The following is a 69,290-nucleotide window of genomic DNA, read 5'->3' as shown; positions in this document are numbered from 1 at the left end:
CCCAAGGAGGGCAAGGGAGGGTTCTGCCCTGACCCCATGGGAAGGGATCTGGGCGCTGGGAGGGATGTAGTGGGAAGCTCAGGGTTGCTGCGTGGGGATCCACCGCACACCCTCGGCGGCCCACTCTGCCCCCAGCCCCATTTCAGCGAGGGCTGGGCGAGTGCTCCAGAAAATAACTTCAAACCCTACCCAGGGCTTGTTGGCTGATCTTGGTTCATGGCCCAGCGAGTGTCTGAGCCGGGCTGCAAGCTGCTTCGTGCTGGCTGAGAGAGCTCTGTGGGGCTGAGAACTGGAGGCCTCCCAGGCATGTCTCCCCCGTATCTCTGTCTTGCCCGGGGCATGGCCCAGTCTCCTCCTCCTCTCACTGGAGCTCCTCCATCCAGTCCTTTCTCAGCTGCACAGCCAAGTTCTGGGCACACACAGGGTCTGTCCCCTATGCACACCCTGGGGCTGACCTGGTGCAGGGGTGCAGGCCTTTCCGGAGGCCCCTGGCTTCGCTCGGATCAATCCTGATCACACCCATCCCCAGCTGAGTTATCTATAAATCAGTCCTTTGCTCTAGGTCCTCATCTGGCCCCAAGTCAGTGTCACAGTATCTGAACAGCTCGCAGGCGTTAGCGTATTTATCCTCATGTGCCTCCGGGAGGCAGGAATGGCCGTGCTGTTCGCCCTGATTCACAGATGGGGGACTGCACCCCAGAGAGGTTACATGATTTGCCCCAGGTCACACAGGGCACCTGGGGCAGAACTAGGACCTGAGCCTTGCTCTCGCCAGCCGCGGGCTAGCACCCAAATCGCTGGACCAGCCTCGCTCCCTGACCGGGCCGGGTTTGAGTTCTTTGGACGCGAACATCGCAATGTGTGACACCGCCACGGAGCAGCCGGACGGGCAGCAGCCTGGCAGCGACTGCTCTCCGGGAGCACATCCCCGGGACGCCAGGAGGGGAAGGTCCCCTCGTTTTGTGGTGGTTTATGGACACCAGGGAGCGGACTGGACCGAGACCTCCCCCATCTCAGCTGGAGGCGGCGGAATCGCGGCTGGGCCGGGGCGGCTTTTGGTCCCTCCCGAGCAGCACTGGAAGTGGAAGCGGTGGCCTCCAGGCGAAGGCGCCTTCTCTCATCCCATCCCCCCATCAAGCTTTTGTTTATTAAACTGGAAGCAATTAAACCCCTCGCCAGCAGAACGAGACTGCAGCCAGCTGGCTCCAGCGAGTTTTCAGGACCCTGGGAGGCCTTAGCCCTGGCACGGCAGCCCTGCTGGACGGGGCCAGGCTGCGTGCCGGGGAGAGAGCTTTGTTTGCTTGGCTCTGTGCTTTGGCCACGGAAGGCCCCCCTCACCACCACCACCAATCCAAGGTGGCTCAGAGTCACCACTGGTGGCCAGTGCTGCTTGGGAACGCAGCGGAGGCTTGTTGCATTGGAAAGTATGGTGCAAAGCCCATTGGTGCTGCCTCCTCTCGCTTCTCTGGGCCAGATTCTCCGCTGGCACCAAGCGGCGTCAGCTTGACTGGAGCGGCACTCATTGGCGCCAGCGGAGGGTCTGGCCCCCTGGGCTTTCTGGCTGGCTGGGTTACAAGGGGGGGGGGGCGATCGGGAAGGGCAGATGGGGGGGGCTGGGCAGCATAATTCATCACATCCTGCTAAGTGCCCAAGCGTGCCTGGCCTTGTGCTAAACGAGGGCCGTGCGCCCCAGTGTCCGAGGGGCCCCCGACCAGTCGGTAAGTCAGTTCCCCTCCGGTCTTGCTGCTATCAGGAGCAATGAGCCACATCCCCACTGCCCGGGAGATGACCCACGCTGGGGGACTACGGTACTTATGTTCCTCCCTCGCCAGTGCTGCTCCGGCTCCCACCAGCCGAGCACCTTTCACCTGTGCAGAGCAGCCTTGGATTATACGACGTAGCCTCCACCGACTCCACTGGTGCACGGATGGGGCAGGAAGCCGGGAGAGGACAAGAGCAGGAGGAACCAGGGGTGCTGGGGAGGGGAGGGCGGAGGGGATCAGTGACAGCCTGACTCGTTCTGGGAATGGGGAAGGTGTTGGCGTATTACTGAATTTTAATATCCAAACCTAGGTCAAGGTATTAGGTAAGCGAGGTGCCGTCCTCGTGTCCTGGCACACAGAGTCTGTCTGGCTCCAGCCCTGCTCCCAGGAGTAATAAAGAAACTGGGCCAGACTTCAGTGACGCTGGTGTCAATCCAAAGTGTCCCCCTGGACTTGAGTTTCTCTGGATTTAGGGCCGATCCCTGGCCCTATCCAAGTCCATGACTTGAGAGCAGAATCTGGCCTTTACCCCGTGTCCCTCATCGAATCTGGCCCGCTGTCTATTCCACACGGAGCAAGTGATCTTACTGAACTCTCTGTCTCCTTCCAACCTCCCCCCACTCAGCTTGGTGAGCGGAGAGGTTCCCCTGTGGTCTGTCAAACCAGCCTGCTGTTCCCATCCTCCACTCCCCGCTCCCCACTCCTGGCCCCGGCACAAAGCAAGGCTCAGAGCTCCTGGGCAAAGGCAAAACAGATCCCGCCGCTCTGTCCCCCCTTTGGATCTCCCCTCCCCCCGAAAAGAAAGAATGAAGCCCTCGCTGACACTGGCTTGACAGGAATGCCACCCCGAGCCCTGGGGAGCCCTCGGAGAGCCGGGGTCAGGGGAGTGGAATGCTGATAACAGCTGCTTTGCATGAGAAAGTTCCACACCACTCAGCCCTGGAAACCTCCCAAGTCACACAGGCTCTGGCTGGCGTTGACAGGTGGGGCCCATCCACACTAAACCCAAAAGCTTTGCAAAAGATAAGGCTGCGTCTTCAATTAAACCGCAACAGCGGCAGCGCTGCAAGAATTCTTCTGTCAGCCTGGCGCTGGCTGCACCGGGGTTTAGGTCGGATTAACTCTGTCGCTCAGGGGTAGGGGGTTTTCACACCCCTGAGCGCCATAGCTGGCTTGACCTAACTTTTTAGTATAGCCCCGGCCTAACCTCGCTGCTTGGAAGGTCTTCGGCTTGCAGGAGGCCTGGGTCTGTCCTCACGCAGAGAGCATCAGAGGCATTTGGACACGGGATTGCCAGTCATACGGATGGCGTAAAGGGGTGTCCACTGAAAGTGAAGGGCAACAAACCCAGGCCCTGATCCTGAATTCGGATCCTTGTGGTTAGACCCCTGCCATGGGGTTCTACACAGGCCCGGGGTCCTCCTGAATGGGTTCACCTGCGAGATCGATCTGGGCCACAGAACTGACAAAAGGAAACACTGCATTACATGCACCAGCCATTAGACTGTAAGCTCTTCCAGGCAGGGATTGTCTCTTACTCTGTGTTTGTCCAGCACCTAGCACAATGACTGAGACACAGATAACATTAATTAACAATAATTGTCCTGTGGAACCCATCGCCACAAGATATTCCTGAGACAAGAGCTTTGCGGGTGTCCAAAAAAGGTTGGATAGTGGGAACAGCCAGAGTCACGCTAGATGGGGTTATAAACTCTCCTACTCTGGGGCTGAAGCTACCCACTAGGGGCCCATCGATAAAGGGGTTTTTGCACCCGCATAGTTCCCCCGGTGCGAACCCCTCGTGTAAAATCTGCTGCAGCTGGTGGAAAGCAGAGCTTGCAGAGATGCGTCCCACTCTGGTGTCAGAGCTGCACTGGGAAAGCTCAGTGTTAACAACATATCTAGATTAGGGGTTTGCACCAATATATCACTAGCACCACCATGTCGGTGCAGCTACACTCGTGTGAAAACACCCTGGATAGATGGGAACTTATCGATGGGGGGCGAGGAAGAAATTTGCGGTTATTGTCCTCTTTCAAGCCTATAATGGGCCACAAATGGGTTTCTTGCACCTTCCTCTGAAGCGGCTGGGACTGGCTGGTGGCCTGATCTGATGCACGAGTTGCTCCTTTCTATGCTGATTGCACTCCTTGGCCTGCAATGGGCTCGTTAGCTCAGGCCCCATTCAACTGGTGTCATCTGCAACAGCTCCCCTTTTGGGGGGTCTGGATGCAGAAGAGCGGGTGCGGGACCAGGTCAGCCGGGCCAGGCCACCCCGCTCCACTCCATGGCACAGTGCTTTCTATTCTAGCGTAGGCAGGTTTTCGTACCACGCTCAGCGCCGTAGGATGAGCCTTGCAATCGTGTTCAGCCACATGACCACACATCGGTTGCGTGCTGTTTGTTCTCTCATCCTCTCCAGAGAGAGGATGCGTATGCCGCGGAGTGTCCTGTTTTGGTAGAGTGTGTCTCTTGGCAATTTTTTAAAATATAAATATACCTGTTGCTACCTGTGGATAGTAGAGAGGGGAGGTCAAAGAAAGGTGACTTGCACTTGGAGCGGGAGGAGATGTGGTTCGTGATAGTCCTTAGTTCCTGGGGGAGTTCATGCCACAATCTCAGACCACCCTGGAGAAGGTTCTGTCTCCTGCACGGACGAGCTTTGCCCTCATGGGAAAGTTCCACTGAGCCAGAAGAGCAGAGCTGTCAACTACGGTCTTCATCCCAGACCTTGTGAAGAACTTTTAGGTGTCCGGGGCCCAGGCCACGGAGCGCCTTGGAGATAAGGGCCAAGATCTTGAATTTGAGCAGAGGACAGGTCTGATGTGCCCACGGTAGCCCATGTTGCTGAGGAGACAAGCGGCAGTGTTCTGTTCTAGCTTGGAGTTTCCTAAACACTGCGGGTTTCATGCGCAGGTATATCACGTTGCTGGAGCCCAGCTGCGAGGTGATGAAGGTGTGAGTAACTGAGGCCAGGTCATTGTCCGCCAGGGTGGGATGGAGTCTCCTAGCAACCGGAGATGTTGTAAAGCGTAATTCGTGGATGCTGCTGTGCGCAAACTCAGCGTCAGCGAGGAATCCAAGAGTACACCTAGATGGTGGACTGAATAGATCAATTCAGGGGGTGTATCTTCAGCAAGCTCTTCAAAATACTTCCCTCTGCCCATCAGCATCGCCTCTGTCTTGGTCAGGTTCAGCTTTGGCCAGCTGTTCTTCAGCCAAGAGCTGGTCTCATGCAAGCCCCAGGCTATCTTGGTGGCAGTGGCGTGGTCGGATGTGGTGCGCATCATCTGCATATAGCTGGTACGTTAGTCTGTGTCCTCTAAGTAGTTCACCTAGTGGTACCGTGTAGATGATGAATAGGACTGTGGAGAGAAAGAATCCTTGCGGGACTCCACAAGGGAAAGGGGTCCAGTGGTGGAGGTGCAGTTTCTCATCACTTCTCTTTGGGTGTGTCCCTGCAAGAAGGACTCAACCTATTTTAACGCATGACTCTAGACCCCGGTCACCTCCCTCAGGCAGGTCAGCAGCGTCCAGTGCTGCAGAGATGTCCAGCGGGGCAGGAATGGATGTCTGCCCTGTCCATTGAGAGCAGGAGAGCATCCCTCAGTGCCATGGAAGCCGTTTCGGTTCCGTGTCCCGGCCTGACTCCCGATTGTGCTGTGGCTAGATGTGGCTAGATGTTGGAAGTGTTTGGAGTTGGCCTTTCTGGCTTCTCCACGAGATTAGACACAGGGTGGCAGTGGCCTAGGACTGAAGTGTCCAGGGTGGGTTTCTCCAGTGGTATTTGGACGGTTGTGTGTTTGAAGAAGGAAGGGAGGAATGGCTCCTTGGCTGTCCTGGTCAGGGCCGGCACCAGTTGTTACGTGACTCTCTTTCACCAGCCAGGCAGGGCGTGTGTGGGAGGCGCAAGTCTTGGGCCAGGCCTCCTTTAGCACCCGCAGAACTCCCTGAGGAGTGGGGTGCTGAGCTCTGGGAGCGCAGGCAGGCTGGTGGTTGGTGGGGAGAGTCAGGACGGATCCCAGTTGGTTGAGACGGCTTCTCAAGCATGCATGATCTGCTCTTGGCATTAGTGCTCGGCATTGTGGGATAGCTGCTGCAGGAGCCCCACGATGCACTGGGGCAATCGCCCAGGTTGGGGCCAGATTTGTACCAGTATTTTGGTGCCTGAAGAGGCAGTTTGGTGGGATTTTTAAAAGCTGCTGGGCGCCTAACTCCCCTGATTTCCCAGTTCGCTGTGGTGAATGCCGCCATCCACAACTGAGCAGCGGAAGGGTGAGTGTCACAGCCAGCCGCGTCATGCAGCGTCCCTGTAGGCTTCCTCATTCGGGCCCGATCCCACGCACATTGATGCTAATGGGAGCCTGGCCATTGACCTTGGTGGGTTTTGGATCAGGCCTTGGATGCAGGCGTAGCCACACACAGATCACCCAGCACCCTCGGGACTGGACAGTGATACATCCCAGCTCAGACGCCACGGCAACGGACACGGTAGAGATAGATAGCGGGGTGTGGATGGATGGATACAGACTCCGTTTTTAGTTCAGTCCTTACTCATTCAATACAATAATAATTAATAACACCTAGCTCTTATATAGCGATTTCCATCAGTAGATCTCAACGTGCCTTACGGGGGGTGTTGGGGGTCAGTATCATTAGCCCCATTTTACAGATGAGAAAACTGAGGCACTGGGAAGGGAAGCGACTTGCACAAGGCCACCCAGTGAGCCAGTTATAATTTATTGTTATTGTTAATTGCTATAATGTATTTGTATTACAGTAGCACCTATGAGCCTTGGTCATGGCCCAGGCCCCATTGTGCTAGGCGCTGTACAAACAGAATAAAAAGACAGTCCCTGCCTGGGGTCACCTGGCTCTCATCTCTTTATGTCCCTTGCCCCTGGATCCCCTCTGGAAACCCCAGTCCTGGGCACACTCACTGTTCCCTGAGAGAGCTGGGTTCATCCCGATCTTTTACCAGTCTAGTTACCGCCAGCCCCTGGGGCCACACCTCAAGTCCAGCTGCAGGGCACTGACCGAGCCGAGGTCCCGAGCCCCGCTCAGGTGTACGTCTGCCCTATGCAAGGGAGGGAAGGCGAGTGGGCTGGGCTGGGCTCTCTGGCAGCCTCTCTTCCTGCGCAAACTTCTCTCCAACTCTGTGGCCAGCTGCACCGTCTCAAGCTCCCCTTCTCCAGACACAGCACGCTCTGCGGGTGCACCAAATTGCCACGGCCGGAGTGCGAGGATGCTCCTTGGGCAGCTGGCTGTCAGGCACGGGGGCGTGTCCCATCGCGCTGCCCCCCAGCAGCTGACAAGCTAAGTACAAGACAAGAGGCGACAGATGGAGACAGGCAGACAGGGGAGTGCGAGGAAACCGGGAGACAATACAACTCAGCACGATCAGCTGGGATCTCAGCACAGCCGCAGCCTAACCGGGGCCAGTGTTTTCGCTGGCGTGGCGGCAAAGGAGAGTTGTAAGGAGGGATTTGGAGGGGGACGATTAGTGTTGTGGATGTTTACCGGGAGCTCCTCCCAAGCACCCTGGGGCATGTGTGAGGAAGCATGAAGGGGCTTGTCTGGACATTTTACAAGCGGGTGATGGAGGCCGATCAGAGGTGAGGCTCCACAGCTTGACAGCGAATGGGGGACGATAGGGATGGTGAGAATAGACTGTGAAGTGCCCTGAAAGCATAGTCTCCTGTGGCCTAGGTTCAGTGCCCTATCCACTAGGCTATACTGCCTATAAGAGAGTTTGCCTGTGTACTACAGGCTCTGACCCTATGGGGAGGAGAGGTGTCTACACTAGGCTTTTTGACCCCCAAAGTCCAACCACGGCTACCACCAAGTTCAGCTCCACTGGTGACTGCAATTGTGTGAGCCCTAGTGTAGACAGGTCTCCGGGTGGCCACCGCTGTTTCAAGCACCATGCCGTTTAACCCCACTCGGACTAGGTCTATGCGTTACAGTGGTTCAAACACCAGCAGCCACCATCTATACTGGCACTCCCATCGCTGTTGCTGCCATGGGTGGAATTGAACTGGTGGTAGCAATCGGGGGATATTCAAGCGAAGATCTCCAAGTGCAGGAATGGCCTGGAGTTCTGTCTGAGTAAGGACTGGGTAAAAATGGAATGAGGACTCACTCCTAGTTTGTAGGACCTTGTCCTACATTGCCCAGATATCAGTTATCAGTGCAGACAGGCAAAGTTGCTATTTGCACACCTGCAGGACAGGTTACCCCCCTATTTCAAGAAGGACTAAGCACCATCAGTGCCAATAGTGGCTTTGCCTGTCTACACTGATGGTTGCACTAGGCCAGCTACACTGATAGCTGAAATCGGCGTAACCCCGTGTAGACAAGGCCTAAGTCAGGGTGCATAGGTTGCTGAGCCTTGTCAGAGGCTATAGAAATGTCCGGGGGTCAGGCAGACTTGGACTCTGGTGGCTAGCCCGAACCGCTGCCCAGGCCACAGTGTCCACACTGCTGTTAGCACACTAACGCTAGCTGAGCTAGTGCCAGTCTGTCTACCCATGCTGGGAATCACCCCTGCGAGCTGCAGCACAGACATGCCCTCTGCGCCCCATCCAAACCTCCCTGAAGTCAATGGGAGGCTTTCAGTTGATTTCAGTAGGCAGTTGATCTAGTTCTCTGTCTGGACACTGCAAACACCCCAGCTCTGCATAACAGTCATAATTAGATCACTCTGCCCTGGGAGCCTTGGACCAGGGATCAGCCCAATTCTCTTCAAGTCACAACTGGGCAGCCCTTGATTTGTGATAATGACATTTCTTAAGTGTTCATTCACTGGGCAACTCCCTCCAGTTTATGAGGAACGTAAATTTCCTGAAAACTGGTTGCAAAATGCAGCTATTATCCCTCCAGATTCAATCTGCAGGCGCATTTGAGCAAAAATAAATTCAGGGGGATGTTGTGAAAACTTTCCAGTTGGACAAACCATGTAGAAAGGCCATCTGTCTTCTGAACTCCTTCATTAGAAAAATAATCTTCAGCCTTTCTATAGCACTTGCCATCAAAGCACTTCACACATGTTAATTAATCAGTCCCCAGATTCGCCCTGGGGGATGGGTCAGCATCATGTTCCCCATTTTACAGCTGGGGAAACTGAGGCAGAGTGCGAGGTGCCTGAGCTCCCCCAGCAGCTGGAACAGATAAACCCATCCATCAAAGGGGAAGTGGCGTGAAACAACAAATCAGGCACAATTGCAGACTACTGTTTATCTTCTTTTAGACTATAAGCACTTCATGTCCTGTATGTTTATACAGCACCCAGCACGCTGGGGCTCAGTACGGACAAAGCCCCTAGGCATTACTGTCATATACAATATATACAGTATTGCCAGTGTCAAAGGCTCAAAAATCATGAGCAAGGACCCCGCAAAATCAGATTTGTTACAAAAATGATCATTGGATCTTTCTATTTGCCTGCGGGTTTTTGAGCCTTTGGGGTCGGGGTGGGACTGGTCGTGTTTTCGAGCTTTTATTTGCAGCCATGACTCCAGAAAGTCACATTTTAAAAAGTAAAAGCTGAGACGCGGCTAACCCCATGACTCCAGGAGCTGGGGATTTAAGAAAACCAGGACAAGCCTTTGGAAAATGATTCAGAAAAAACATCCAGATATCATGGGAATCACAACGAAATCCCGAGAGCTGCCGACGAGACAAACTCTAGCTCGAGCTGGATCCCAAAAGAGCGGAAGCACTGGAAAAATATCAGCAGTGTTGTGGCCGTGTGCACCATATTACATCCACACACACTCCCACTTTGTCACACGCACCCAGACTACCCACAGTAAATTGTTCAATGGGGCTTTCTTTTAAAAATCTGACATGTTTTAAAGCAAATTCACTCCCAACACAGCTGAGAACGCTGACAACCACTTGAGCATATTGCTACTAACTTTGAATGATGAGGGGTGTTTTCTCCCTAGTTTTGTCTTTTGAAGACTAGAATTTGCCTTCACCATGCTTTTCCTAATCAACATTACCTTCCCCCACACCCTCACCCAAGATTCCTGTTTTGAGGAGGACAAATAACTGAAATCAGGCATTGGAGAGAACATTACATTAACTGCATTTAAAATGTGCAGCCTCCTTTCTCCCCTGCCCCGCTGTGGCGTCTCCTTTCAAAGGAATCCAAACGCTCTGGGGTTTAGCGCAGTACCTGAGCTCGGCACGAGTGATTTCAGTGTGATGCTTGCTCTGGCTAAAAGAGCTAACGTGATCCTCAAACGTATAGAAAGTAGGGAAGAGACCTTGCCTCTGTACATTGCGCTGGTAAGACCGCTACTAGAATACAGCGTCCAGTCCTGGTGTTCAGACTTGAAGAAGGATGGGGAGAGAGTTCAAAAGCAGAGCTGTAGAAATGATCAAGGGGCTGGAAAAGAAGCCATGCAGTGGTGGAGGGACTCCACCTATTCGGTTTACGGAAGAGCAGTTGGGAGGTGATTTGATCCCTGGGTATATGGACTTGCACGTGGACAAGAGATCTGATAGCGGAGGGGCTTTGCAATCGTGTTGACAAAGGCATAACAAGATCCAATGGCTGGAAGCTAAAGTTAAACAAATTCAGCCTTGAAATAAGATGCAATTTCCTAGCAGCGAGGGGCGATTAAACACTGGAACAGCTTATCAGGGGCGTTGGTGCACTCACCATTGCTTTGGGGTCTTTAAAACGAGATTGGATATCTTTCTAACAGATAGGCTTTAATCCAGCTCCGGGAAGGATTCTCTGGCCTGTGTGATGCAGGTTGGACTAGACAACCACAGTGCTCCGTTCTAGCTTTAGAATCTACGACCATTAGCTGGATGTTTCTGCCAAAGTCGTCACTGGCGAAAAAGTACATGTTGACATTCAAATGGTCATCATTATGTTTCAGAGTCAACGCCCCAACTGATGTGAATGGGGGGGGTAGATCACACTTCCCTTAGATTCCCTGGGACTGATGGTCCCCTAATTGATTGACCCTAATGTCAATCAGAAGTAACTCCACTGGAATTGCAATGCTATAAAATTGGCATAACTAAAAGGAGAATCAGACCTATAGACTGTGTCCTAAAACTCCAGTGGGTGCCAGAGACCTGTCTACACTAGCACTCCCACCATTGGTGTTCAAGGGTAGCCAAGATTGGGATTCTGGCAAAAAAGCCTTGTGTAGACAAAGCTCTCCACTAACAATCACCAAAGCGGACCAGCCCTCCTTGCTTAGCATGGGATAAATGGGAGAGCTGATGGGGTTTAAAGGGCAGCCTGGCACGTCTGGGCCCTGGCAGTTGGCAGCAGTAGCTCCTGGGTGAAGCGCACACTTGCTGTGACTCTGCCGAAGTGGATGGAGTCGTCGCACCAGGGGAGGATATGACCCAGCGTAGTACTCCGCCCCTCCCCACTCCAGCTGAGACTCTCAAAGCACTTCTCGCACATCCATGAATTTGTTCTGTGAAGTGAATCCACATCATCATTCCCAGAAGGGGAAACTGAGGTACAGAGAGAGGAAGTGACTCAGCAGATCAGTGGCAGAGCCAGGAATAGACTCCAAGTCTCCGGACTCCCAATCTGTGTTGAATCCCCGCTACACTAATCCACTAGACCCCACTCCCCTTCCAGAACTGGGATTAGAACCCAGGAGTCCTGACTCCCAGCCCCTCTCTGCCCTAGCCACAAAAGTACACTTCCTCCCTAGAGCCCTTCCTGAAATAACACAGAGTAGATTTGTAGATTTCCTGTTTAAGAAACCACCGTGAAACAGACTTATGAAACAATTTAGGCCCCTGTGACCTCAGTCTGTGGCTGGTGCAACTCCCCAGAATACAACAGCCCTTACGCCGGGGTGAATTTGGCCCAGAACGCTCAGTTTAAATTAGAGGTGTTTTTCAGCTGTAAGTAACTCATCCTAGGCCACAATCGGCCTCCCGCCCTCCACCGTTGCCTTCTCTGCTGTGCCATGCACAGCTGAATGGATAACCCTGGGACGGGCAAGGCCCTCTGGGTGCAAAATTCAGCCGGCCCAGGCTGGGGGTGAGTGAAAGGGGAACAAATGCCCACTCGCAGGCCTGCTCCCTGATAACTCCTGATCCTGTGGGTGGGGCCCATTGCCTTCCACAGCATGATCTCCTGCACCCCCCAAGCCTGCAGCGATGCCAGGCTGAGCCTGTCCAACTGCTCGGGGAGTTTGCGTGGGATGGGGCTGTGGGGAGAGCCCCTAGGGACCTGGGAGGCAGGGTGGAGATGGCCCTGGCATGATCTTGGACGCTCTGAGGTTGTGGAGAGTTGAACCCATCACTCGTTCTGGGCCAGAGCGGACGTGCCAGATTACAATGCAAACTAGAAACGAGAGGCAATTTTAACCAAGGAGGGTAACTTTACTGGAGATTGCCCGGGGTGTGGCGGAGTCTCCACACTCTCTCGCTCCAGCACAGGCGATGGGGCTGGACGCTGGAATCTCTGGGTGTGGGTCTCTGCCCTGTGCTATGCAGGCGGTCAGACTGGATGCTTGTAACAGTCCCTGCTGGCCTCAACATCCTTGACTACGAAAGGACCCATGTCCAAAGGTCCAGCCACAACGTGCTACAACCTTAACCACGTTCTCGAACTGGGCCTGTGTGTCCAGAGCATGGCACAGCCATGTTCTTAGCGTGCCATCATCACGGGAGCCCCCCAACATGGCTGCTTTGAGGCTAATCCGAGTGTGAAGGAGCTGGGTGTTACAGGCAGGGGAGACGGCTAGGACACAGACGGGGGAGGCTGGATTGGGGGGATCCTGAGTGTGGGTCAGATGAGGAAGGGCTGGAACTGCAGGAGCATAACACAGGAAGATGAGTGGGGATTCCTGGAACTTCCACATGGGAACGTGGCTTCAGGGTGTCCACAGCAGTCCTGGCTATCTAGTGTTTCCCACAATCCACGCTGTCACGGTAAAAACACAGGATTTATTATTTGTATTACCACAGTGCCGAGGAACCAGGACCCCACCGGACAAACACAGAACCAAAGGGCAGCCCTGTCTGCTTGTGAAGGTAAGGCCAGCCGGTGAGTGCAGGTGGGGAGAAAGCCCAACACAATATCTCTAGGGAGAAGGTGTGAACCGACCCATTCAGTTCAATGGGGTGTTGGGGCAAAAATGACCATTTCAGTGTCAGCCTTGTTAACTCCCTCACTGCTAATTGGTCTCAGCGGAAACATCCACCTAATGTGAAGTGCTAACCCAGCAGGGGCTGGATAGACCCTTCCACAAGGCGAAAAGAACAACTCTGAACAATGCAAATATTCTCTTGACTTCTAATAGGATTACTGGTGCAGCAGTGTGGGAGGAGCCCCACCCATGGCGCTAGCTGCTGTACAAACCTAGGACAAAAAATGGTCCCTGCCTTGAGGAGCTTCCAATCTGTAATAATTTGTTCTGGGTTTGTACAGCACCTAGCACAATCCTAATCCATGACTGGGGCTCCTATGTGCTACATCATACAAATAGCTAATCTAATCGATCTATCCCCGTACACCCCCTGTATCTATCTATCTCATCTATTTCCATACACCCCTGTATCTATCTAATCTAATCTATCTACATATACCCCCTCTATCTATCTATCCCCATACCCCCCAACTATCTATCTATCCCCATAAACCCCCTCTATCTATCTATCTATCTATCTATCTATCTATCTATCTATCCCCGTACACCCCATCATCTATCTATCTATCTATCTATCTAATCTCCTTAAACTAGGAGCCTGAGAAGTACGACAAATCCTATCTTTAGGGGGGAGATCATTCTCAGGGATGTGGTGTGAGGGAGTTTTGATTTTTAACAAGACTGGGTGAAATAAAAAAGCAGTTTTTAAACAAACGACTAAGGAAAGTCACAAATAATGTCCGTATGCCATTTATAAGTGTTTTCAGATGTATTACAAGGGAATTGCCTTTGGGTGGGTGGGGAAGGGGAGGGATCTCACTGTTTCCCCAGGGAATCTGTGGAATAAATCCTTCAAACTATGCTAGAATATATCCTGGCTTTGTTTATGGCTGTGTGGAAATTCACCTTAGCATGTCTGAGTCTGAAAATTGCAGTGGTTTAATATTTAGGTTTTATGCGTGGAGACAAAAAGATAAAGAAAACGTTGGGACCTTTGTGAGCTTTGGATTGAACAGAAGAAAAAATAGGAAGAAAACCAGAATACAACCAAGGAGCAGAATTCCCCTTTCTCTGCGCATGTAGGAACCCTGGGAAGGCCTCATGCTTTGAAATGTCACCTTTAACCTTGCTTCCTTTAGCTGTTTGCATCTGCTGTTACCTTCAGAATAGCTCTTCTAGCCGTAGTCTGTCCCTGAATACTTAAGGGCTCATTCTGCACTGAGGGGCTGCAGTCTCCAAAGGGTTAACGGACGGTGCGCTGGCGTATGAGTTCTTAATCCTGGCGGGTATCCACAGCAAAACCCCCATTGATTTCAATGGGGGCAGGGCTAGGCCTCCACTGCACAACTTCCTGGTTCATTTTTTGCTCGAGAAAATAAATAACCAGCTTTCTCAGCCACCGCACGGGGGTCTGGCCCCCGACTCTGCACGGTCACGGAGCCCATGGACACTCCCCTCATTTTCCCTTGACCTGCCTGACCCAACTGGCCTCCTCGGATCCAGCCAGGAGCCTGGCTCCGTGGAGTGTTGGCTGGGTGGCTCGGAATGGTGCCCTTGGGCTAAATTCACCCTGGTGTGCAGGCCCCAGGCAAGACCCTCTGCATCCCACAAGCCCTGAGATGTGGCTTTGGGGAGGGCGGGAAAGAGGGGGCCTGGGCCCAGCAGATGCTCTCCGTAGCAAGCCCAAGTAGGCCGGCGCCGGGAGCTGCAAAGTCGGGCCACAGATTAGCAGCCACCCAACCCCGTCACCCTGCAAATGGGGTGGGGTGGGAGCAGGATGGAGGAGGGGGATTGAGGCTGCTACTTTAGCAATGGGGTGAACGGTAACATTTCAGGCCCAGAGCCTGTCAGCTGCTCCCTGCAGGCGGTGGGGGCTCCGGCAGCCTGGACCTGCTGGCAGGATCAGGGGCTAAGACGTCCCCTCAGGCCCCATCACTTGCACCATTAAACCGGTCCCCACAGGAAGCTTCCCAACATGTCTTATTCTTTGCAATGAAAACAGGCCCTGCCGCTTTCGGAGCCAGTTTCACTGTCAGCTTCTCCCAGCCCCGGTGGGGCCCGCGCACCCCAAGAAACTGCCCCGCTCCCCCCACCTCCGAGCGCCTTAGGATGAAGCTGCAAACCTTGCGGGAAGGGGGGGATGGGGTGGGCAGAGAGGGTTTAATGCCAAGCAGCCTCCCCTGGGATTGCACCACTTAAATAAAACGCCCTGCGCCCGTGTCTGTCCACACGAGTCCTTGTCAACCCCCGGACTGGGGGGGCTGGCTTGGTGTCTCTGCCTGGGGAAATTCACCTCGCTGGGGCCGGAGCTGCAGGGGGCTTCGTACTTAGGATAAAGGAGCTGGGGGGGAATCGGGTCTTTTGCTGGTTCGATCCCCGCCGCCGGCGGCAGGAGAGGGCTCGGATTGGGGGAGCAACGATGGGGGGACCCCTGGCATGAGGCGAGGTGCCGCCCCCCAGCTCCGCGGGCTGCAACCCCGCCCGCTCCAGCGAGCCGCTTTCCCGGCACCGCCGCAGCCTGACCCCTCCCCGGCTGGGGCTGGCGGTCCCCCCCCGGCTGGCGGGGCTGGCTCTGCCGGGCGGCCCGTGCTATTGGCTGCCCGCTCGCCGCCCGCCCGTGTTATTTTTCGAATATAAATACGGGGCCCGGCGCTGGGGCGCGCTGACTCGGGCCAGGCGGAGCCGGAGAGAGCGACACGCGGGGGGCCCGGCTCAGCGCCCCGAGTCCTGCCCGGCGGGGAGCGCCCGGCCCCGCACGCCCCGTCCCGCAGCGCCCGGCCCCGCACGCCCCGTCCCGCAGCGCCCGGCCCCGCACGCCCCGTCCCGCAGTGCCCGGCCCCGCACGCCCCGTCCCGCAGCGCCCGGCCCCGCAGCGCTGAGCCGAGCCGCTCTCCCGGTCCCCGTAACAGCCCCGCTCCGCTCCGCATGGACGGCCAGGACATGCCGGGCGGCTCCAGCCCTGCCCGGAGCCGGAGCGCGGCGGTGCGACCGTCCCGGCTCCCCTGCGGCTTCCCCCGGGGGGGCAGCGGCCTCTTGCCGCCGGCGCCCGGGGTCCTGTCTCCGGTCACCAACCTGGCCCTCAATCTGAACAACCTGGCCGGGCTGGGAAGGTGAGTGTCGCTGCGGCGTGCCGGGGTGTGTGAGTGTGTGTGTGTGTGTCGGGGCACTGCCTGCCATGCGGGGTGGGTGTGTGTGTGTGTGTCGGGGCACTGCCTGCCATGCGGGGTGTGTGTGTGTGTGTGTGTGTGTGTGTGTGTGTCGGGGCACTGCCTGCCATGCGGGGTGTGTGTGTGTGTGTGTGTCGGGGCACTGCCTGCCCGGTGTGGGGGTGAGGTGGGTGCATTGTGTGCGGAGGAGGGGAAGGAGAGGATTGCATGTACTGGGGGGCGCTGCGTTGCATTCATTCTGTGTGTGTATTGCATGCAGTGTGTGTGTGTGTGTGTACCGGTGCATGGCATGCGCTGTGTGTGTGGGTGCATTGTGTGCAGTGGGGGGAAGGGGATTGTATGTACTGTGTGTGGGGTGCGTTGCATTCATTCTGCGTGGGTGATGTGGGTGCATTGTATGCGGTGTGGGGGGAAGGGGTAGATTGCATGTAGAGTGTGTGTGTGTGGGGGGGGGTGCGTTGCATTCATTCGGTGTGGATGATGTGGGTGCATTGTGTGCAGTGGGGGGGAAGGGGTGGATTGCATGTACTGTGTGTGGGGTGCGTTGCATTCATTCTGCGTGGGTGATGTGGGTTGCATTGTATGCGGTGGGGGGAAAGGGGTGGATTGCATGTACTCTTTGTCAGTGTGTGTGTATGATGTGAGTGCATTCCATGTACCGTGTGTGTGTGTGTATCACATGCGGACTATGTTGGTGTGAGGAGGAAGATGACCTGGCTGCTGGATCTGTAGCATGGGGAGGGGTCTATAATGTATTGGGGAGTGCGGGGCTGGGGTTGCCTCCTGTATTTCATATAACCCATGCAGAGGGTGCAGGATCAAAACCCCAAACTGCAAAATATTCCCTCCACCCCAAGAGCAGCCACTGGCCCTGGTCCCCAGCGGGGCAGGCCCCAGGGCTTAGTTGGTGCATGTGTTCCCCTTCCCCACCCCCAAAGAGGGTTCCAGAACAGAGCGCAGGGCTGGGCTGTCAGCCCTACCTGCCCTGGGGGAAGGGCAAATCGCCATGCGGCTCAGCTGGGAAGAGCGTGGCTGGGAAGTTAACTAAGCAGGCCTGATTCTGACCCTGCTCCTGAAGAAGTGAAGCTGCCCTGGTGTGTCTGAGGGCCGAGCCGGGGATGGCAGTGCCCAGCTGTGCCAGTGCACGCACAGGTCTGGTCTTACACCAGGGTGCACTCACAATCGAGCCCCATTAGTGATGTCCCAATTCATAAGGGAGCATTGTGACTATCTAGTCTGACCCTCTGCATTCCCCAGGCCGGAGATAATTCCCAGAGCAAACCATTTAGAACAGGGGTTCTCCGACTTTTGTACTGGTGACCCCTTTCACCCAGCAAGTCTCTGAGTGCAGCCCCCCTTATAAATTAAAAACACTTTTTTATATATTTAACACCATTATAAATGCTGGAGGCAAAGCAGGGTTTGGGGTGGAGGCTGACAGCTCGCGGCCCCCCATGTAATAACCTTGCAACCCCTTGAGGGGTCCTGACCCCCAGTTTGAGAGCCCCTGATTTAGAAAAACAGCCAGTCTTCTCTTCTCTTGCTCAGTGTCCCAGTTCTCCCGCTGCAGAGAACTATATTAAGAGCCCGGCATAAATAACCAACCATCGCAGCCCTGCGGTGACTCACCCTAGGCCCTGCTTTTTCTGAGCTCAGGGGCAGTGTGAAATCTCCCTTGCACCCTGTACTGAGGCAATACCTTTCCGGATTTGGGCCTCAGGGAACAGATGTTTTTTCCAAGCTGGCTTTGAAGCCAGAGCCGGGGAAGTTACATGCGGGGTGATGAATGTTATTTCCATGCCTTAGTTCAAGGCCCAAGTGCGGGGGGAACAGAGCTGCTTATGTTCCTTGCTGCAGAATCGCTGCTCATGTGGGCTCTGGGTAGGAACAGTTCAGAATGACTCTGGGCAGGAAGTGGCAGGCTTTCTGCGAGCTGTGCCTGGCCTAGTTTCATTTTTCCTGTTTGCTTCCCTTCCAAAGGGGCTCGTGGGGGGACGGAGAGTATTCTGTTACCATCAGCTGCAGTCTTGACTGCACAGGGCGATGCTAAGGGGCCCGATCCTGCTCTCCCCAAAGGCATCGGCGCAAAGTTCCCCGTGGTTTCACTGGCAGACTGTGCAAGCTCCGTCCCCAAATCGATGAGTGAACTGAATTCTCTGTGCTGGGTTCCATGTGTGCAGTGGGTAGGGACGTACAGCCACATAACCGAGAGCAACCTTTGGCCCTTCTCCATAGAGCGAGCGGGCGGGCGGGTGTCGGGGATCCTGCTCCACGCAGCAGAATTATTTTTTTCCCCTCCCAGGGGGTGGGGGAGTGTTCGGGGAATGAAGGGATCAGATCCTGGCCCTGTTGAAACCGCTGGCAGTATTGCTTATGGGCTTCTGGATAGCTGGTCAGGTCCAGGTCAGGCATTTCCAGGTGACAGATGCTGGAAAAATGTTGGACTAGACCCTTCAGGGGGTATAAAGCAGCGTCCAGCTCCGTGGACGTCTTTGACATCCAGTTTATGCAACTGAGGCAATGCCTTGTTGTTTTAATCCTCTGTAGATGGACGCGCTGCCACAGAGTCCATCTCTGACTTTGAGCAAATCACTTCCTCTCTGCCCCCTCGGCTTCCCATATCTGTAAGTGGAGATAAGGAGCCTGCCCCAGGATTGTAAAACACTTGGAGGTCCCTGGAGGAACGGAGCTAAACACCATTATCTCTGGCTCATAGCTAACGATTCTTTCAAGCTAGCTAGCTCCCCCTACTCCACCGCCTCCCTCTGTGGATCTCAGGGCTCTGCAGATGTAAGGGACCCAGCCTTCTCGGATCCCAGGACGGCTGGTGATAGCGTTATGCCCATTTTACCAATGAGTGGGGCTGGGGTCCAAAATTTTCGAAAGTCGCTGCTGACTTTGGGTGCCTTAAATCTGTCTCGGATTGGGCACCTCCTGAAAACCAAGCACTGAGTGTCTCACGTTGGGCACCCGAAATCAGTGAACACTTAAGAAAACGTAGGCACGAGAGACTCGCCGAAGATCCAGTGAGTCCGTGGCGGGGTTAGCATAAGAGAAACCCAGGAGTCCTGAACCTTGGTGCCTTGCCGAACCGCTGTCCCCCTGCCTCCGCCTAGGTGGGTCACCATGCCTCTTGCTCAACTTGCCTGCTGGCTTCTGACTAATTGTGTTCTCTGTCCCCCCCTCCAGTCCATATGACACCCCAAAGAGGAAGAAGCTGGAGATCGGCTTCAAGAGCGAATGGTCTTCGCTGTCACAGGACTCCGTCTCGTCTGAGTCGTCGCAGGACTCTGGGTGGTCCGAGTCTTTGGATTCAGGTCAGTGCTGCCGTGGAGCAGGGATGGGGGTGGGGCTGCTCCTTTGGCTTTTGTCCCTGGACGCTGGGGCAGGGCCAGGTCTCCAAGTGCAATTGACTTTTGGAGAGTGTCGGGGGAGGTCTCCCATGTCTTTGTACCACTTACCACCATGCAGTTTTCAGTGCTGCATGTCAAGGCCTGGAATAGCGTGGAGCGGGTAACGTGCTGCAGAACCGGTGTGAGGAGCCTTAACTGTTCCAGGAGTGGAATAGCAACTGGAACCGAGGGGCCTGGGCCCAGCTGTGTGTGGGGGAGGCCCAGGACTGGCACCCCAGGGGGCCGCGGGTCCGGGTTGAAGCATGCATACGCATTGCCTGCCGCTCACTTCCACGTGAACTAAATTCCCTCCCGTTTAAACAGACCCCAGCTGTGTCTGGGCTCGGCCTTTGCTGTCCCCGTCGTGGGGGGAACGTTCGCTAAAGAGACACTCTTCCATGTGGCCCTCTCGTCCCCCTATGGGGAGAGCCTTCATTTCCCGTCGGGAGCGTCATAGAATCATAGACTATCAGGGATGGAAGGGACCTCAGGAGGTCATCTAGTCCAACCCCCCCAGCTCAAAGCAGGACCAACCCCTAACTAAATCATCCCAGCCAGGGCTGTGTCAAGCCTGACCTTAAAAACGTCTAAGGAAGGTGATTCCACCACTGCCCTAGGTAATGCTTCCTAAGGTCCAGAGCATTGCTAGGGTCCCAGGTCCGCAGCCAGCGCGGGAAGCCAGGGATGCTCTGAGTGGAGGGGAAAGGGTGCTAGGAATCCAATCCTTGCCTGATTGAATTCCGATGCATGGAATACGGATGGACAGTTAACGGCCCCCTGGGCTGGGTTTTGTTTACACTATTATCACTAAAAATGATCTGGATTGAGTGACCTGCCCCCTCGGTTGAAATCTGCTCTAAGGTCCCAGCTGCGTTTAAGCCATCTATCTGGAATGCTGCTTGCCGCTGGAGCGGTGTGGCGGGGAGAAATGAGGCTGACTTGCCTTTAAGTTATTGGCCATCTCCAGATAAGGGAACCCATTGATGTGGTGGAGGGGTGTGTGTGATTAAATCAATCCCTCTGGGAGAAGGCAGCAGCTCCTGGCACCTCCTGCACTGTGGGCTCTGGGCGGAGCTGCAGTCCAGCCCCCTTGGCCCGCGGGGGAGTTTGGGGCGGGCAGAGGTTGGAATCTAGGAAGCCTTCGTTCTGTACACTGGGGAAAGCAAGAGAGAGAAGCAGCCGTATGGAACAAGACTCTTATTCCCTGACTGCTGCAGAGCACAGGGCAGCAGGACTCCGGGGTTTAATTGCTGTCTCTGGGAGGGAGTGGGTCTTGTGGCTGCAGCCATGGGGACTGGGAGATAGGACGCCGGAGTTCTGTTCTCAGCTTGCCACTGACTTTCTGTGTGGCTGTGGGCAGGTCGCTTCCCCTGTCTATAAAATGGAGATGACAGTTGACTAATTAACCGGGGGAGGCTTAATTAAGCCTTTGAAAGAACGGCAAGGGCTAGTGCTCTTGTTTCCCCTAATTGTAACGAACTTTAAATCCATCTCGGCTTGGCTTGCGAGCAGCTTGGTGGAGAAGTCGGCAGACTTGGTAGCATCTGCCTTCACCCTGCTGTCATTCACCTCTCCCCAAGAGATGAAATGTATGTGAAGGAAGCCGAGGTTTCACTGCTGCTGGGCCCCCACCTCCGCTTCCCTAGGGACTTACCCATGGGTGTTTCATTTGCACAGGAGTTGGGCTGGATTCCCCTGGACAGCTGGACCCAGAACCCTTTGAAGAAGTGTAAGTTAATGTCTCCTTTTCCTCGTCACTTGGCCTGTTGGATCCCAAGTCAGGGCACTCTTTGCAAACCCTGTTTTGAAGTCATTCCATTCTGCCTCCCTGTATTCCCCCTCTATCAATTCCTGTCCCAACTGTAGTGTGAAGTGTTGCTGAGTGCTGTTCAACAGCTTCTGTGCTCCACCCCAGAGATGGCTGCATTTCAGTAGTGGGGGACTCCTGTCATCCAGTATAAAGTGAAGTTGTAATTGGATCTACTTTTCCAACGATTGTTCACATGTCAGCGTAATCCATTTTTTTTTGGGGGGGGGGGGAGGAGGAAGGAATGGACATCAACCTAGCTACCGCCTCTCCGAGAGGTGGATTAACCACAGTGATGGAAGAACCCTCCTGGTGCTGAAGAAAGTGTCTCTGCGACCGCAGTGCAGCTGCACCACTGTTACAGTGTTCCTAGTGTAGACATACCCGCAGACAGAACTGGTGTTGTCTTCACTTCTGATGCTGCATCCCCAGGCCTTGCTGCAAACTCTCTGGTGCTGATAGCTGGTGGCCAGGGTATCCATGCACAGAGGAGGCCGCGGCAAGTCCGTAAGGGGACGACTGGCATCTCTCCAAAGCCATCTGGCACCTGCGGTTTAAAACGCTGCATTGGCACAGCTGGGCTGCTGCAGCACTGTAGTGAAGACACTCTACGCCGATGGGAGAGCGTAGTTAACCCACCTCCTCGAGAGGCGGTCGCTGTGTTGGTGGGAGAAGCTCTCCGATCCACATAGCGCTGTCTACAAGGGGGGGTTAGGTCGGTGTAACTACATTGCTCAGGGGGGTGGATTTTTCACATCCCTGAGTGATATAGATATACTGATATTGGTCTGTAGTGTAGAGCGGACCCCAGGGGCTCCTGGGCACTGATGAACCTGGAGCTCGGGCTTTCAATAGATGTATGTGGGCAGAGGGTTCTTTCTAGTCCCTTTGAGATTTGAGCCTGGAAATCGGTGTTAGTTATTCCGTTCTGGACATAAGCTTTTGTTTTCAAGTTGAGCTTAAAGATCTCTGTGCTGGATTGTCCTCTGTTACTTCACTGGAGTTGCATCAGTTTAATACTGGGATTAAGGTCTCGAGCAATTAGGTCCTATGGGCTGTGGCTGTCGGAGTCTGAAATCTTTCTTGGAGTTCAGAAACTAGCTAGCGGTAGAAAGATCACAGGCCAAGTTCATCCCTTGTGCAACTCCCCCAACAGTCTGAGTTGGGCTCTGCTTCAAACAGAACTCGGAGGCGGAATCGATTGCACACAGGAAATCGAAGAGAGCACTCACGTAGGTGTTTTATGGCACCGTCGCTGGGCCAGATTCTGGTTACACGGGTGTAAATGTGGAGTAACTGCTCTCCTTGGGGACATCCAGAGTCCTGGACTGCATCTCCAAAATTCCTCCCCAGTTAGGTTCAGGTGTGAAGGCAGTAAAAGTGGGAGGGGATCTTAAACCCATCACTCCAGCCAGATCAAGGAGGTATGGTGGTCACTGTGGTCTGCCCTTTCGCACACACTGCAGTTTGCTGCTGCGTGTGGCTGCCTGAGTTCCTGTTAACAATTGTCTTGGGGGTGGGGAGCCGCAGAAGATTCGGGTAGTTCTGCATTTGCTCTTGAAAATCCCTCCTCTTGAATGGCTCAGGATTCTTGTTGTGGATGGAGGCCGTTCTGAACGGGGCCACTGCGTTAGGCTTAAACAGAGCACACGAGGGAAAGGCAACATGCCGCATTTATTGAGAATATAGCAATTAGCATATGCTTTTTAGTTCTATGTATATACACATACATTATGCACATAGCAATAGAGGGTCCTGTGGCATCTTTGAGACGAACAGTCTCAAAGGTGCCACAGGACCCTCTGTTGCTTTTTACAGATTCAGACTAACACGGCTACCCCTCTGATATTATGCACATAGTTTTGCTAGTTGATGTTTATAGCGATTAGTTTGAAGTTTGGATTAATTTAGTGGCCAGCCAGATTGGTTGCAGAGGGGAGCCGGGCTTTGTTGGTTGCGATTTGATGCTTTTGGAGTAGTGGCAAGACGAACCCAAAGTTTTATGGCAAAACATTTTGTTTTTATAGTGTGTGTTTTTTTTTTTTTAAGTTTATGGATTTTGCTGTGTTAGTTTGATTGGTTATTTTTTAATTGGTGTTTTTTGATGGCTTAAAATATTTTTGAGGATTATTTTGTTTGGTTTTGATTTAATTAATTATTTTGTGTTTTAAGGGTGCTAGTTTTTATCTTGGGGTCATCAGTCTGCCACTCCTCAGCCATGGATGTGCATTGGTGTTTTTGAGTCTTTTCAGTTTTTTTACTTTCAATTTTTTTTGGCCATCTGGCTTCAAAAATGGCCTTTACACCTTATTTTTCCCTGATGCATACATTCCTCATTCACACAAACAGTTCTTTGCAAAGACCTTAAAACACTGCTATGTGTTACGTTTTGATGTTAAACAAAAAAGGCATCATAAATTAGACCTTACTAAATTTTGTAACTGTCCTTTCCCACATTGGAGCCTGGGCCTCTGAAATTTTTCTAATTTAATTAACATAGACACAGACAAAATCCTGTTTGTTACTTACAAGGCATAAAAAGAAAATCATAGTTATAGAATATCAGGGTTAGAAGGGACCTCAGGAGGTATCTAGTCCAACCCCCTGCTCAAAGCAGGAACAACCCCAACTAAATCATCCCAGCCAGGGCTTTGCCAAGCCAGGCCTTAAAAACCTCTAAGGAAGGAGACTCCACCACCTCCCTAGGGAACCCATTCCAGAGCTTCACCACCCTCCCAGTGAAAGTGTTTCCTAATATCCAACCTTAACCTCCCCCACTGCAACTTGAGACCATTGCTTCTTGTTCTGTCATCTGCCACCACTGAGAACAGTCTAGATCCAAATGGCTAATACTAGTATTTACTATTCTATTTATTTATTTTAATACCTTAATTTTTACTATAAAACCTACACTATATATAGCCACACCATAACCAATGAGCTAGCACAGTACCCATGGTCCAACAACTGGAGATCCGGCAGTGAGCGCGAGATGCTGCGTGCAGATGTTAGATCTGGGGCTGGGGGGTTTAGTCCAAGTGTTTCACTCTGAAACTGCTTCACACTGGCGTCAACAGCTACACACGCTGCAGGACCCGGGCGAGTCAGGCAGAGCCGAGCCGGGTGATCGGGGACCCTCCTGGGCCCTTGGAAGCTCTATTGTCTATTTTGATTGACATCTGACATTTTTAAAAAAGGTGGCTGCATCTGGCTCTCCTCCCGCGATCCCTCACTTACCCTTTCCCCCTCACACCTGCTCTGACGGTTTGGGAGGAGCTCCCCCCCCCCCCGCCCTGACAGATGTGCTGGAGAATGTGTAACTTGGGGTGGAGGTGAACAGATGGTTTGTGGGCCGGCTCTGCCCACATGCCTGCACTCCCTAAGCTGGCTAACGAGTTCCTTTCCAGCGGGAGCCCCCTGGGTTACCAGGTGATCCAGGGGTTGCTAGGCAGGCTGGAGGATTGAATTCCACCAGGGAGAGAGTCCAAAGGTTGCAGACCCCCCTCCTCCTGTCCTGAATGAATTGGGGCTGGGCACATTGGCATGGGGGGGGCCCCCTCCCCCACATGCTGAGTGGCAGCCCTCTCCCATTGGGCCGCCACACTTCACCCCTCCCGAGCAGCTGCTCAGGTCAGGCCTGGGGCCTTGATCTGACAGACGCTCCCCTCCCACCATGGTGCCCATTTACATACAGGTGGAAAGCAGCCGCTTCAGGCCAGTTGCTATAGAAATGCCCCCGCTATCCGGAGCCTTGCTCACAAAAGGCGCTTTTATTGGCTTCCTTTCTGGGAGAGCTTTGTCCCCGGCTGGCTTCAGAGAGCCCCCCCGCCTGCGCCCCGCCCAGCCCAGCTTTGATTTAACTTCATGTGAATCCGAACTAGGTCAGCAGCCGCCACGGCGGCTTCTTGGATTGTTTTTTTCCAAGCCCACCCGGTTGTTCAGAGGGCGTTTCATTAATCCGGGCTCCTTAACTCAAGTGGCCCGACACGGCTCGTGCACGCAGGGAGCCAGCGTCCCTTTAAGGACCTGCCCCCACAAGGGTTGAAACCTGGCTGACATCAGCTGTATTCAAACATGGCTTAAGCGGTGGATGTGGTATACCTAGACTTTAGTAAGGCATTTGATACGGTCTCGCATGATATTCTTATCGATAAACTAGGCAAATACAATTTAGATGGGGCTACTATAAGGTGGGTGCATAACTGACTGGATAACCGTACTCAGAGAGTTGTAATTAATGGTTCCCAATCCTGCTGGAAAGGCGTAACGAGTGGGGTTCCGCAGGGGTCTGTTTTGGGACCGGCTCTGTTCAATATCTTCATCAACGACTTAGATATTGGCATAGAAAGTACGCTTATTAAGTTTGCGGATGATACCAAACTGGGAGGGATTGCAACTGCTTTGGAGGACAGGGTCATAATTCAAAATGATCTGGACAAATTGGAGAAATGGTCTGAGGTAAACAGGATGAAGTTTAACAAAGACAAATGCAAAGTGCTCCACTTAGGAAGGAAAAATCAATTTCACACATACAGAATGGGAAAAGACGGTCTAGGAAGGAGTACGGCAGAAAGGGATCTAGGGGTTATAGTGGACCACAAGCTAAATATGAGTCAACAGTGTGATGCTGTTGCAAAAAAAGCAAACATGATTCTGGGATGCATTAACAGGTGTGTTGTGAGCAAGACACGAGAAGTCATTCTTCCGCTCTACTCTGCTCTGGTTAGGCCTCAGCTGGAGTATTGTGTCCAGTTCTGGGCGCCGCATTTTAAAAAAGATGTGGAGAAATTGGAAAGGGTCCAAAGAAGAGCAACAAGAATGATTAAAGGTCTTGAGAACATGACCTATGAAGGAAGGCTGAAAGAACTGGGTTTGTTTAGTTTGGAAAAGAGAAGACTGAGAGGGGACATGATAGCAGTTTTCAGGTATCTAATAGGGTGTCATAAGGAGGAGGGAGAGAACTTGTTCACCTTAGCCTCTAAGGATAGAACCAGAAACAATGGGTTTAAACTGCAGCAAGGGAGGTCTAGGTTGGACATTAGGAAAAAGTTCCTAACTGTCAGGGTGGTTAAACACTGGAACAAATTGCCTAGGGAGGTTGTGGAATCTCCGTCTCTGGAGATATTTAAGAGTAGGTTAGATAAATGTCTATCAGGGATGGTCTAGACAGTATTTGGTCCTGCCATGCGGGCAGGGGACTGGACTCGATGACCTCTCGAGGTCCCTTCCAGTCCTATAATCTATGAATCTAGGAATAAACCCCACATGCGGCCAGGGCCCTCGTCTGTCTGCTGGGGCTTTACAGTCTTGCAGGCTGACAGGCACAATGCGGAAAGTGGCCTCAAATTCTGCGGGCTTCTGTTTTTAGGATGTGCAACTTGTGACCGCTTAGGCCTGATTTTTTGCATATTTATATGGAAAAAAAAGTCTTTGGGATGCCTGATTTTCCCCCCCCCCCCCAACTCCGTCTGAAGTCAGTGGGTGCACAGCACCCCGCAGGCCCAGATTCAGAGACGCCCAAAATCAATAGCCATTCAACAACCTGGGCTGTTATGACCTCGAGCAGCGCTGGGACTGGAACCCTGGGCAGTCAGGAGCACTGTAATTTGGCTCAGACGCAGGCCCTTTCCTTGCCTGACCATGAACATAACACCTGGCTCTCCTCCCTCTCTTCCTGCAGCTTTGAGAAAGCAATTCTGGAATCGGGAAGAGTTGTCAAAGGGTAAGTGCACTGACCTTTCTTTTCCCCCCTCCTCATGGTAAAAATGTATAAAGCTTGATGTTTATCCTCCGCAATCTCTCCTCGCTGTGCTGCACCCCTACGTGCATGCTGAGCCCAGGGGAAGGGACGAGCCCAGCTCCCCCGTGCGGATCAGGCCGTTCGGATTTGATTTCCCGCTTGCGGCAGGGTTGATCGGGTCCCTAACAAACCTCTGGCAGCGTCCAGCCGCCGACGTCCAGCCCACATCCATTGCTATCCTGCCTGCGTGGCAGGAGGCAGCGGCTGTTTGCCCTCTCGGGAGCTTTCCTCCCAGCTTGCCGTGTTTAGAGCGTTGATCACTAAAGGGAAAGGCCTTAATGCCGTGTCCAGACCGCTGAGTGGGCAGGGGAGCGGAGCTGCGCGCACAAAGGCAGTGCCGTCAGGACGGAGTCTGGTTCTCATTGACGCTAAGGCCACTTTCCACCGCGCCCCTCACGGAAAAACGGAGTGTGACGGGAATCCCGTTCTGTTCTGAGAGCCCTTACGCTGCCGGATTGGTGTGAAGCAGCCTTCATTCGTGCATCAGAGAATCAAACCCATCTATGTATATTTCCCCCGACCGCTGCCCCTCCTGCCACAGAAATTTGCTTCCCCTGCCCTCACTTGTGAGTTATGGGAGGGTCACTTGTGAGAGCTGGTTAGCTGGGGGGTTGCCTGCGCCGGTCAGTTCTTGCAGGGTCTCTTGGTGGCTTTTGGGGCCTGGGTGGGTTCAGGACACAGCCTTTGGCAGGGGTCTGCAGAAGGTCTGCTCCGCCACCTCGCTGACCACCACCCAACACCTTTTCCTGCTTTGTCTTTTTAGCAAAAGATTCCCTGTCCGGAGGATCCACTCCCTGCCGGTGAGTCCCTGTCTCCCCTCTGCGGATCTGACTGCACGGCCAGAAGCGCCGGCTTCGGGGAAACCCAAGGGCGACAGCTTCTGACCTGCTGCCCAGGGTGACTGGTACTGGCTGGCTGCCGTGCTGGCCAAGGAGATCTGGCCTGGGAGGAGCCCACGGCTGCTGGCCCATGACAGAGGGGAGGGATTCAGGGTTTGGGGGGTGCAGCTCATCCCCTTAGGGGGTGAGCGCATTGCTACTTCCCCTACCCCCCCTTTTCCTGTCTCTGGGCTAGAAGCGGCCGTGATGGGCTCTGAAGGGAGCAGCATCTAGCACACACAATGGGTCAGTCCCCAGTCACGTGCTTGGGTGGGGGTAGAAAGAGCCCCCAGGGGCTGCGTTGAGGTGGGGAAATAGGTGACCCACTGATGGCAAACCTGTGTCAGAACTAGGGCCCCTGGAGAGACCATAAGAATGGCCAGACTGGGGCAAAGCAATGGTCCATCTAGCCCAGTATTCTGGCTTTTGACAGTGGACAATGCCAGGTGCCCCAGAGGGAATGAACAGAACAAGGCAATTACCGAGTGATCCATCCCCTGTCCCCCAGTCTCAGCTTCTGGGGCAGGGCCCTGTGGCCCCTGAGTGGTGGCAGGAGCCTGTGTGGCAGAAGGTTTGATGATCTCTTCCTCCTCCCTTCCAGGAGAGGCTCCTGGGCACCAGCCCTGCCCTGAAAAACCTTTCCAACGCCCAGGAGTTCAGCCCGGAGACACACGAACGGCCCTCGCGCCGGAAAGAGAACAAGGAGAATGTGAGTCGGGAGGCAGAGAAGGGACAGGCAGGGGATGTGATGGGGGAGCAGATTCCAAGCGCTGTCCCAGCCCCACCACTGAAGGAAGGAGCAGGGTGGGCTTGTCCCTTACAGCCCGTTCCTTGGGGCCACGTCCCATCTAGTTCCCGCTGAAGTATGAAGGGGTCTCGCCTTCTGGAGATGTTCCCAGATACTCAGCCTGAATTCTCTGCTCAGTTTCATCCCAAGCCTCTTAGCTCCACCCCCTTCAGCCCTCCAGCGGCAGCCCCTTTCTGATCAGCCTGACCCTCCCATCTCATGAGCCCAGAAAAGGGCTGGTCTCAGGCAGGTGGGACTTAGCCCTGGGCTCGTATAGCCTCTGTGCTCGGCGAACCATCACCCGGGGAGAGTCAGTGTCCGTGGCACAAGCCCTTCAGCGTTGGCGACTGAGTCATGCCCACTCAAGCCAGGGCTGTGTCCTGCTCGGATGGCGCGTGATTGGCGAGCACTCAGAGCGGGTGGCCCAGAAGGGCTGGCGAAATGCCCGTGGAGTGCGTCCCCGGTCGGGTAACGTTCAGGCCTTTTGCCTTTGCAGGCAGGGTTTGTATTTAAGATCCCGTTGAGGCCCACCAATCACAGCCGGCTTCACCCCTTCGATGGGAGCAGCGAGAAGGACCCTTTTGCACAGAGACCAAACTCCGCCCCGGACCTCCTGGTGAGCGCAGGCCTGGGGTGGGGGATGGGGGCGGGATAGGGCGGGTGGGGGTGTGCCTGGCCGTAATGGGGAGGCCTGGAGCATAGCAAAGGGAGGCATCCCCTCCAGTGATACCAGCTGCACCAACACCTGCTGTTAATGTGGTGATGCCAGCGTCCCCCTTCGGATTAATCCCCAGCATCTCCATAACACCCTTGCTGCTGTATGGACCGAGGTGGAGATGTGTAAATACAGGAACTACCCATGGCTGAAATGCAGCTGCTTCTGGGGCAGGGTACAGTCCATGTCTAATAGTGACCATCTGGGACGGGAGGTGAAGGAGGTACCAGGCCAGGTCTGTCCCTTGCTCCAGCAGACAGCAAGCTAGCTCCATGCTTTGGGATCCCCAATTGCTGCAAGTGGCCGAGACTTTGGGTCCGCGTCTCATGCTTTGGCTTTGCACTTCCTGGTGGCTGGTCCCCCAGTCGCACGCCTCCTTTGTCAGAGGAGGCCTCCCTCAGAGCCCAGCGTCACGGCAGGTCCCATGGCCAGACAGCTCCTGCTCAGTCTGTGGCCCCCAGGCGCGCGCTAATCCCTCCCCCTTCGCTGTGTGCTCCCCAGTGTGGCACCCCCGAGAAGGAGAACATGGGGGTGGAAGCCGAGAGCCCAGTGTTCCTACGCCGCTCCTCCCTCACCTCCTTCGTGACCGACGAAGAGGACGATGGGTTTATGGAGATCCTGGACGAGGAGGAGCTGAAGGTACAGCGTGCACGGATTGTCCCTCGCGGCCCCCTAACATCCTGCGCCCCGGCTGCTCCCACGGGCTGCTGGATCGTACCTTGGGGAGCTCTGGCTTCGGGAGCTAAGCCTCAGCCTGTGGTCCCATCCTGCTCCGAAATGGAGCACAGCCCCATCCCCCCCGGCTCACGCGTACCACCCAGCCCCTCGCTCCTGCCTGGCCTCCCTTGGGCAGGGGCTGTCTGAAGATCCACCACACTCCATCTGGATGGCCTGCCAGTCCCTCCCCGTAGCTGGGTGGTCTCTAACTCCAGAATCGCAAAGGAAGGTTAATGGGGCAGATATAGCAACGATCTGCGGAGAGCAGGTTTTAGGGAAACCCTCCGGCCCCTGCTGAGAGCCAGAGAGAACCCCAGGGTCTGTCTGGCTCCTGCAGCCCCTCAGTAGCTTGTCATTTGCCAGCTCCTGTCTCGTGCTCCCTGCCAAGAGGGGAGGATGGGATGGGGCTGGTGGGAATCCATTGCCTCATGCACTCGCTTTCTCTCTCTCTCTCTGATCCCGCTGCCTCCTCCTCAGAACGACGCGGAAGTGCCGCCGGGGATGGAGAACCTGCTGACTGCCCCACTGGTGAAAAAGGAAGGCGCTGATCTGGTACGTGGGAGCCTGGCACAGGGTTGGGGCCTCTCCTTCCAAAGAGCTGGCAGGGGGTGAAAGGTGCCAGGCGAGCCAGCCTGGAGACTGTGCTCCCCTCGTTCTGAAGGGGCCCCGTGTGCGCTCTGCTGACGTGCTGGGGTCAGTCTGAGGACGCCTCACCACAGGCAACTGGATTGTGACTCCTGGCACCTTCCTCTCCCCCATGGCCACCGGATGGCATGACCTGAGGTCACTACTAGCCTGGCCAGATGGGAATTGTGACCAGGAGGGTGTGTGCGTGCGAGACACTGACCATAGTGACATGTTGGAGTCTAAGGCAGGGGTGGCCAACCTGTGGATCCGGAGCCACGTGCGGCTCTTCAGAGGTTAATATGCGGCTCCTTGTCTAGGCACCAACTCCGGGGCTGGAGCTACAGGCGCCAACTTTCCAATGTTCCGGGAGTCATTGCTCACCCCCTGGCTCTGCCACAGGCCCTGCCTCCACTCTCCCCTTCCCACCCCCTCCCCTGAGCCTGACGTACCCTTGCTCCTCCCCCTCCCCCCCCAGAGCCTCCTGCACGCCACGAAACAGCTGATCCAGAGGTGCAGAGAGGGAGGGGGAGCTGATGGGGGGGCTGCTGACATATTACTGCGGCTCTTTGGCAATGTTGATTGGTAAATTCTGGCTCCTTCTCAGGCTCAGGTTGGCCACCCCTGGACTGAGATCTCTCAGGCTACTGTTGTGTTGGCGGGGGCTGTATCTGTGCTGAGAGCTAGGTTAGGAGACCCCACCCCTCACACACACCCCCGACCCGGTGGGAGGCCGCTCTGTAAAGGCAATTGGTGTGCATGGAGCACAGGGCCAAGTGGTGGGGGGCTGGGTTCTGCACCTCAGTCTCCTGCCTGAGCCCCACTGGCACCAAATCTGAGTCGCTCCCCTGCAGGGGTGTGGCTGGGAGCAGAATTGGACCGGTGGCCTTTTGGCGTCTCCTAAACCGAGCATGAAGCCAAAATCGGCGTGTTTGGGTCACCTGCCACCCCCGTGAATGTGAAATGGGGCAGACAAGACCTGCCCCTCCCAGGCCGTGGCAAACGGCTGCTCCGTGCCCATGGGCGAGCAAGGGGCCAAAATGAGGCTGTAACCACGGCTCGCTCTCGTCCGTGCAGAGGTCGGTGAGACACAGCAAATGTCGCCAGCTCTTCAGGTCCCCCTCCATGCCCAGCAGCGTGATCCGGCCCATCCTGAAGCGGCTGGACAGGCCGCAGGACAAAGACACTCCGGTCAAAACTAAGAGGCGGAAGAGCGTAGCTGGCACCCCGATCGAGGAGAAGGCGGAGGAGCCGGTAGGTGATACGGAGACTGACTTGGGGCCAGGGAGATCTCCTTCTCCATTCCCTGGCTCCAGAACCTCCCTGCCCAGGGAGGGCTGTCTACTAGACATACTGGGGTATGCTTCGAGACCTCCCTTCCCCGCAAAGCCTTCAGCAGCTAGGACTGTACTGTAGGCATCTGGAATGGCCCAGCCGGCCATCTGGAAATCAGTGGGTGGTAGGGGGAAGCCTCTTGGCTAGCCCCGCCATGTCGTACGTCCTTTTCCCCCAGCACTGGAGCATGGGCCCCAGCGCTTCAGAAATCGAGGGGTGCTGCCCCCTTAAATGGGGGGTGTTTTCCCATGTCCTGCTCCTCCCAAATTGGTTTTTCTTCATTCTTCCCTCCTCCTGCCGTCCTGGGAGGAGCAAGCGATTCTCTGCTGTAACCCAGCTGAAATCTCCAACCTCCACATAGCCTGCGTGCGCGCCGGCCTGTCGCCCGCAGACAGCAACAAGGAGCAGCTAGGAAAACGGGGCGGGCGAGCTCTAAGAGCTACAGCCGAGACGAGTGGCTGTCAATACTTGGCTGCCGGGTGTCCTCCCTGGCACCCCCGCGAAGCGGCTGTGAGATGCTCCTGTATCAGAACCCTGCGCTCCTGCTGCCGTCCCTGTCTCTCGCTCGTGGTGCAAGAGTCGAAGGAACTACACAATATTTAAGGCACTGGAGGGGAGCAATCCAGACCCACTGACTTCTATGGGGCTGATCACATGACTTGAAGGCTGCAGGCTTCTTGCTTCTTTAGATTCTGGCACCCCCATGTGATTAAAACCAGGATAGACCAAACTGAATTAACCATATAGCTGCAAAATCTGGCAAGGATTGGTGGTGATCCATGTATCTGTGTTGGGAGCATAAACGTCTGTGACCGTTGTATCTCTTCAGCCTGATTTCCCAGTCTTTAGGGCCACATGGAACAATTTACCCAGGGTTGTGGTGGATTTTCCATCCCTGACAATTTTTGAATCAAGATGGGCTGTTTGTCTAAAAGCTCGGCTCTAGGGATTACAGTGGGGCAGGTCTCTGGCCTGGGCTAGGCAGGAGGTCAGACTAGATGGTCACAATGGTCCCTTCTGGCCTTGCAACCTGCGGGAGTATTCTGATTGTCTTGTCTGACCTCCTGCCTAGCCCAGGCCAGGCCCTCCACCCCGGGGTTCCTCCGCCCAGAACTGCTGGCTGAGTTCTTGTAGAAGGCTCTCCGTGTTGATTTGACACCCAGTCTCGGTTTCCTCCTAGAAATCAAGGCTGTTGCGCTCCAGGTCCTTCTGCCATGATGAGATCGAGAACATCTTGGATAACGATCACCGAGAACTCATCGGGGACTTCTCAAAGGTATTGGGAGAGAAGGAAAATCCCTTTGTACTAAATCGACCAAAATGAACCTCCCTCCCCCACTCCCAAAAGTTATTGAAACCTTCCCTACCTAGGCTGTGTCGGAAACCCAGTAGCCGCCTGCCCTTGCATGGGCCATGAAACAGACTAGATGCTGACATGAAACAGACTAGTCTAATGTCATTGTCCAAATGGAAAGAAATGCCTGTTTGTGAGTCGTGCCTGGCGTTTTACAGACAAGACAAGGGCGGTGGATTCTCCCATCTTGCCCCTTCCTTTACACCCATGCCAACATTATAAAAGCTACCAGATCAAAATGGTGCCAGCTCCACCCCAATTGTACAATTGCAACAGGAGAGAGGGCAGAATTGGTCCCATTTTGGGATTTCAAACCCACAGATGAACGTTTGGTTTGAAACAGCTGTCTGCCTCGGCGTGGTAAAGGAATGATTTCTTTTGGTCTTAATGAGTTTTAATAAAACTCTTCTAAAAATGGAAACTTGAATTGATAGTGCCCCTTTATAAAGTTCTTATCTAAGGTATTGTTAATAATGCTGGGAAATGCTCTAAAAACCATCACCCCAGCTCTGGCTAAATCCCAGGAGGAAAGAGCTTAACTTGGGTCACTAACTGCCCCTTTGTTGTAGGCTTATCTTCTACAGACTGTGGAAGGGAGACATCAGGACTTGAAATACATCTCCCCAGAAATGGTAAGGAGGCGACTGATTGTGACTAGGGCTGCGGGTTTATCACAGTGCCGTAAAAAGTTCCAGACACTGCGATTTCTTGTTTTGTCTGACTTACTTCCTGCAGGAAGGCTCGGAGTGGGTCACCTCCCCAGTGTGGAGGGGAGCCCCTGGGGCGTGGGACAGATGGGCGGCAAGCCCTGCTCCACTGTGTCCTGCTTTTTGGCCCCTCCCTCCCCTCCTCAACAGGCTGGGATTAGGGTATCGGCGCCGGGGCTGGCTGGTGCCCCCTCATTTGCAATGAGTAGCCATTATACCTGTGACTTGTACTAAATCTGCTCTGTGACTTCGCCGTGACACCCTGCAGCCCTCACTGTGACCACCATGGGCTTGGGCCTGATTCTGCAGCTCAGCTGTTTAGCCCAAGCGGTGGCAGTAGGGCCAGGCCCCGGGGGAGCAGGGGCTCGTGTACGCTAGTGGAACGGCACAGTCCCGCGTCAAGTGACCGCGCCTGTTTCTTCTCTCCGCTGCAGATGGTGGCCGTGCTGAACGGCCACTTCAACAGCCTCATTGAGAACTGTGTGATCGTGGACTGCCGGTATCCCTACGAATATGAAGGGGGTCACATCAAGGTCAGAACCGCCGGCTTGTTTCTCTCTGTTTAACCTTGAGGCAGCATGGCCTAGTGGTGTGAGCTCAGGAGCCTGTGCTGGGGAGTTCCGCTCTCCTCCGTGACCCGGGGTCAGTCCTTCAAGCAAAATCGCTGAAACATAGGTGCCAAACTCTAGGCACCCAAACAATGGGCTGATTCTCTTCACGATGCTGAGCTCCTGCGAATTCCCTTCACTGGACTGGGGGTACAGGTGGTTTGTGGGCACTGGACAGCGATCCCAGGGGCAGATAACAATGGTGGATGTGAACACTGCCCTTGGCAAAGGGTGGGGGAGGGGAAATGCCGGTTGTGCAGCATTGTTCACCCATTGCACAGGCTGAGTGATGAGCAGTGGCGTGGGGAATCTGGCCCTTCAGCCCTCGCAATTTCTTAGACCTCAGTGGTCCTGTAGGGTTTTACACCTCCTGCTGCTTCTCTGGGTCAGTGGGAAAGGGGAGGGTCTTTCCTGCCGCCTCTGACAGGGAAATGCCCTTTTCCTCTAGGGGGCTGTGAACCTGCCGCTGGAGCAGGACATCGAGGACTTCCTGCTGAGGAACCCCATCGTCCCGTTGGATGTGCAGAAGAGGGTGATCGTGATATTCCACTGTGAATTTTCTTCGGAGAGGGGTCCCAGAATGTAAGTGGGCCACAAGCTGCGTGGGTGCTACATGTCCTCCCAACCCCCTCGTCTCGTGGCCACGGGAGCGGGGCTCTGTTTAGACACTGGTGTACTTAAAAGAGCTTGAAACAATGTGGCTGCAGGGGGTTGTTTAAGGACCCAGTTTGACTGTACCAGTCAGTACTTGTCTGAACGATCCCTGGCATAGTGATGCCATCCCACCAAATTACAGATCCCAAGATGTTGGGATGGGTACAAAGCGGCTCATCCATCCCTGAGCCGTTGGGTCCCCAAGAAACTTGTGTGTTGACAGATCGACCTACAAGACTAAACGATAGAGAATTGCCTCCTGGATCTAGGCTTCTGGAGGACTCAGTTGTCCATTGGCTTGCTCTGTCTGGCTTGTGGTCCCGTAAGCGCTTGCTATCTGAATGGACTAGCCTGTCTTGTTGGGAGAGAACCGAAAGAATCGGGGCTCTCGACCACTCATGGCCTGGGGGAATCCCAACTCTAAGATTCTCCCTGCAGCTTTCACATCAGGCTAAATCCTCATTTCCAGACACTGGGCCTGATCCTCCTCAAACCAGCATAGACCCAGAGCGATGCCACTGAAGTCTGTAGCTGAATGAGGGAAGAACTGAAGGGGTTGTATAGTGCTGCTCTCACATTCCACCCCAGAGGTGGCCGCATTTCACAGCCCAAATGTATTTGGGTCAAAGGTGCTGTGGGACAGATTCTTAGCCCAGCGTACATTGGCCCAGCTCTGACTTCAACGCAGCTAGCGAAGGATTAATGGAGATATCCCATCTCCTAGAGCTGGAAGGGACCTTGAAAGGTCATCGAGTCCAGCTCCCTGCCTTCACTAGCAGGACCAAATACTGATTTTGCCCCAGATCCCTAAGTGGCCCCCTCAAGGATTGAACTCTCAACCCTGGGTTTAGCAGTCCAATGCTCAAACCACTGAGCTATCCCTCCCCCCAAGGATCTGGCCCAGTCATTCCATGGCCCAGTGGTATTCAGCACATACCCTTGTGTGCGCAAAATTAAACCGGGTCAGATGATCTTTAACCTCATGCATCTGTGTCTTGAAGGTGCCGGTTTGTCAGGGAAAAAGATCGGGCACGCAATGAGTACCCCAACCTGCACTATCCTGAACTGTACATCTTGAAAGGAGGATACAAAGACTTCTTCCCGCAGTACCAAGTAAGTCATGGCGGAGTCTTCCCGTCAGTGAAGTGTGTGTGTCTGTCTATGCCAGAAGCACTGCCCTCGTCTGCTGGGGGCACCCACTGGTGCTACGGAAAGCATAGCTGTGTGTGTGAGAGACTAGGGCTTGTGCTACCTTCTCCGAGGTTGGCAGATGCCAGGTGGCGATAGCGTGCGCCAAAATACCTTCCCTGCCTGGCACATTCACCCTCTGGAATGGGGACAGCCGGTATCCTGGAGGCAAGAGGTTCCAGGGTCTGTTTAAAACCTCCAGACTTTGAGCCAGTGCAGAGCCTGCGGCTGAGCGCCGCGGAATAAGGGGACCCGGAGAGCGGGACGGGTCTTAAAGTGAGACTCGGAGAAGGGAAGTGACTCCTTGTACAGAGACTGGGGGAGCTGGAGACACTAGAGCTGCTGCATTTCCCCTCCCCAGGAACTAGGGCATTACGGGGTGTGAGGTCGTGGTTGAAGAAGAGGCCTTGTGAGCGGGGCTGGTGGTGACCGAGTCCAGGGCGAGTTTAAAAACCAAAGAGGGTGACTTCCAGGTGGCTGCAGGAAGCCAGCAAAGGAACCAGCGTTTCTGAGGGTAGTTGATTAGCCTGTGAAGGGGAGTGAGGACGGGGCCAAGAGCAGTCTGGCTGCAGTGCCTTGGGCCTCCTGGCGGTCGAGAAAGGGGCTTGGGGAGATATCCGGCCTCCTGGCATTGTCACCGGTTTTAAACACTGCCGTACGTGTGCCTGCTCCTTAGCAGGTAAACTGTTCCAAGGGGCTCTTGACGGTAGCGGAGTTGTGGGTGGGAAGGGGCTCGGCCCCTGCTTGGGGTCACCCTGGGGGTGGTTGGCCAGTCTGTTGACACGAGCCCTGTGCATCTGTCCCCAGGCACATTGCGAACCCCGGGACTATCGTCCCATGCATCACGAGGACTTCAAGGAGGACCTGCGGAAGTTCCGTCAGAAGAGCCGCACGTGGGCAGGAGAGAAGAGCAAGCGGGAGCTATACAGCCGCCTCAAGAACTTCTAAAGGGGCCCGGGGACGCTGGGGCGGGGTGGGGGGGCCACAGGGCAACTGCCACATGCATTGAAGAGAGACTTGACACACCTTGCCGCAAGGCTGGGGCTGGTTCCCGAGGTGAGAACCGTTCTGCTGAGCCAGTTCTTTGGACACCATTGGAGATCCATCTACTCCTTGGCCAGGAAGCCCTGGGACAGAGTAACACACGCACATACCTCCCGTAACCGCACATACCTCCCGTAACAACAGAACTGGGTGGCACTCAAGGGCTTCTGAATCCCCTGGGCTCGTTGCCGTCTCCATGCTGTGAAACTCCTGCTGGGGGTAGGATTTGTAGCTGTGAGGTTGACCCAGATCCTCCATGAACGGGTGGTTGCACTAGACATGGAAGCGAGGCTGGATATTTCAGGTACCATGGAAGGGTCGGGTTGAAGCTGTCCAAGTCTGCGTGTTTCAAATGGCGGCTGTTCTCTGACCTGATTGGTGGGATCATCTTTCAGCATCTGCAGTGGCACCTGCATTGCCTTGAGGAGGTGGAAACCAGGACACCATCAAGCATCCACCAATTGCTGCAGAGGTGTGAGTGTTGCATCATGCCCCCCTGCAAGCTGTTCTGGGTGTGGATGTGTGTCCACAAGCTGTTGTGCCTTCAGTCTCTTGAAAGGTTAAACAAATCAAATGCAATCTGAAGCTGACTCGGGGGGAAGGCCGTGCTTGACTGAGATCTTCATTTCTGCCCAGTTCAGCCTTCTAGGGCCTCCTGGCCCTTGGGTGCAGCGTGGATTGCGGTCTTAGCAAGGGATGTTGTTTGTCCTTTTAATCTTACATGCGTTATTGAAATCATGGCCAAGAGCGGGAATGCTCCGGGGGCAGGGTGAGGAGGCTAAAAAGACAGGCCTCAGGGACTGGGGAAAAGCTCCAGGATTTGCCACATTCAGTGCTGAAAAAAGCTCTGCTAGACAGAGGAGCCCCAGTGCCTTTTCAAATCCCATCTCTTCCAGTCGTCAGGGCCGGAACCAAAGGCCCATATCCAGCTCCCCCTCAAGCCGGCTCCACACGCGCTTGGGCTTGGAGGGGAGGCGAGTGAGGAATTTCCAGCTCCCAGTGACAAATCTTCCAGATCCCCTCGGCTCTGCCACTGGCAGATCTTAGAACTGTCCCCTGCCGATTGCCAGTTCACTCCCCCCCCCCGCCCCCATGTCAGCAGCCACCGTCTCCAACAGCTACAGCGACAACCCAGCACTATAGAGCCCTGGCGTCCCCTAAAGCATTCGCCTCTGACTCTAGCCGTGAATAAGCCTGGCTGTTCACGTCATTGGCATCGATTTAAGTGGAGAGCGATGGATGGGGGCTAGCGACCTTGCTGGGAGTGGCTCAGACCTCACGATGACAGGAACAGGCTAAGTGGGTGGAGGGCCACCCCCAGCAAAACAAACCAGCGCATTAAGATGTGCACGGGCCTCGCTGAGTGATCTTAATATAGCCACTCTGTCATGGCTACCCCACTGCACCCTGACATCCAGTCTGTTCATGACCCTCATTTAAAAGCCCCCCCCCCCTCTTCTGGGCAGTAACTTGTTTTGTGAAGTGACTAATATGGGGGTGTTGTGGGGAGACAGAGGCAGGGCTCGAAACTGGAGAAGCAAGATGGTAGTCAGAGCGATGTGACTTGGAAGGTGAATTATCTGACTTTGCAAGACTGAAAAAAGTAGAGATCGGCACCAGATGCTCACGGTGCCTTTCCAAGCCCTGGCCCTGGGATGGTGACCAGAAGAGAGTTCGATTCCTCTCCTCCAATTCAGAGTGGAGGATTTAGGAAACGGATAAAACCAGTTGGGGGTGGGCAGAATGGCTTGGACTCAGCTGGAGCCAGCTCGTATTTTATCTGCTCTTGAGGTCAGAAACAGTTCCCTTAACTCCTGCAAGGTCACACCTAGAGAGCCTGTTTGTGGCACAAGGTGGAAACACCAACTTCTGCCTGAGGCAATGCTGCTGTGCAGGATTTGTGACCTGACTGAAAGCAAATCCCATGAGGCGCCTAGATCAGAGGGTAGCGAAGCATCAAACCTCTGGACAGCGGCGGTCCTGCTAGGCTCCAAAATTGCTCGCTTCAGAGGGCCTTGGTTAGCCTAAACCCGCCACCTGATCTTCCCCATAGGGCAGGTGGGGATGCTCTGCAGCCTCCCTCTACATCACACTGCTGAGTTCAGGGAGGCAGCGGAGTCTGGTGGTTAGAGCCAAGCCTGGGGAAGTCAGGGCCACCTTGGTTTTGTTCTTGGGTTAGGCTCTGGGCCTGAGTCTCCTTTTAATTACAGCTATAAAAACCCAGTTTAGCTCCATTGACTCCAGTGGAGTCAATCCACATTTGCATCAGGGTAAATTTAGATCTAAATTAGGACTTTAACCTCTTGCTGCCTCAGTTTCCCCATCTCTGTGTTGTAGGATTTGACACTGCTGCCCATCACTGTAGTATCTGACCGCCTGACCCGTCTTTGCACCAATGGGCAAGGGGTAAAAACGGTGTCCGGGGAGCTTGTCGTGCAAATGTATCTTTTGTGGGCTTGTGTTCTCTGTGACCAGTGGAATGGTGGGGCTGGATTCACCATTGCGATGCTCCGTGAGTGTAATTACATTGAACCAGTAGGAACCTGACGTTGGGGCTATCCCATGGGTGTATCGAATCAGTAATAACTAGTGTGTATTGGCCCAATGAAAAACAGGCTGTGAAATGGAGAATCTTACAGCTTCTCCGAATAGCCATGAACTAAAACCACCTGGGAGAAACTCTTCAATCCCGTGTTGTGTGATCATCCTGGGGCAGCTAGGGCTGGGTTGGTCCCTCTGGCGCGTCCTCAGTATTGAATCTAACTTAAGAGCAAGAAACTAGAAGCACTGGGATGCCCACACCGGGGCTCAGTCAGCAGCAATGTGGGAAAAGCACTTAAACCGAATTTGCCCCCAAAGAGCAAGACCAGCTGCAGCTCTGTGCCTGCGTAAGGGCCCAATGCTCTGCTTGCTCCGGTGTAAATCAGCAGTGACTGCCTTGGAGTGAGAGGGAGGATGGTGTCCTGGGAAAGGTGAGGCGAGATCAGGCCGTGCCTCCTGCTCCGATCCGAGTTCTGAATCATTGGGAACATTAACTCTTTGATTGCATCTGACGCCAGGGGTGTGTGTGTTGTTTGTTTTTTAATTATTTAACAGATTTTGTATTTTAATAATGCTATTTCCAAATATGTTAAGTGATTTTTTTATGTAGTGTGCGGGGAGGGTTTCCAGGGTTATCTTTCATGTATATTTATGACCCTAAAATTTCCAGTGTCGATTTGTACAAATGATCAAATCAGTCACTCGTGGCTGCAACAAGAATAAAACCCCCTATGGAGGTGGAGGCTTAAGTGACACAGTGGGCTGGATTCGGATCCCGCATCTTCCAGCGCAAGTATGAAGCAATGCCATTGACTCGAGCTTGAAACCGATCTGGCCCGCACTATGGAAACGCTACTCGATCCGCATTTACACTGGTGTGAATGACACCATGAGGTGCAAGGCAGCTTGGTGTTTCCTAAACTACCCTCCAGTGGAGATGTCCTGCCTTTAACAGAGGGGTGCTCTGCCCCGACCGATCAGGTGCATGCTACCCGTGTTGTACAGGAGACGCATTGGACTGGAGCTGATTGCAGGGTGTTGTGTATTGTGAGCTGTGTGATTGCTTTTGTTTTCTTTGTCTGTACATTTGTGTTAAAAGATTTACACCCCCTTCATGACTTATTTTTCTATGTCTGGGGAGAGGAGATATCTCCCGGTTTCCAATGCAGTGATGTGTAACCAAGAGAAAAATAAACGTCTGGGTCAAAGGTACTCCTCGGGGGTCAGTGTCTCCAGCATCTTTGAGCTCTAACTGTATCCACTACCCAGGGAAGAGGCTTAGCGGGTCAGGTTCCCTGAGTTTGTTCTTCAATCCATGTAAGTCCATTGACTGTGCTGGCTTTATACCAGGAGAATCTGGCTCCACATGTACGAACTCATGTGAAATCATCTGCACAGGTGCAAACCTGCACTGATGTAGTCACACCCAGAGCAACCTTACAATAGAGCCCTGCTGCATGGGCACAGACTAGCCTTGGGTAAGGCCCTGCTGTTCTGAACTGGTAGTACTTCACATCCACTTTCCCACACCCAGTGCAAACAATTGCATGAACCTTCAGGCTGCCCTTTATTTCTGCAGTGCTCCAGGGCGCTTTATGGTCTGGGGAGGTGTAGCAGCCTCTCCTGCAGTGTCAAGCCTGTGAATTCCTGGCAATCCTGCAACTCTGCAGGGAGGCAGACAGAGACCATAAAAGGTTCCAACATACTTTCCAAGCTCCACCTAGCACTTCCCCACTACAATTTCTGGGATGGGCAGGGCCCCCATGGAAGGGAATTCTGGGCAAGGATAGTGGGGGCCCTGGGCCATTCCTTTAAGGGGAATTTGCAAAGGATCTGGCTAGGTGCACCTGCATGGATTGCAAGCTGGGGTTGTAACTCTGCTCCCTTTGTACATGCAATGGCCCAGGCGGCAGGTGCAAACCCATCCGAGCTCAGCGGGCCCAAGAGGCAGTAGGAAGGTCTCCCCCAGGTAATGACATTTGTACAGCTGGGTGCAGATTCATTGTAGCGCCAGGGCCACCGCAAGGTGTTGAGATAGTGCCTGGGCTTTGAGCTGGGCCTCAGTGTGGGGTGAGGGGGGGATGCGGGAAATCTGAAACCTGCTGCTGTAAGGGCCGCGGCGTCCAGTGCAGATGGAACTAAAAGCACAGGTGTGATCTCAAATGTTCGGGCTATTTAAGGCCTGATTCCCATCCACCCCGACTTAGTGACTCTCCCTGTCTTCATACAGACTCCGAGACGCTTGGATTCCTGGTCTGTAATGTTTAAAGGATACAAGGGGGTGGGGGGAATTCCTGCCTAGCTCTAATGTGGAGGCAGCGACGTTAAATCCCAGCTCTCGAGTAATCTTTTTGAAAAGTTTTAAATCACAGCACCAAGCCAACTACTTGTAAATTCCCTGGTCCCCTTGCATCTCGGCTTGTGTCTCTTACGTCCGTAGCCAAATGAGCCAAGATTTCACGTGGCTCTATGAACCAGCCCCACCCATCATGTGTACGGTTTTGGCTTCCTCAGAGTGGTGAGAAAAACGAAACTCTCTCTCCACTCCCCTGGGCCCATTTTGGAAGCAACGTGCTAATGTCTGGGAAAGCTCCACCCTGCTGCCCACTTGAGCGCGCCGGCACATGCATGGGAGGGGCTGGCCTGGCAAGCACTTCGCAGGCTGCTCACGTGGCAGCCGAGGTTAAAATAGCCCTGGCAGAGCCCCTTGTAGGTCAGCGCTTCTGGTGTGTGGCGTTTCTGGCCGGGGCTCGGCAAGGCGGGAGGCTCAGAAATGGGGATGAGAAAACATGCTGGGTTTCCTGTTCGCCAATTCTCAATGCGGCTGCGTGGCTGCTAGCGGGACGGCTGTGCTTTGCCCCAGAGATGGCTGCATTGCAGCACCGGGTTAGAGTAAACGTTCACACCTATAACGGGAAAGATTGGAACCCTGGGCCCGTCTACAGCGCTCTCCTGAGCATCTTGGATCGCTTTTGCAAACCATCGCCGAGCGCTCCCTTCCCCCCGCAGCGCTGAGATGGGGAAACTGAGGCACGCAGTGGCAAACCCCGTTAAACAGTTCAGTGGCTGCCCCGCCTTAACCCCGTTCTCAAAGAGGGCTTTGAGAGCTGGCCCCGCTGCACCTGCTCAGCAGTTCGTGCAGAGCTGGCCCATTTCTGTGATTGGTTCAGGACAATGCCATTGAGATGGGTGCCCTGGCTATGCCTCTGCCATGGGTTTGGCCTGGCCTCCTTCCGCCGAGCATTCTGGGCGGTGGAGCTCGGGAGGGCGTCGTTCTCTGGGGATTTTCCACTGGGACGAAAAGGCAGCAGGGCAGATGGACTCACACCCAGCGTGGCTGTTGTGCTAACAGGCACCTCTCACTGGTGTTGGTTGTAATAGGGCCGATGAGAGTGTCGCGGGTGTGTGTGTGTGTGTGTGTGTTCTAGATAACACAGCTTAGCGCTCCATCGCAGATCTGCAAGTCCTTCGCCAGGGTGGGGAATGTCACTAGCCCCCATTCTAGAGGAGCGAGGGGACATGACCTACCCAAGGGCACCCGGCAGAGCCAGGAACAGAACCCAGGGCACCACGTTGGCCCATGCTGCAGGGATCATGTAAACCTGCACCACTGAGATTTCTCCTCCGCCGCCCACCTAGCCTGGACTCTGGGCCTCCTTGCAGCAGGTCGCAGCGTGACGTGGAATTCACATGCGGCAACCATGAGCCACAACTGGATTTCGGCAAGTTTGTCTTTAACATGCAAACACCTCTGTCAGCCCCAGAGCTAGCACAGGTCTTAGTGCCACCTGAGCTGGGTTTCTAACTGTCCAGAGTGTGTTCCCTGGCCTAACAGCCCCGGGTCATTGCCTGCCATGCCAGTACTTCCTAACCGCCCTTTGTCTCCTCCCTCCACCTTGGCTTCCTGCCATCCCACGTCACCCTTCTGCTAAAGGAAGACTGGCTGCGATTACACACAGGCCTGGAACGCAGGAGATCTGCCGTCAGTTCCCGGCTCGGCGACAACCTCCCTGTGCGTGACCCTGGGCACGTCACTTACTCGTTCTGTACCTCAGTTTCCCATCCATAAAATGGGGGTAAAATTATTTTCTACCTCACAGATTCTGCTCTTAACATAATCGACTCACCTGTGCCCTCAGCCTGAAAGGAATGAGCCCCACTTTTTGCTCATGGTCCCCCTGCATGGCCAGCCTGGCTTTGGGGAGGGAGCCAGGGTCTATCCCTGTTAGCCCGGCAGGTCCAGCCTGGCTCCGGGGGAAGGCCGGGGTCTGTCCCCGTTAGCCCTGCTGGGCCAGGTTGGCTCCCTCTTTGATGTTTGTGAAGTGCTGCAAGTTGGCGAGGTGTGATAGTTGTGTACACACACCCTCCCTCTCCTCACACATTCCACAGGCGGATGTGTGTCCCAGGGAACATTCCTGCCCCAGGGAACAAGAAGAACAGGAGTACTTGTGGCACCTTAGAGACTAACAAATTTATTAGAGCATAAGCTTTCGTGGACTACAGCCCACTTCTTCGGATGCGGGAGCTGATGTTTTAACTACCAGGCAGTGCTTTGAGATGAGACTCAGGAATTTGGGTCTCTGGCCTGGCCTGTCTGTGGTACTGAGCAGCCAGGCCTGCCCCAGTGGGCGTTTGGCCATTGATTTCAATGGAAGTGAGATGGCACTCGGGCGGGCTTCTGACTTTATGCAGCGCAGGGATGGGACTGTATCGTGCTTTATCCACCCACCTACCTCAGGATTTTCTGGTGAGTCTAGCGCTTGCTGGGTCTTATCCTGCACCTCTTCCTCCTATGGGTAAAGCACTGTTGGTGGGTCTGAGAGGGCGAGCTAGGTCTCCAGGAGCTGCCCAGGGAGACGCTAAGGTAGCATCCCTTTAGTTCCGAGGTGACCTCATTGACTCTCACCCGTATGGGCTTGCAGGCCCTAACCATCTTTGCCGCTTCTCAGGTGCAGCCCTTCACCCAGCGCATCCATCCAGCTACTTAAGAGACCCCCAGCCCGAGTCCGCCCCCACCCCTGGGAGGGGAGGGGTATTACCACAGACTGTGGTTGGGTTATTGTGAAAGTGACTGTGCTCACCTAGCAACATAGGCAGTGCCGAGCTGGACCAGACCCGCGGTCCGTCCAATCTCGTATCCTGTTTCTGACGGGGACCTGTACCAGATTCTGCAGAGGAAGGAGCAGGGACCCTGCTCTTGGGGAAGGATAGCTCAGTGGTTTGAGCATTGGCCTGCTAAACCCAGGGTTGGGAGTTCAATCCTTGAGGGGGCCATTTAGGGATCTGGGGCAAAATCAGTACTTGGTCCTGCTAGTGAAGGCAGGGGCTGGACTTGATGACCTTTCAAGGTCCCTTCCAGTTCTATGAGATAGGTATATCTCCATATTTTATTATTAGGTAGGGGATAATCTGCTCCCCACCTCCCATGAAGGTCTCAGCCGAGGGCATTTCTTTTGGGGACGTCACAGAGGCAGCTGTTGACATTCAAAAAGCAGCAGCCCTTCCCCTCCGGGCACGGACAGAGCGGGGCCATCCAGCTTGGTCACTGGGGCCTCCCATGTGCGCGGCCCCTCTCCATGCGAACGCTGCCAAGGCAGGAGGCCGCGTGCTCTGTCTCTCCCATGGCACCGCAGGAGTCGTGGAACCGACTGGCTGCCAACTATTTCTGAGCGTGAGTCACCGTGTTGCTGAATTCTATTATCCCACTTGGCCCAGAGAAGGGAATGTCGATTTCACATGGCCGGGCCCCGTGACTGCTCCGCCCCCTTTGCTCCCAGCCACGCCCCCTCCGGGTTTCCTCTGGGCAGCCGGAGCTGTGTGCTGTTTAAAATTACGAATCACATTCCACGACAAGCCCATCCCCCACCCACCTTGAGTTCTCCTGCACATGTTTGCACTGTCCGGCTACGCACGCGTCCCATGCCGGAGCGGATGCAAAGGCAAAGAATGACCAAAACGGCACAGGCTTTTCTCGGGGCGTGGATTGCTTTTTAAAACCCAAGCTCTAGGGCTAGAATTTATGGAGGGCGACGGGAAGCTGGGGGGAAAGATTTAATTTTGCAAGAAGAATTTGGGCTAGATTCACCGGGCTGCTCCAGCTGTTTTGCTGGCCCGGCCCAAAGCAGCCGGAACATGCTGATGAACGTAGCTCAAATGCTACTATTCTTTGTAACGTCACCTTAAAGACAACGGCTGAACGGAGGGCTCCAGTGGGGCTGTGCCCTTCTTGATGGCGTATAAAAACACCCCGATTTTTCAAAAATATTCATGTTGCTTTTTATTGATCTCGCCTTATCCAAAGGGCTAACAAAGGATGAATAGCTGTTTCAGTGAATGGTGGATCGATTGTTAAAGTGTCCATTACTGTGGCTTATGATAACACCTTCTAATGATGTGCTTTATTAATCGAATCCCATAGCAGCCGCTCCATTAGCTTGCCCAGGATCCATGTCAGACTAACAGGCCTATAATTACCCCAGACGTCCTGTTTAATCTTTAAATACTGGCACAACATAAGCTTCCTTCAAATCTGCTGGATCTTCCCCAGTGTTTCAAGGAGTAAGAACTCCAGTATTAGGCTCAGGTATTGTATACGTCTGTCACAGCTGTCAGCTGGTTGTATCCCACGCTTTACCATTTGGAAAATCTCACGAACACTCAGTACTGAAGCTGTAGCCGGGCCAGCCTCTTAAGGTACCTTAATCACATCAACCGTTACTGAAATGCAGCCTCCTCTGGGGTGAAATGCAACAGCTGTTTAACAGCCCACAGCAACACTACACAGTTTAGAATAATACACACACACACACACACACACACAAATCACTCTTGGGGAAGGAGGTGGCCATGGAGGGGCCAGACTGTTGGGGTTCTACCCTCCCATGTCACCCAAAATCTCACTTCTGCAGGCTTTATGCTGCGTGTCTGATTCCCCCGCCCCTCCCTGATGCCTGAGTGTGACAAACGATTTATCCACCATGGTACTGACTGCAAATGCTTCCTTTGGGCATTCAGGACAGGAACCATTAAGGCTGACAAGGCAGGCTACATTTACTATTGAGGGGTTTGCTTTACACTGTGGAATTGCTGTTATCACTATTAGTATTGCGCGAAGTGCTGCGCAAGCCACAAAAATGAGGAGATCTGTGCCCAGGAGCGCTTACAGGCTAGCCATGAGAAGGAGGATACAAGGGGCGAGCCTGGAGGAAGGAAGAATTAAGGCTTTATGTAGACTAGGAAATGTGTAGTGGTGTAATGACCTGGATGCAGTTGCCAGCTGCACTGCAATGCGAATGCACTGGGGGGTTGCACTGATGCAGCTATCCTGGTGCCAAAGACCCCAGTACAGCCAGGCTCCTAGGGCTTGTCTACACAGACAAACCGGAGAGTCTCTACGTAAAAGAATAAATGGACACAAATGAGACGTCAAGAATTATAACATTCCAAAACCAGGCGGAGAACACTTCAACCTCCCTGGCCACTCGATTACAGACCTAAAAGTCGCAATACTCCAACAAAAACCCCTTCAAAAACAGACTCCAACGAGAGACTGCTGAATTGGAATTAATTTGCAAATTGGACACCATTAAATTAGGTTTGAATAAAGACTGGGAGTGGATGGGCCATTACACAAAGTAAAACTATTTCCCCAGGCTTATCTTTCCCCCCTACAGTTCCTTATATTTCCTTGTCAAGTGTTGGAAATGGGCCATTTTCATTACCACCACAAACAGTTATTTTTCTCTCCTGCTGACAACAGCTCACTTAACTGATCACTCTCCTTATAATGTGTGGTAACACCCATTGTTTCATGTTCCCTGTGTATGTACACATCTTCCTTCTGTATTTTCCACTACATGCATCCGAAGAAGTGGGCTGTAGCCCACGAAAGCTTATGCTACAATAAATTCATTAGTCTCTAAGGTGCCACGAGTACTCCTGTTCTTTTTGTGGATACAGACTAACACGGCTACTGCTCTGAACCCTGTCTACACAGAGTTACTCTGGAATAGCTATTCTGCTTTACATTCACACCCTGCCTTCACCGGAATTAGCTTTCAAGAGCAGACAAGCCCTCTGGCCGAGAGGGGCAGCTTAATTATCTTCGGAAAACATGGCTGTGCGGACAACCCCTAAGTGGAGCTGCAGCTAGGTCAACCCCCAAGTGGAGACACAGCTAGGTCAACAGAAGAATGCTTCCGTGGCGCCAGCTACCTTGTCTGGGGCAGCAGTGTCGCTTTCCATCGGGAAACCAGCTGTGTCTACGCTTCGGGGTTATGCCGGCGTAGCGAGGGCGCCGTAGCTGCACCGGTCAAGTCCCCGGAGGGTAGCCAGCCCCTATGATGGTTTTGATCCATCTCCACTAATTCCCAACACAAGCCTAGTTCACTAGGGAGTTTTAAAGTGAATGTATGTAGTGCTGGTGAAAAGTGCCTGCTAGCAGCCCTGGAAACTGAAGTCCTCAGATTCCCAAGCAACAGGCAGCGGCAGGGCAAGCCAAGCGCACAGTGACCCAGCCTTAAGCTGGAGCACAGCTCGGGTCACTTTCCAGGGCCCATTCTGGCCTTGCCCTCTACTGAGGCTGCCAATAGGGTGGCCCTTGCTATGCTGCTGGGTTTTTTTTTGGATGCAAACCCCCGCCAGCTAAGGGACTAGGCTGAGACCCACCCAACTCATGTCAGGCAGGCCACCAACCAGTCAAGAGAGGGGATCAGCTGCCGCCAATCCAGGCTGCATTCCAGAGGCAACAGGCTCTGCGGCCCAAAACCCTCAGCCAAAGGCAGCACTAGCCGAGGAACAAAGGAGTTAAAACCCCATCCCTGCCTTGGGGCTGCGGAAGGGCGGGGCTTGGCTGCTGGGCTGGAATGGGCCACCCAGTAGCACTGGCTAGGGAGAGTCTCGAAATTCAAATACTGCAGTGATTGCGTGGGTGGATTGTTCAGGCCTACTGTGCTGTGTTGTGTTTGGTGTCTATTACTGATCACACCCAGACATCGTGCATTTCAGGGATATGACCAGGCTACTGACGTGGGGGCAGCTGGGGGAAACAGTCCTGCTCCTATGGCATGGGGCTGGGTTAAACGACTCTCTGGTACAAGCCCCCTGATATCAGTGTTACACCAGGAACAGCCCTGCTCTCGGCATGTTTCTGTAGGACTAGCAAACTGCATTCAATAAGGGAAAAACTGACAAACTCTCACACTAAGCCACAACGTTGTGCCAAATTTTTACAAACTGGGGATGTTTTGGTAATTTGCACTTCCTTCTGACCTTTCTCCTCTCGTGGGGATAGAGGACTGGAAGGGACATCCTGAGTCTTCTGTTACATCACCCTGTCTCCTCTGGGAGCAAAAGAATTAATTAGTATATTGGGTATTGACTGGTTTTATTGACCCTCATTAAGGTACAGGCAGGACACGTGTTCTTTGCACTGCCCAGAATGTACCCAAGAGCTAAAGGAGGAATTCTGTTAGCTTGGGTCAGTAACAGCTTGTTATCTAGTTCCCAGGGCTGGCGGGATGAGTGCAGAGGCGTAGCCAGGATCACTGAGCAGAGTTTCTGTGGACACACGCTCTCTAGTGGTTAATGCAGAGGGCTGGGAGTCAGGAACGCCTGGTTTTATCCCTGGCTCTGTGCAATCTTTGGCAAGGCTCTCCCTGTGTGCCTCACTTTTCCTATCTGCAACACGAGGATAAAAAGGCTCCGAGGGGAACAGGAGGCTTAATTCCTGGATGCCTATGAAGTGTTTGGAGATCCTCGGCTGAAACCTTGCAAAACAATCCAGACTGAAATACAGAGAGAAAGGCCTGGTTTCTCCAACACAGCAGAAAGCAAGAGACCTTGGGAATCTGGTCAGAAAGCCCCATCTCCTCAAAGGCGGGGAGCTTCAGACAGACCCCAGGACTTTCTGGCCACTTCTCCCAGTTGTCTTAAGATTCCCCCATCATCACTCATCAGCAATATCTTTACATTCAAAGGTTTCAGAGTAGCAGCCGTGTTAGTCTGTATCCGCAAAAAGAAGAACAGGAGTACTTGTGGCACCTTAGAGACTAACAAATTTATTAGAGCATTATTATTAGATGCTCTAATAAATTTGTTAGTCTCTAAGGTGCCACAAGTACTCCTGTTCTTCTTTTTACATTCAAACTTTACATTGGAGCTCCCTCTGCTGGCTGACTAGAAGAGCTCTCAGGCAGGAAGCATACCTGGGTTCAGCTAAGGCAGGGGTGGGCAAACTTTTGGGCCTGAGGGCAACATCTGGGTGGGGAAATTGCATCCAGGTCATGAATGTAGGGCTGGAGCAGGGGGTTGGGGTGTGGGAGGGGGTGCGGTGTGCAGGAAGGGGCTCAGGGCAAGGGGTTAGGGTGGAGGAAGGGTGTGAGGTGTACGAGGGGGCTTAGGGAAGGGGGTTGGGGTGCAGGAGGGATTTCGGGTGCAGGCTCCGGCCCGGGGCCGCTTACTTGGAGTGGCTCCGGGGTGGCAGTAGCGCGCAGTGGGGCTAAGGCCGGCTCCCTGCCTGCCCTGGCCCCGTGCCACTTCGGCACCAGATCCCTGCAGCCCTGGGGGGGAGAGGGGGCAGAGGGCTCCGCGCGCTGCCCTCACCTGCGGATACCTCCCCCAAAGCTCCCATTGGCTGTAGTTCCCCATTCCCGGCCAATGGGAACTGCGGGGGGCAGTGCCTGCAGGCGAGGGCAGTGCGTGGAACTCTCTGCCCCCCCACCTCTCCCCAGGGGCCACGGTGCCGGGCACTTCCCGGAGCTGTGCGGGGCCTGCAGCACCATTGGGGTGGCAATCCCGCGGGCCGGATCCAAAGCCCTGAGAGGCCGGATCCGGCCCACGGGCTGTAGTTTGCTCACCCCTGAGCTAAGGCCACCTGGCCAGGGTAGGTTGACAGCCATACTGTGGTCAGTGTGGAAACTGGAAACCTGGGGCTGAATTCGGAGGCGAGTTGCTGTAATTTACACCTTGTTCCAGCCCCACAGCACGTGTGTGACACCAAATCGGACGTATACGGAAACAAGCAGGACGGCGGGTAGTCCACTCTGCTTCCACGGCCCGCCGGGTACATCCATTGGCAGCTGCTCCCGGAGGCCTGAGTCCGGTGGTGTACCTGGTACGGTTCCCAAACTGTCGCTTTGGCGGGGCGAGGGGAACCCCGGCACACCTCTGCTAGGGTGCGTCAGGGGGCTGCCCCCCCTCTTCCGGCTCCTTCACAACCGTGTACTCTGGCTGCGTTTCTCCCCACAGCTCCCGATTGAGGCACCCCCCAGCCACGGCCCCACGAAGTCAGGGCACCTCTTCCCCGGCACGCTCCTAGCGCCAACCAACAGGGCCACCCCCCGGTACCCGCCGGAGGCAGCTGGCCGGTGGGGTGCTCTGTGACCATGGGGCCTATTCCCAGGCCCTTGTTCCGGCCCATCTCCGGGCGTGTCCAGGGACGGGCCACCCGTCGGGAGCAGCAGGCGCTGTCGGGGGGATCCTGTCCACACGGCGCGAGCCCGGCAGGGGCGGCGCTGGGTGACTAGGGGAGTCACACCTGGCGAGCGGGTGGGGCTCTCGGTCACGCGCACGCGTGGAGGGACACAGACACCCGTGGCCCGCCGGGGACCCCGAGTTCAAAGCGGCGCCAGAGCCCGCGCGCTTCTCGGGGGGAGGGGCTTAATCCGGTTTCACTCCGGATTGACCGGAGCCAGCCAGGGTGAAACCGGAGCCGAAGCGGGCGCGCGGGGCCTGCAGCGACACCCCCGGCTGCGGAGCCCGGTGCCCGCACCTGAGACCAGCCCCTTCGGCTCCACCAACCCCGCCCTGCCCTCGCCCCGCCCCCAAGGCAGCCAGCCACGAGCTGTGCTGTCAGCTGGCCCCGCCCCCCCAGATAGCCAATTACCGCAGGGCTCTTCCCCGCCCCTCCTCGTGATATCCAATCCCCGCAGAGCTCTGGCCCGCCCCTTTGCAGGCGGTAGCCAATCCCCGGAGGGCTTTTCCCCCGGCCCTCCCAGCGATAGCCAATCATCGCAGAGCTCTGTCCTGCCCCCTGCCCGAGATAGGCAATCACCACAGGGCTCTGCCCCCGCTTTGCCGGCGGTAGCCAATCCCCGCAGAGCTCTTCCCCGCCCCTCCCAGTGATAGCCAATCCCCGCAGAGCTCTGCTCGCCCCTTTGCCGGCGGTAGCCAATCCCCGCAGAGCTCTTCCCCGCCCCTCCCAGTAATAGCCAATCCCCGCAGAGCTCTGCTCGCCCCTTTGCCGGCGGTAGCCAATCCCCGCAGAGCTCTTCCCCGCCCCTCCCAGTGATAGCCAATCCCCGCAGAGCTCTGCTCCTCCCTTTGCCGGCGGTAGCCAATCCCCGGAGGGCTCTCCCGTCTGGTTTTCCCCAGGCCCCGCCCCGCTCAGCGGCTCTAGGCTCTGCCCCGGCGGGGCCCGCGCCGTGCGCGAGGAGAGCGGCGGTGAGTGCGGGCGGGGGGCTCCGACTACATTTCCCAGCAGGCCCCAGGGCGGGGGCCTCCCCCCGCCCCCGTGCCCCACGCGCCCCGGGCCTGGGCCCACCCGCTGGGCCGTGTCTTGCTCCCCCCACGGGTCGCCACCACGTGCGTCTCTGGCGACCCCACGCCGTCCCCGTCCCACGTGAGAGCCAGTCACGCGTGGCCGCAGGGGGTGTCGTGCCACATCTTCCTTCCCAGCCCCAACGGCCCCACCCCGAGTGCCCTGCTCGGGGGGGGGGGGGGGGGGAGCGAGAGGCGAGGCTGGCTCCGCCTCTGGGCAGCGGGGAGAGCCGGGCGTGGGGTGGCTGGTGCCTCTGCTTCCCCCCCTCTTCCTGCTCTTCCAAAGCTTTGGGAAGAGGGGAACGCCCTGGCCCCCCTGAGCCGCACGCTCCCATACCCTGTGATGATCGCTCACCGCTTGCGTGTCTTTCCTTAGGGTGCAGCACCATGGTTCACGCGTTCCTCATCCATACGCTGCCCCCTCGGCCCGGGGAAGAGGCTGGGCTCTGCCGGGTGCTGTATTCCAGGGTCTTTGGCTCTGAGAGGCCGGACCAGTCCCCGGAGCAGCCCGGGCCGCATGATCTGGAGAAGGAGAGACTGGGCAGGAAGGAGCAGATTTTGGCTGTGGCCAGGTAAAAGATTCACCCCCATCTGAATGTGGCTGTGCGGCAGGGAGTTAGTGGTTTAGAATCTAAGGGTACATCTACACCGCAGAGAGAAAGGATCTGCGGCAACAAGACTCCGAGCCCAGGACAATTGAATTGCGCTCATGCTACCAGGCTAAAAATATCAGCGGAGACCTTCGGGTGAGCAGAGAGGAAAGTTAGGAACCATTAGGAAAGGGATAGAGAATAAGACAAAATATCATATTGCCTCTATATAAATCCATGGTACGCCCAGGCCTTGAATACTGTGTGCAGTTCTGGTCATCCCATCTCAAAATAGATGTATTAGAATTGGAAAAGGTACCGGAAAGGGCAACAAAAATGATTAGGGGCATGGAACGGCTTCTGTATGAGGAGAAGTGAAAAACACTGGAACTGTTCAGCTTGGAAAAAGATGATTAAAGGGGGGGGATATGACTGAGGTCTATACAATCATGACTGGTGTGGAGAAAGTGAATAAGGAAGTGTTATTCCTCATAACACAAGAATCAGGGGTCAGCCAATGAAATTACTAAGCAGTAGATTTAAAACAAACCAAAGGAAGTATTTCTTCACACAACGCACAGTCACCCGTGCCAGGGGATGATGTGAAGGCCAAAAGTATAACTGGGTTCAAAAGTTCATGAAGGATGGGTCCACCAATGGCTATTAGCCAAGATTATCAGGGATGCAATCCCATGCTCTGCGTGTCCCTAGCCTCTGTTTGACAGAAGCTGGGACTGGGCGACAGGGGATGGATCACTCACTAATTGCCCTGATCTGTTCATTCCTTCTGAAGCACCTGGCTTTGGCCACTGTCGGCAGCCAGAATACGGGGCTGGATGGACCTTTGGTCTGACCCAGTCTGGCCGTTCTTATGTCTTAGAGCCCTGGCTCCAGCCCAGCCTGAATGTCTGAGCTACTGTTTATAGCCTCGTAGCGTGAGCCCCGTGGGCCTGAGTCAGCTCACCCGGCTTCTGAGACTTGCTGCCCGGGGGCTTTTTTGGTAGGGTAGACGTACCCTTAGAGTCTAGAACAGGGCACGCTTTGGGTCCCTCATCCCCCTCTGGGGAGAGGAGCGAATGTGAACGTCCCAGGGAGCTCTTTATAAAGTAAAATACCCCAGCTGTTCTCTGTGCTTCATCCCAGAGGGAAAGGCTTGGTACGTCCCTTCCAGCCCACCGTGCCCCAGAGCAGGCTTGTTCTGCAGGGCTTTGTTTTGTCTGGTTTTAAACTTCCCAAGCAATGGGGCTCTCACATGTTCCCCTTGGGGGATGAATCTGCAGCAGGGGTTGGCAACCTTTCAGAAATGGTGTACCGAGTCTTCCTTTATTCACTCTAATTTAAGGTTTCGTGTGCCAGTAATACTTGTTAACATTTTTAGAAGGTCTCTTTCTAGAAGTCTATAATATATAACTAAACTATTGTTGTAGGTAAAGTAAATAAGGTTTTAAAAATGTTTAAGAAGCTTCATTTCAAATTAAATTAAAATGCAGAGCCCCCCGGACTGGTGGCCAGGACCCGGGCAGTGTGAGTGCCACTGAAAATCAGCTCGCGTGCCGAAGGCGGCACGCGTGCCATAGGTTGCCTACCCCTGATCTGCAGCCTGCATCATCTTGCTGTCAGGCAGACCTTCCAGAGATGTTCAGGTCCTGTTTCCTTTTCTTAATCCCATCCATTTATAAAATGACTGTAATTCTGTCTCTCCCTCTGTTTCTGGCCTTTCCCAGGCAGGTGGATTCAGCATGTAAACTGCTGCACCAGGCGTCAGGGCGCCCTGCCTCTGACTTCCCCATCCAGCTGCCCGACGAGCCCATTTCCCTCCAGGATGCCCCATCCGGGGTGTTCCGCCTCCCTCCCGGGGATCCCTTCTGTGAGAACAAGACGGTGCTCTGGCTGGGGGTCCTGTCTCTGGGCTTTGCTCTGGTGTGCGACCCCCAGGAGAACCTGACGCTGGCCGAGAACACCCTGCGGCTGGTGGTAAAGTATCTCCTGGAGCATCTGAAGTTGCTGAACCAGGGCAGCGACGTGGTCCTCAAGGCAGACAAGACCGAGATCATCTTGAGCAAGTTTCTGCCCCATGGGCAGTTGCTCTTCCTGAATGATCAGTTTGTCCAGGGACTAGAAAAGGAGCTGGGTGCCTGTCTGGCCAAGTAGAAGGCTCTTAGTGGAGTGTGCCGTCGGCGCATCTGCTGGGCAAACCCTCTGCCTGGGTCAGTCGGCAGGCAGCATGAACGTTTGGGGGGGCGGGGGGTGCACTGCCGTTTAAAGGAGACACATCAAGGTTGGTAGCTGTGGCCCTACTAGCTTTTATTATCATCGTTCTGGCCATGCAGCACGTCCCTCTGGCTGCCTCCTCCCACCGAAATCTCCTGTCCCACAGCAGCCGTTAGAGGAAGGGGGAGATGTGTGTGCGGTTGGGGGATCTGCACTTGTCACCCGCTTGAAACGATTGGTCAGTTCCTATTCTCAATAAACTTCGCTTGGCTGGGAGAAACCCGCCTGCGCCATCCGCTGCTCGAGGGTGCCCTGTTTCCTCCTCAGTGTGAGTTGAGGGCTGGGGCGAGGAGCCGGCCTCTTGGATCTTTGGCGGATGGGTGGAGCTTCACCCTTGGGAACAATAGCCACCTCCTCCAAAGGGCAGTGGGGGATGTCTTGGGGCAAATGTAAAGCGGGGCTAGGAGTGAGGTCAGCCCAGGTGGGACTCCTGACAGAGCACCCCAAACAACGCTCGCTGCTCTGAGAGGATGGGGAGGGAGCAGTGGATGCTGCCCAGAGGTGCTCAGGGCAGACTGGGACTCAGAAAAAGGCCTCATGATCCCTGAGCACCTCCTCATCCATTTCCTCCCGCCTGGGCAGATCGGCGGCCATCTTGGCCAGCACTAAGAAGAGGTGGCTGCGGAGGCCTCTGGCCTTAGTGGAGCTGCAGATCTGGGGGAGGGGGGTGGGTGGGGTAGAAGGCAGGAAATGCCTGCAGCCAGCCTGGGCCACTGCAGATGGGCAACGGGGTCTCCCTCTCGTCACCAGGGGTGGGTGGCGGAGGAATTGGTGAACCTGTCACCATTGTATCCATCCCCACAGCTTTAAACCAGTTCTTGGAGAGGTTCAGTCATGGCTTTGAAATCCACTCCGATGTGGGAGGCTCCGAGCTGCGTGGTCCTCCTCTCCTCTGGCCAGGACCCAACACGTACCAGCCGCTGTGCACCGGTCACTCAGGGCTAGGAAGGAATGATCCCCACAGACGCTGACCCATTGACTACAATGGGCTGGAGAGGCCTGTCAGCCAGGGATCTGTCGTTTTTATGAGACACGCTGCCTTACCCCATTTTAAAGTGGGCCAAATCCTCCACTGGAGCAAAGCTGCTGCACCAATTTACAGCAGGTGAAGAGCTGGTGCCTCTGTCTTCTCTGTCCTGACAACACACCTGTCCCCAGAGCGGGAGAGCGACGGTGGGACAAGACGATGATGATCAATGCACGGCTCAGGCAGTGGAGCTATAAGGATCTCTGGGATGTTCGATCACTGGGAGGCGTTCATGGACAGAGGTCTGTTCTCATGGGACGGACTCCGGCTGGGTAGGAAGGGAAATAGATTCTGGGATGGAGGGTGGCACAACCGATTAAAAGAGCTTTAAAGAAGGAATTTAGGGGAGATGGGAGATGCTCATGTAATCTCCAGCCCTGACTTTAACATTGAGTGGGAGGAAAATCAAGTTAGAGCAGATACAGCAATGGAGAAAGGGACAGCAGAAGGTAGGAGAAGGAACAACAAGAGGAAAGATAGTGCCCATAGGAATGACACTAACAGTCACGGGGGCGATACTGGCAGTAAAGTGACTGTACCTAATCGGGTGAGGAATCTGGGCGAAGCCGAGCAGAAACAATTAAGATGTCTGTACACCAAGGCAAGGAGCTTGGGGAACAAAATGGAGGAACTAGATCTACTGGTGCAGGAAGTGAAACCAGATGTTACAGGGATAACAGGAACATGGTGGAATAGTAGGCAGGACTGGAGTATAGATATTGAAGGATAAGTGCTGTTCAGGAAAGACAGAAATAAAAGGAAAGGTTGTGCAGTCGGTAGGGCCCACACTTTCCTGGCTGTGAGAGCTGACAGATTTCTTTACCAAATAGTCACCAAACCAAGAAGAGGTGATGTCATTTTAGACTGAGTGTTGGTGAGTAGGGAGGACCTCCAGACAAGAGCTGGTTGTAGGGGACAACCTTGGTTTGCATGATCATGAGCTAATTCAGTGTCAACTAACTGAAAGAATAAACAAAACTAGGTCTGCAAGTAGGGCCTTGATTTCAAAGTTGCAGAAGCTCTCTGAAGCCTGCATCACAAGCAAGGGGAAAACCTTCCTAGGGAAGGGTTGCGGACCAGGCTGGATGAACAAGCGTCTCTCAGAGGTGATTGAGAGAAAGCAGAAAGCCTACAAGGAATGGAAGATGGGATGGATGAGTAAGAAAAGCTACCTCTTGGAGTCAGAAAATGCAGGGATAAATTGAACTGTCAGTAGCCAAGCACAGTTGGACCTTGCAAAGGGAATTAAAACCAACAGTAAATGGTTCTATAGCCATATAAACAAAAAGGGACTGCCAAACATGGAAGATGTGTTGGAGATTAAAGATAATCTAAGCATGGCCCAACACCTAAAGAAATACTTTGCATCAGATTTTAATAAGGGAAATGAGTTTTGGGGTAGTGGCAGGGTGGCTAATGGAAATGGGGATATGGAACTAGAAATTACCACCTTTGATGTGGAAGTCAAATGGGACCTAATCGGGGGGGTCCAAATAATCCCTATACAAGACTATTAAAGGACCTTTCAATTGCAAGCCCATTAGCAAGGATTTTTAATGAATCCATAAATGTGGGGGTTGTGCCCTGTGACTGGAGAATTGCTAACATCACCTATTTTTAAGATAGGAAAAAAGTGACCCAGGAAACTACAGGCCTGTTAGTCTGATCTCAGTTGTATGAATGGTGTTGGAACAAATTTGGAAAGAGAAAGTAGTTAGGCACATAGAGGTAAACACTAACTGGGATAAAATACAACATGATTTTACAAAAGGTAGATCGTGCCAAACCAACCTGATCTCTTTTTTTGAGATAACTGATTTTTTCAGACAAAGGCAATGCAGCAGATCTCATCTATCTGGATTTCAGTGGCATTTGATACAGTTCCACATGGGGAATTATGAGTCAAATTGGAGAAGATGGGGATTAATGTTGTTGTTAGTCCCTAAGTGCATGACCTTGCATGTGCACTATTGAATTTCATCCCAGCGAGCTCTGCAATGGGCAGATAAAGGGGCAGAATGTTTTGCCACATTGTTTCTGTGGATCTTGGTCCCCTGCTCACAACAGAGTCTGCGCAGCAGAACCCAGCTCAGAAAGTGGCTTTGATTCTCCACTGAGACAATAACATTCTTTTATCCGGGAAATATGGTCACCCGACTCCAAATACAACCAATTTCCAATCTAATTCCTGGCCCTTTAAGGAAACTACCCCCAGGGCTGCCCGGGGGGAGAGGGGGAACAAGTGGGGCAATTTGCTCCAGGCCCCGCAGGTGCCCCCACGAGAATATAGTATTCTATAGTACTGCAACTTTTTTTTATGGAAGGGGCCCCTGAAATTGCTTTGCCCCAGGCGCCCTGAATCCTCTGGGTGGCCCTGACTAGCCCCTCCCATGTCCCGAAGGAAAGCAGTTACTGCTTCAGCTCTCAGCACATCCTCAAGAGAGAATTTCCAAGGGATGCAGAAGACTCACTCTGCTGTCAAGACACAGTCGTGCTGGCTTTGGCACTGGGCTATTACTTTGAAAAGCAAGGGCCGGGTTCTGTTCTCACACCAGTCTCATTCTATTGTCTTCAGTTACTCCTGTGTCTGAGAGACCAGAATCCGACCCCCAGCGTATAAACCCAGCTCAGGATTCTTTTCCCCATCTAATTGCAGCCTGGCCTGAGGGTTGCAGCCTTAAGGAGTGTGTCATGACATTGTCCCTTCCAAAAATCCTGGGGATGCTTTTAATGGCCTTCTGGCTATTGGGGCAGGTTCGGGGCAGGTTCTGCATAGCTGGGATGAGGGTCAGCCCAATTTAGAATAACTTTTTTCCTTTCAAACATGTCTGAAATGGGCAATTCTTTGTTTATTGGGCAGTTTTTGGTACCTGTGCTGTCTACTTCACTATGTGAGTATTTTAAAGAACTCTGACCCCCGTCTCTCATCTCAGAGCTTAGTTAATGCTGAATACGGAGAAGCAATTAACCATTGGAACAACTTACTGAGGAATGTGGTGGATTCTCCATCTCTTGACATCTTTAAATCAAGATTGGATGGCTCTTTAGAATCCGTGCTGTAGCTCAACCACAAGCTATGGGCTTGATGCATGGGTCACTGGGTGACAGTCTCTGGCCGGTGTTATACAGGAGGACAGACTAGATGATCACAATGGTCCCTTCTAGCCTTGGAATCTACGTAACACGCATTACCAATAGCAGGGCGACTCACCCAGGGCCAGGCTGACTTGGGTAAGTGGTAACTGGCTGGTAATGGTTGAAGGTTGTTGCTAGCTGGTTGCTGTTCATCAACTTCATAGAATCATAGAATCTCAGGGCTGGAAGGGACCACAGGAGGTCATCTAGTCCAACCCCCTGCTCAAAGCAGGACCAATCCCCAACTAAATCATCCCAGCCAGGGCTCTGTCAAGCCTGACCTTAAAAACCTCTAAGGAAGGAGATTCCACCACCTCCCTAGGTAACCCATTCCAGTGCTTCACCACCCTCCTAGTGAAAAAGTTTTTCCTAATATCTAACCTAAAACTCCCCAACTGCAACTTGAGACCATTACTCCTTTTTCTGTCATCAGGTACCACTGAGAACAGTCTAGATCCATCCTCTTTGGAACCCCCTTTCAGGTAGTTGAAAACAGCTATCAAATCCCCCCTCATTCTTCTCTTCTACAGATTAAACAATCCCAGTTCCCTCAGCCTCTCCTCATAAGTCATGTGCTCCAGCCCCCTAATCATTTTTGTTGCCCTCCGCTGGACTCTTTCCAATTTTTCCACATCCTTCTTGTAGCGTGGGGCCCAAAACTGGACACACTACTCCAGATGAGGCCTCACCAATGTCAAATAGAGGGGAATGATCACGTCCCTTGATCTGCTGGCAATGCCCCTACTTATACAGCCCAAAATGCCGTTAGCCTTCTTGGCAACAAGGGCACACTGTTGACTCATATCCAGCTTCTTGTCCATTGTAACCCCTAGGTCCTTTTCTGCAGAACTGCTTTCTAGCCAATCGGTCCGTAGTCTGTAACAGTGCATGGGATTCTTCCGTCCTAAGTGCAGGACTCTGCACTTGTCCTTGTTGAACCTCATCAGATTTCTTTTGGCCCAATCCTCTAATTTGTCTAGGTCCCCCAGTATCCTACCCCTACCCTCCAGCGTATCTACCACTCCTCCCAGTTTAGTGTCATCTGCAAACTTGCTGAGAGTGCAGTCCACACCATCCTCCAGCTCATTAATGAAGATATTGAACAAAACCGGCCCCAAGACTGTCCCTTGGGGCACTCCGCTTGAAACCGGCTGCCAACTAGACATGGAGCCGTTGATCACTACCTGTTGAGCCCGACGATCTAGCCAGCTTTCTATCCACCTTCTAGTCCATTCATCCAGCCCATACTTCAACTTGGCGGCAAGAATACTGTGGGAGACAGTATCAAAAGCTTTGCTAAACTCAAGGAATAACACATCCACTGCTTTCCCCTCATCCACAGAGTCAGTTATCTCCTCATAGAAGGCAATTAGGTTAGTCAGGTGCGACTTGCCCTTGGTGAATCCATGCTGACTGTTCCTGATCACTTTCCTCTCCTCTTAGTGCTTCAGAACTGATTCCTTGAGGACCTGCTCCATGATTTTTCCAGGGACTGAGGTGAGGCTGACCGGCCTGTAGTTCCCCGGATCCTCCTCCTTCCCTTTTTTAAAGATGGGCACTACATTAGCCTTTTTCCAGTCATCCGGGACCTCCCCCGATCACCATGAGTTTTCAAAGATAATGGCCAATGGCTCTGCAGTCACATCCGCCAACTCCTTTAGCACCCTCGGATGCAGCACATCCGGCCCCATGGACTTGTGCTCGTCCAGTTTTTCTAAATAGTCCCGAACCACTTCTTTCTCCACAGAGGGCTGGTCTCCTTCTCCCCATATTGTGCTACCCAGTGCAGCAGTCTGGGAGCTGACCTCGTTCGTAAAGACAGAGGCAAAAAAAACATTGAGTACATTAGCTTTTTCCACATCCTCTGTTACTAGGTTGCCTCCCTCATTCAGTAAGGGGCCCACACTTTCCTTGACTTTTTTCTTGTTGCTAACATACCTGGAAAAAGAACAGGAGTACTTGTGGCACCTTAGAGACTAACAAATTTATTAGAGCATAAGCTTTCGTGGACTACAGCCCACTTCTTCGGATGCATACAGAGTGGAATAAATATTGAGGAGATATATATACACACATACAGAGAGCATAAACAGGTGGGAGTTGTCTTACCAACTCTGAGAGGCCAATTAAGTAAGAGAAAAAAACTTTTGAAGTGATAATCAAGATAGCCCAGTACAGACAGTTTGATAAGAAGTGTGAGAATACTTACAAGGGGAGATAGATTCAATGTTTGCAATGGCTCAGCCATTCCCAGTCCTTATTCAATCCTGAGTTGATTGTGTCTAGTTTGTATATCAATTCCAGCTCAGCAGTCTCTCGTTGGAGTCTGTTTTTGAAGTTTTTCTGTTGTAAGATAGCCATCCACAGGTCTGTCATTGGATGACCAGACAGGTTAAAGTGTTCTCCCACTGGTTTTTGAGTATTATGATTCCTGATGTCAGATTTGTGTCCATTAATTCTTTTGTGGAGAGACTGTCCGGTTTGGCCAATGTACATGGCAGAGGGGCATTGCTGGCACATGATGGCATATATCACATTGGTAGATGTGCAGGTGAACGAGCCCCTGATGGCTGGCTGATTAGGTCCTATGATGATGTCACTTGAATAGATATGTGGACAGAGTTGGCATCGGGGTTTGTTACAAGGATAGGTTCCTGGGTCAGTGGTTTTGTTCAGTGATGTGTGGTTGCTGGTGAGTATTTGCTTTAGGTTGGGGGGTTGTCTGTAAGCGAGGACAGGTCTGTCTCCCAAGATCTGTGAGAGTAAAGGATCATCTTTCAGGATAGGTTGTAGATCTCTGATGATGCGCTGGAGAGGTTCAAAAACAAAACTTCCAAAACAGACTCCAACGAGAGACTGCTGAGGTGCCACAAGTACTCCTGTTCTTTTTGCGGATACAGACTAACACGGCTGCTACTCTGAAACATACCTGGAGAAACCCTTCTTGTTACTCTTAACATCTCTTGCTAGCTGCAACTCCAAGTGTGATTTGGCCTTCCTGATTTCACTCCTGTATGCCTGAGCATTTTTATACTCCTCCCTGGTCATTTGTCCAATCTTCCACTTCTTGTAAGCTTCTTTTTTGTGTTTAAGGTCAGCAAGGATTTCACTGTTAAGCCAAGCTGGTCGCCTGCCATATTTACTGTTCTTTCTACACGTCGGGATGTTTTTTTCCTGCAACCTCAATAAGGATCTTTAAAATACAGCCAGCTCTCCTGGACTCGTTTCCCCCTCATGTTATTCTCCCAAGGGATCCTGCCCATCAGTTCCCTGAGGGAATCAAAGTCTGCTTTTCTGAAGTTCTGTGAAAAGAATCTTGTGGTCCCCGTAGAGAGGTGCCCCCAAACCACCGTTATTGGTAGCTTATTGATTAAGAACTGGGTGGATCTCAGAGATGGAGCTACCCTATCTCCAGTAAGGGGGAGGTGAGGGTGTTGGTAGAGGTCCATTGGCAGAGGTACTTGCTGTAGACATCAATCCTCAGGGCTGTCATCTTTCTCCCAGTACTAAATGCCCTTGGAAATAAATATTACAGGTCTTTGAAGGAAGAGCAGCCTGAGATGCAGAAAAACACCAGATTGGGGAGGGACTGCTCCTGTTGGGTTGGAAGGGACAGACACGTTTTGATACGTGGCACAGCAGGGCAGGGATAGGCGAATTCGAACAGCTGTTGAAGCCGGTCTCCCAGCTGAGCCTGAATTTATTTCCTCGCTGGGCCAAACATATTTTAAAACATACCTTGCTTACCAGATGTTGGATGTTTTAAATGTATCTATATATGGTTCTGATATCATCATAACATCTGATCAAAAGATGCAAAAATTAGAAATTCAAGTCAAGCAAACCATTATTTATTGGGTGATTGTGCAACAATAACTCCATGATCCAAGAACTTTATTCAGTGACAGACCTGGAAACATAGAAATTACAGAGCCAGCCACACTGAGCGGCATAAGGCAGCTGTCTCTGCTACAGCCAGAAATATCACACCAAGACAAAGCGTCCCTGCGATGCACATCCCATGCAAACCCCTCCAGTGCACAGGGCTCCTCATCGGCAGGTGGCTGGAAAACATGCTCCATAGCTTGGAAATTAAGGAAGCTTTTGAGGTGCTGGGACCTGCATGTCACAGCCCAGCCAGTCCATGGGCCTGCTTACAAATCCACCTGAAAGGCCGAATGCAGTTGTTATCATTCCACAAATTCCATTTCTTTGGCTCGGTATGAACACAGTCTTCTTCACCATTGGCATTGTTTGGTTCATTCTCACTCCAGAACCTGCAGATCAGAGTGTTAATGTCTCAGGGGAGAACCACAGCCAATTCCTGAGCTCAGTTCTGCTCTGTGGACTCTGTTGTTGGCAGGGACCAAGACACCCAGCAATGACGCGGTGAATCGATCCACCCCCCAGCCACCCCTCAGAGTTCTCTACAGCTCTTGTGGCCATGGTAACGAAGGGCTTCTGACGGCTGGGGGTAGCAACTGCCCTGCGCCTGACAGGCGAGCAAAGAGCCCAAGTCAGTCTGTGGCTCCAAATGCTGACAGCAGCAACTCCGATCTCAGTGCCCAGAACCAAAGCACGTGGCACAGCACGTCCCAGGCACCCCCGAGATGGGAACGCAGGAATGGGAAGAGAGGGCAGCGGGGGTCAGTCATTAACTTCTCCATGGCCCTGCTTATGGGCCACGTCCACAGCCCACTGAGGTCACTGCACTGACTGCAGCTGGCTCCGGCCATGCCCCCGGCCCCACAGCCTCCCCTTCCCCAGCCTGACAGAGGGGAGAGCGCAGTGCAATCCCAAGGATAGTGTGAACCTGCCGCTCACTCCAGACTCACCTGGCTGTACTGAGTTGACTTGGGGCCAGATCCTCAGCTGGTGTAAATCCCTGTGGCTCATTCAAATCAATGCCGAGTTACCCCAGGGGAGGCTCTGGCCCTGGGTCTCAGTGGCACTGAACACACGCTCCGTGTTTAGGCTCCTGCTCTGAGCAAAGGGGCATTAGCAGAAATTCCTGAGAGGATTCATTGCTGTTGTGGCAGCGCCCGGGGGCCTCCATCAGGATCGGGCCTGCTGTGCCGGGTGCTGCATAGACACAAGGGGCCGTACAGACACTGCCCGAAAGAGCTTGTGACCAAACGTGTAATGAATAATCACTTCTCTCAAGCTTTACTCACCCCCTGCTTGCGTCTGCTCTGTATTCTGTGCCATCCACCCAGCGCCAGCTGCCTTCTGTCCCCCGGTCGGTGAGTCCAATCCAGTGACCTTCTCCCTGGATCTCCCTGGAGAGAAACTCCTGCACAACACAGTTTGCAGCATGTCCAGGTCACCCAAGAGAGGCTGCAGGATGCAGCCCCAGCAGCCTGGGCTGGACAGATTTGGGGGGAGAGGAAAGGGCGTCTGGTGGTGTGAGCAGGGCAATGGGCAGCGGGAGACGTGTCCTGCCCCCAACGCTGACAGTGACTAGCTGGGAGACCCTGAGGGAGTCCTGGAGCATCTCTGTGTCTGTGTCTGCATCTGTATCTGCCTGGGGCTACCAGCAGCGACCTGTCTCAGAACACTCCCCCCACAGCCCCTCAGCGCTGGGCTGCTGCTGACTGACGGGCACCTCAGAGATCACACCAGCACCCTGCCCTTGGAGGAGGCAAAGCTTGGAGCAGAGAACTGGGTGCAAAGTCTAGCCCTGCCGGAGGGTGGGATTTTCCTCCTCCGAAAGTGCCCCAGAGGCCTGGGGTGAGGGCTACAGTGGGCATGTGGGGAGAGAGGATTCTCTGAGAGGTGCATGGCCCGTTGCACACAAGCCTTCCAGATACAGGCTTCTAGATTGTCCAGCAGGAGCTCAGGCCTGGGGAGAGGGATCAAAGCGGGTCGTCCCTGGGAAAGGTCATTGGGTTTGGAGGAAATGCTTCATTGGAAGTCGGGAAAATCAGAAATGAGCCTGATCCCAAATCCCCTTCCCCCGACATTGCAGACTCTGGGAAGTCCAGATCCTGGCACTGTTCGTCTGCCCATCTCTGCTTTTAAACTGATGGGTGAATCCCCTGAGTCACGTTCCATCCTCTCCGATGGTTTCCAACCTCAGCTGCCACCTTCCACCACCTTCTGGTATGAAACAAGGCACTGACCCATTGTCCAAGCCCCTCGGAGCTTCCTGCACTCACCTGCTCTGCCTGGGAGGAGACAGAGGTCAGGTGCGAGTCCTGAGACATACAGAACCGCTCGGCCTCGTCCCACGACTTCCTTTCTTGTGAAAAGTAATAGAAGTTCCCACCGTAAAACCTCCAGCCCCTGGGGAGCTTTGTCAGCACGTCACCTAGGAGCAGAGACTGAGGTGAGATGCCCGGGCTAAAGTCACAGGGACACGTGCAGGGAGCTCAGGGTTTCTACTGCTGCATTTCCCCTGCCCTTCAGCTGCCCCAAGCCCAGGAAACTTTTGATTCTCCAGCATCGTTCTCTGGGCACATGATGGATCCCAAAGAGCACTGCAGAAAGCAGACACCACGGGGTCACTCCCCCAGCACCGAAATGCAGCTGCATCTGGGCTGGAGCATGGGTGCTGGTCCCAGTGCAGAGCAGCACGGCTGTAATGGGAATGGTGAGACTCACTGTTCACCTGAGCTGGCAGGGGGAATTAAGGAGGGGGAATGTAGCTCCCCCAGGTGGAAAATCTCCCAGTTCAGTATCAACAATTTTCAGTGACCTTAAGTGGTGAAGATCTTGGGTCTTTTGCACTTTGGCACCTTCCGCAACACCCTGCCGGGGGCACTGGCTCAGTGATGGGTCTGAAAGAAACTCCCCATACGCTGAAATGCCAGTATCACTTTTTGCCTGTGAGCTGACGGGTTTGGAGCATCTAAGAAGAGCTGGTAGCTGGGTGCTCCCATTAGGCTAACGAGGCCCAGGGTGTAATTTAACTCCACACAGATCACCACGGTCTGGGCCCAGGTGCAGCCACCGGTGATTTTTAATGGAAGAGAACTCGGTGCTGGTGAAAGGCGCTGTGCTGTCAGCCTTGGAGCCTGAAATCCTCCGTTTATCCTCAGCAGCAGGAGAAACGGCACCAGCCAGCACTGCAGCTAGTACTTACTGCAGTGACCTTGCACTGCTCCTCGTGCTGCACTGACATTACCCAGCTGGTCTTTCAGCATCCGGACTCCTGCCTGCGCTTCATCCAGTAGCTGCAGACCTAGAAGAAAGTCACAGCGACTTCAGTGGAGATGCAGAACACTTGATTATCAGCACGTGTGGTAGAGCAGCACCTGCAGGCCCCTCTGTGCCAGGCGCTGTACGGACAGGAGGGGACAGTCCCTGCTCTCAACAGCTCACAGTCAAAATCGACTCTAGGTGGGAGAAATAAAGGATGATTTTCCTGCTGGGGAACTAAGGTGCAGGGAGATGTGCCCAAGATCACACAGGAAGTTTGCAGTGGAGCTGGGAAGTGACCCCAGCTGTCCTGAATTCTAGCCCTGTCCCCCCAATCTCCCCAGCCTCCTCTTCCCAATCGCTCCCACCTTGTGAGCTGTGAGTGGGTCACCTGCAGCATGGGGCAGAGCTGGGGCTGCAAGAAGGTGCTGGTTCTGTTATACAAGACACTGGTGAGACCGCATTTGGAGTACTGTGTGCAGTTCTGGTCTTCCATGTTTAAAAAGGATGAAATCAAGCTGGAACGGGTACAGAGAAGGGCCACAAGGATGATCCAAGGAATGGAAAATCTGTCATATGAAAGGAGACTCGAGGAGCTCGGTTTATTTACCTTAACCAAAAGAAGGCTGAGGGGGGATATGATTGCTCTCTTTAAATATATCAGAGGGATAAATACCAGGGCGGGAGAGGAATTATTTCAGCTCAGTACTAATGTGGACACGAGAACGAATGGATATAAACTGGCCGTCGGGAAGTTTAGGCTTGAAATTAGACGAAGGTTTCTAACCATCAGAGGGGTGAAGTTTTGGAACAGCCTTCCGAGGAAAACAGTGGGGGCGAAAGACCTCTCTGGCTTTAAGATTAAGCTTGATAAGTTTATGGAGGGGATGGTTTGATGGGATAACGTGATTTTAGTCAATAGGTCAATAACGTGCCATCGCTGGTAATTAGTAACAATGGTCAATGATGGGATATTAAAAGTTACTACAGAGAACTTTTTCCAGAGGGTCTGGCTAGAGAATCTTGCCCGCATGCTCGGGGTTCAGCTGATCGCCATATTTGGGGTCGGGAAGTAATTTTCCTCCAGGGTAGATTGGCAGAGGCCCTGGAGGTTTTTCGCCTTCCTCCGCAGCATGGGGCAGGGGTCGCTTGCTGGAGGATTCTCAGCGATTTGAAGTCTTTAAATCATGATCTGGGGACTTCAACAGCTGAGTCAAGGGAGAGAATTCTTCCAGGAGTGGGTGGGTCAGCTTTTGTGGCCTGCATCATGCGGGAGGTCAGACTAGATGATCATAATGGTCCCTTCTGACCTTAGAGTCTATGAGTCTATGAACATCCCTAGACCCGAGCCATGGCCCTGGGCTCCAGGCCGGGATTTTGAACAGCCCAGCTTTCCAGCATGTTCTGTGCAGGGGTTTAGTTCAGGCCCATCTTCTGATTGGACGCTGAATAACCTGATCCATGGACCGGTTTGTATGTGCAGCCCTGGGCCAGACAGACAGAGCGTTGTGAGACGTGGCCACAAGGGGGCGCTCTGCCTCCAGCAATGGGACTGTGGCTGTTACCCAAATTATTGGAGCTGCATAGGAGGGGCTCAGGGACTGGGGGGAATTGAGACCCACGAGTGCAGCTCACTGACGTCCTGCTTACACCAGGGTCTGAACTCGGCCCTGTGTGTCTCATGAGCTGCATCCGTCTGTCCCGCGAATGCAATCCTGACAATACAGGGCCATGGTGAAAACTCTGGAGCGAAGGGAGCAACAGGGAAAGGACAGAAGATGTGACCACTAGTCACCCTGCTTAGGAGCGTGGGGCGGATGCAGCCAGCCTGCCACTGCCAGGAAGGGAGCTAGGAGGGAACCTGGAGCAGCCGCCCGTCCCTGGGAACAGAGCCTCCGTTGGCAGAGGAATGGGCAGAGCAGCAGCTCATTAGACGGGGGCCGGGACCACCTGGCAGGGACATCTATGGAGGGGAGTAGGTGGATGCCAGGCACCCGCCATCCCTATAGGCCGGAGAGCGCTCAGCTTCCAGGCCAAGGGAGGGGAGCCGACCCTGATGCCTAAGACCCTCGTCCTGCGACTTACTGTCCGATCCCTTTGCTGAGGCGTCCGAGGCGTTGTCAGGCTGCAGAAAGACTTGGAGCTTCTGCACCGCTTCTTCAACCGCTTGCAGCTTGCTCTGTGCCCGGAGATCTAGAAATCACATGTCTGCAGGTCAGCGACCAAACTGAACTGCGGCTGGAGACCAGCCAGGCCCGGAGAAGGAATATGCTCCGAGTGCGAGCCTGTTCTCTGTGACTTCTTTTATTTTAATCTGGGACAGCTTCCCTCCCGAGGAGGGACACAGGCAAAGCCAAGGCCC

General features: G+C 53.9%; 3 protein-coding genes across 4 annotated transcripts in view; 2 read left to right on the top strand and 1 right to left on the bottom strand.

Moving 5' to 3' along the window:
• The first annotated feature begins 15,601 nt into the window (after window positions 1–15,601).
• On the top strand, window positions 15,602–41,440 carry CDC25B (cell division cycle 25B). The gene is made up of 16 exons (XM_054029907.1): window positions 15,602–16,020; window positions 19,267–19,394; window positions 21,147–21,198; window positions 26,957–26,998; window positions 27,840–27,876; window positions 28,556–28,663; window positions 29,238–29,357; window positions 29,958–30,095; window positions 30,651–30,725; window positions 31,875–32,051; window positions 33,313–33,408; window positions 34,056–34,118; window positions 34,628–34,726; window positions 35,250–35,383; window positions 36,457–36,568; window positions 37,451–41,440. The coding sequence occupies exons 1-16, from the start codon at window positions 15,836–15,838 to the stop codon at window positions 37,589–37,591; spliced, it is 1,707 nt and encodes a 568-aa protein (XP_053885882.1). The 5' UTR covers window positions 15,602–15,835; the 3' UTR covers window positions 37,592–41,440.
• Window positions 41,441–52,612: 11,172 nt separating this feature from the next.
• AP5S1 (adaptor related protein complex 5 subunit sigma 1) lies at window positions 52,613–55,859 on the top strand. Of its 2 annotated transcripts, none has more exons than XM_054029694.1 (3): window positions 52,613–52,669; window positions 53,142–53,337; window positions 55,080–55,859. In XM_054029694.1, the coding sequence occupies exons 2-3, from the start codon at window positions 53,153–53,155 to the stop codon at window positions 55,504–55,506; spliced, it is 612 nt and encodes a 203-aa protein (XP_053885669.1). In that variant the 5' UTR covers window positions 52,613–52,669; window positions 53,142–53,152; the 3' UTR covers window positions 55,507–55,859. The 2 variants fall into 2 exon arrangements, with proteins under 2 accessions (XP_053885669.1, XP_053885668.1); XM_054029693.1 differs by lacking the exon at window positions 52,613–52,669 and adding an exon at window positions 52,741–52,847.
• Window positions 55,860–60,622: 4,763 nt separating this feature from the next.
• Window positions 60,623–69,290, bottom strand: part of CD207 (CD207 molecule) — a 21,381-nt gene continuing 12,713 nt past the window's right edge. Inside the window, exons 3-7 of the mRNA XM_054030331.1 lie at window positions 69,014–69,121; window positions 66,873–66,971; window positions 65,947–66,098; window positions 64,963–65,081; window positions 60,623–64,065 (exon numbers count right to left, since the gene is read on the bottom strand). Coding sequence (XP_053886306.1) covers window positions 63,915–64,065; window positions 64,963–65,081; window positions 65,947–66,098; window positions 66,873–66,971; window positions 69,014–69,121 — 629 coding nt within the window. The 3' untranslated portion in view covers window positions 60,623–63,914. The remainder of the gene's footprint in view (window positions 64,066–64,962; window positions 65,082–65,946; window positions 66,099–66,872; window positions 66,972–69,013; window positions 69,122–69,290) is intronic.

Source organism: Malaclemys terrapin, chromosome 5 (assembly GCF_027887155.1).
Source record: "Malaclemys terrapin pileata isolate rMalTer1 chromosome 5, rMalTer1.hap1, whole genome shotgun sequence".
Classification (NCBI taxonomy): domain Eukaryota; kingdom Metazoa; phylum Chordata; order Testudines; family Emydidae; genus Malaclemys; species Malaclemys terrapin.
The sequence above is the reverse complement of the archived record's forward strand: the minus strand, read 5'-3'. Positions and strand labels throughout refer to the sequence as shown.

Bases quoted from the DNA above. Each gene is read 5' to 3' on its own strand.
- CDC25B (XM_054029907.1), top strand. From the start codon at position 15,836: ATGGACGGCCAGGACATGCCGGGCGGCTCCAGCCCTGCCCGGAGCCGG. The intron at 30,096-30,650 runs GTACAGCGTGCA...CCTCCTCCTCAG, and splicing joins TGGACGAGGAGGAGCTGAAG to AACGACGCGGAAGTGCCGCC. The intron at 32,052-33,312 runs GTAGGTGATACG...GTTTCCTCCTAG, and splicing joins AGGAGAAGGCGGAGGAGCCG to AAATCAAGGCTGTTGCGCTC.
- AP5S1 (XM_054029694.1), top strand. From the start codon at position 53,153: ATGGTTCACGCGTTCCTCATCCATACGCTGCCCCCTCGGCCCGGGGAA. The intron at 53,338-55,079 runs GTAAAAGATTCA...GGCCTTTCCCAG, and splicing joins CAGATTTTGGCTGTGGCCAG to GCAGGTGGATTCAGCATGTA.